General features: G+C 33.1%; 3 protein-coding genes across 3 annotated transcripts; all 3 read left to right on the top strand.

The window, feature by feature from the left end:
* Nucleotides 1–1,006: 1,006 nt before the first annotated feature.
* LOC132719394 (dolichyldiphosphatase 1-like) lies at nt 1,007–18,930 on the top strand (the record flags this gene model as incomplete). Its single annotated transcript, XM_060703154.1, is given in 8 exon segments — nt 1,007–1,465; nt 7,018–7,118; nt 9,848–9,932; nt 12,789–12,885; nt 15,618–15,710; nt 16,905–17,033; nt 17,938–18,027; nt 18,688–18,930. Coding segments are annotated over 8 exon segments (738 nt in total). The 3' UTR covers nt 18,728–18,930.
* Nucleotides 18,931–21,344: 2,414 nt separating this feature from the next.
* LOC132719393 (uncharacterized) lies at nt 21,345–35,090 on the top strand. Its single transcript, XM_060703153.1, has 9 exons — nt 21,345–21,520; nt 27,507–27,624; nt 28,179–28,279; nt 29,454–29,595; nt 29,995–30,089; nt 31,025–31,130; nt 31,944–32,028; nt 32,686–32,881; nt 34,567–35,090. Exons 1-9 carry the CDS (start codon nt 21,383–21,385, stop codon nt 34,675–34,677), a joined length of 1,092 nt encoding a protein of 363 aa, XP_060559136.1. The 5' UTR covers nt 21,345–21,382; the 3' UTR covers nt 34,678–35,090.
* Nucleotides 35,091–52,157: 17,067 nt separating this feature from the next.
* LOC132719392 (uncharacterized) lies at nt 52,158–64,172 on the top strand. Its single transcript, XM_060703152.1, has 6 exons — nt 52,158–52,470; nt 55,757–55,809; nt 57,235–57,363; nt 60,943–61,017; nt 62,010–62,148; nt 64,020–64,172. Exons 1-6 carry the CDS (start codon nt 52,360–52,362, stop codon nt 64,170–64,172), a joined length of 660 nt encoding a protein of 219 aa, XP_060559135.1. The 5' UTR covers nt 52,158–52,359.
* The last annotated feature ends 7,917 nt before the right edge of the window (nt 64,173–72,089 follow it).

Genomic DNA, 72,089 nt, shown 5'->3' with positions numbered 1-72,089 from the left:
GTAAAATCAAACTAATTCAAATAACCAAGTTATGGGCTGGAAACGATTCTGCTGCAAGGTCATGCTGTGACCTTGACCTTCAAGGTAGCCATCCAAATGCTGCGCACGACATGTCGTCTCAATATGGTGATCATTTCTGTGAAATAGTTGTAAAATCCAACTTCAAATAACGAAGTTATAAGCCGGACACGATTTTGCTGCAAGGTCATGCTGTGACTTTGACCTTCAACAGAGGATAGTGACATTCATCAACGGAGAATAGGGACATTCATCAATGGAGGATAGGAACATTCACCAACGGAGGATAGGGACATTCATCAATGGAGGATAGGAACAATCATCAACGGAGGATATTTATTTATTTATTTTATTTATTTTATTTTAGCAACAACATAGGAACATTCGTTGATCAACAGAGGATAGTGACATTCATCAAAGGAGGATAGTAACATTCATCATCACAGGATACCATATATATATATCAATTGTGAGTGTATGAAACATTGGATTGGATTTATTAAACGGGGAAGTCAAAGTCCGAGCCCGCAAAGCGGGCCCGGACTTTGGCTTGCCCGGCTATAGACTACACATGTATATTTAAAAGAAAATCAAATAAAAAAACAATTAAAAAATATATAGAATTCTATAACTATCAATGAAATTTTCAGTGTCAGTTCTATTTAGGCGCCGCCATTTACAATGTAAGTCAATGATAAAAGGCAATGTATTCCGATAACGGAAATATAATACCGAATGACACCTTTAAAACGGAAAAATGAAAGGATTTTTTACCAACTTCCCCATTCATAGACTTTGCCTAATCTTCATATTATAATTTTATGTGATTGTGATATTGTGCTTTTTAACAGATTGGTGATCGGCCATGTCATCAGTTGAAATTGGCTGTGTTTTCAGCCTAAAGATTAAAATATCCCCATCTTGTTATTTAGCATTCATAAAATTCATAGCAAAAAAATGTAAATGTCTTACATTAATTAAGCTCTTACCGGCCTGTTTCCCAAATGGTATGTATTTCCTAGCATAATTTTGCAATCCAATTCTTTCAATTGGTCAGGCAGAATGCCTTTGAGCGTACCCTGTGTCCCAACAGGCATGAAAACTGGTGTATCTACGACACTGTGAGGCAATGTCATCTCTGCAACACGAGCTTTTGTAGTAGAACATTCTGCAATTATTTTAAATGTCAAAGCATGAGCTCTCTTCGTCGCCATCTTTGGTATCCCCGATTAATTGGGAATTCCCTTATTTTTAACCAATCAAACACCTTCTTACTTAAGAAATTACCAATGAAGACTTCTGTTTCAAATAATTCTGTGCGCATGCGTGTATATCATTTCCAAGATGGAGGACATAGACGGGAAGTCCACATATGCCCAAACAAATTCACCATGTATTGAGTCGAAATACACGTCAATATCTCTTACAAACGCACAATATACTAAAGGTAAGTTCTTTTGTATTATAACAAGATATTTAAATATCCACTTTTGCAATTACCAAATGTGCAAATTCTCACAAATACTTCTGATAAATTGCATTCGTACCTAAACTTTTCGTACTGTACTGGTCGGGGACCATCAACCGGACACTTTTTGAACATTTTTCGATACAGATTTCATAATTTTTAATCTAGAGACCAAAAAAATTGACACAGTTCAGCTAGGTTCTTCTCCTAACTAAAAAACTAGTTTGTTTATTTCTGAATGTATTGACTCTTATATCTGAGGCTCGACAAGGAGGGTATCAAAATTACCTAAATTGTCAACACTACAGTACCATGTGTCCGGACAGATATGTACATGATGTGATTTAATTCAGATAAAAGCTTGGGTGCTTTGATTTTTGACTTTTAACATGATATCACATAGTCCTAATTATAAGACCTATACGTAACCTATTTCATATTTATCATTCATTAATCTGATATTTTACATTTTTCATTTTCCATGTTACGTTAGGTCTTAACAGATCTTTGCAAAATCGTGTAGCAAAAAAATTGACATTAGATTTAGATCTAATGAATTTAAAAATTGACGTTAGATTTAGATCTAATGAATTTAAACAATTAAAACAGCGTGTATTCACATAAATTTTGACCTATTTATGAACAAAACTAAAAAATAAATACCTTTTAACAAAATAATTGAACTGTCACATCCGAAAAGTCATGATTAAATCCTCTCATTTAATTAAATTCCTTGTACAGCCAATATACAAATGGCCGCCATACAGTGCGCGAAATCTGATTGGCTAATTCAAATGCAAGCGTTTAAATGAGTCCAGAAGTTTCTAACGGAATATTTTTTCAACGAAATAATTGCCCATGCACCGTCAGTGTGTTCGAATATATTTTTCCGTTCAAAAAATTGGAATCAATCTGTAAAACGCTTTACTTAACCAGTATGGCCGATGAGCGAAATAGACTGATATGTATATTTTATTTTTAATTGATAAGTACATTGTTTGAAAGTTTTTGTAAATGATAGACCATGCATTTGAAAAAACAGAAGATAAGCTTTTGAATAAAGCTTGAAAGGCAAGTCAACAGACATTTTTTTAAATTTTCAAAATGCTACGCGTTTTTGAGCAATAACTATTAGACGTCAGGCTTGACCAACATAAAACTATAACAAGCCTGTAACGTCTAATCTATTGGACTAGATATCACAGAAACTTGAAATTCTAACAAATAACCAATATTAATGATAATATCCAAATATACCCCTTTATACTATAAATAAACACAAGGAATGAAACGCCTTTTCCCCACCCCAACATAATTTACGCCGAACAAATCAACAAAACAACGGATCAAAATATTCTATCTGGCCATTTCGATAAACAATACATAAATGCATCAAATACCACCGATAACTTTTTAAAATCGCGTAGCTGTGTAGGAATAATTCAACATTTTCTGATTATTTCCCGCGATCTGAGTTTGTCGCCAACTCCATTCCTTGACGTCACTGGATTTTGATTCAAGGAGAATAATATTTATTAAAATTATTTTTAATAAGTTCCAAAAAATAACAGGTATGTATAAAACTTTTATACAAATTATTCTATGTAAATAGATTTAAACATCTTCATGTAAAACCTTTTTAACAAATAACTTTTATAAATACACTTGAAAGGGAAACCCCAAACAAGAACGGTAAATCTTTGACATAGTACTTTCGTTTTAAAAAAAAAATTGAGTACTCTAATTGATATGGCCCAGCAAATAAATTCAGCCATGTCGTAAGAGAGAAATTATTCATTTGTTCTAGTTTGACAGTATTTTACTTGCAAACTTGTTATTTTTGGAACTTGTTGAAAATAATTTTACTAAATAGTATTCTCCTCGAATCAACATCCAGTGACGTCACGAATGGAGTCGGCGACAAACTCAGATCGTGGGAAATAATCAGAAAATGTTGAATTATTCCTACATAGCTACGCAATTAAAAAAAGTTATCGGTGGTATTTGATGCATTTATGTATTGTTTATCGAAATGGCCAGATAGAATATTTTGATCCGTTGTTTTGTTGATTTGTTCGGCGTAAATTATGTTGGGGTGGGGAAAAGGCATTTCATTCCTTGTGTTTATTAGCTCGACTATTCGAAGAATATGAGAGCTATTGTAGTCGCGTCGGCGTCGGCGTCAGCGTCCGCGTCGGCGTCTGCGTTGGTTAAAGTTTTTTGTAAAGTCAAATATCTCAATTATTACTTGAGATATTCAATTGAAACTTACAATACTTATTTATAGTAACAAGGTACATCAGATTGACAAGTTGGATAACTCTGCCTACAATATTGACAGAATAATGCCCCTTTTTAACTTAGAAATTTTGGTTAAAGTTTTTTTGTAAAGTCAAATATCTCAATTATTGCTTGAGATATTCAATTGAAACTTACAATACTTATTTATAGTAACAATGTGCATCAGATTGACAAGTTGGATAACTCTGCCTACCATATTGACAGAATTATGCCCCTTTGGAACTTAGAAATTTTGGTTAAAGTTTTTTGTAAAGTCAAATATCTCAATTATTGCTTGAGATAATCAATTGAAATTTAAAATACTTATTTATAGTAACAATGTACATCAGTTTGCAAAATTGCATAACTCTGTCTGCAATATTTGCAGAATTATTTACCCCTTTGAAACTTAGAAATTTTGGTTAAAGGTTAACGGTCTTCAAAGATATTTACTTGAAACTTTACACATGCACTTAGGGTCATAATTGGAGGGTCATAATTGTATGTCACTGACCAAGTTCCATAACTCTATCTTGCATTAAGGCTGATTTATATCCCCTTTTCTACTTAGTCTCTTGGTTAATTTTTACATGCAAGTTTTACATATCTCAATAACTATTAAAGATATTTATTTAAAACTTCACATATGCATTTAGGGTCATAATTGTAGGTCACTGACAAAGATCCATAATTCTATCTTGCATTTAGGCTGATTTTTCTCCCCTTTTTCAACTTAGAAATTCATGGTAAAGTTTTGCTTGTAAGCTGTTATCTCAATAACTACTGAAGGGTTTGTGCCTTTTTTTGGACAATTTTATGCATTCATAATAATAAAGTAGTGATTTACTTGATAAAACATCTTAATAACAAGCCTTTGTACCTTTTCTGTCAAATTTATGTATTCATAGGTAATTAGTATTATTATACTCAATAAAAAACCCTTGTGACATTACCTTCCGAATAGTCAAGCCAATTCTGTATAATTAGACTCTCTCTAAGGCCTATAACATGAATTTATAAAAAAAAATTAGCCCTTTTGTGAACTTAAAAAATTTAACAATATCAAGTCTCTTTTACTATCAAGCACTTAGAATAGTCGAGCATGCTGTCCTACAGACAGCTCTTGTTTATAGTATATAGGGGGTATATTTGGATATTATCATTAATATTGATTATTTGATAGAATTTCAAGTTCCTGTGATGATATACAATATTTCAGCAACAAATGCTGAGGTTTTGGATATTCTATTGTTTACTCTGTAAATAATTATATCTGGTATATGAGGTCAGGCATTGCTTTCTTGGCCCCTAAATTTCAACGTCAACATTCTTGAAAAAGACATTAAAATATTACCATTTACGGAGGTTGAAATAAATTTATTTCCTTAATTTTAGAAGAAACATGCATTTATTGTTGATAATTTATTAAAAATGACTGACCACCACTGAACAAAGAAAATTCTAAATTAGAGCATTTTTGGTGCCGTCCGGGTTTGGTGGTTGTCCGGTTTTGGTGGTCCCCAACCAGTAGTATATATTTTGTTCCAGTTTTCCCTTTAATGTCAAATTCCACTTTTCCTTTCTGCCAAAAATGTTGTGATTGATAAATAAAGCATGTAGTAAAGTACAACAATTAAATTAATTTGCTTGATGGGGACATATTAAATGACGTAGGAGCACTTACAATATGCCCACAGTTAAATAAGTGCTTTATCAGGTCTAGCATTTCATGATATTTATGGACTGTCCATAAATTTGTAGATAGTCTAGAGATTTAAAGATTTTTCAATTCATAAATTTATAGATGTTCGGTGTGAAATTTGCTGTTTTGGTTTTAAATCTGCAGCTTAAGACAAGTTGTTTTATTGATTATTTATATAAATTTACAAAGGTAATTAGGTGAGTTTCATCTTTGTATGATGATTTTGAAATTTTTGTTAAAAGTGAAAACTGAAAGTCATCAAATTGTTCTGAATCTTACCATACTGTTTTTAATCATATAATATGTAACCTTATTCATTTTAACCTGCCATTTTGAATTTTAATGCAACTATTTCTATTTTCTTACTTAATGTCTGTAAATTTACAGATTAAGAATCTGTAAAATTATATGGATTGTCCATAAATTTACAGATTGTCCGTAAATATCATGAAATCCTAGACCTGTTAATAATCCTTACCCTCATACCCCTTACCGTTAAGACAACATGAAACTTCATTGGTGGATAGATCTCACTCAGGAGATGTGCAGTGCACAAGAATGATAACTCTATCCTTCATAATTTTTGAGTTATTGCCTTCTGTTATTTTTCATACTTAATTTTTCACCTGAGTGGAGCATAACTCATAATGTCAACATGAAACTTCATAGGTGGATAGATCTTTTGAGGAGGAATGCTCTGTGCAAGAATGATAACTCTACCCTTTATAATTTTTGATTTATTGTCCTAAAAAGTTGTTATTTTTCATACTTTTTGTCTGGAGCTTATATCAAAAAGTGTTAGGGATATCAACTTGAAACTTCATAGGTGGATAGATCTCATTGAGGAGGAGTGAAGCACAAAAGAATGATAACCTGTCCTGCATTATAATTTAAATTTCAGTTATTGCCCTTTGTTATTTTCAGCCATCAGTGTTCACATAGGTTTCAAATCTGTAATCACTTTGAACAGCCATCAGCCAAAAGTAGGGCTGTCATTGAATATCGCGATATTGAATTGTCATCAATATTCATCATTCGATACAATATCGATACACATTTTCAAATATCGATAAAAGCTAAAATTTATTTATTACTGTTAGTGAATATATACCTCTCAAATTTGCTTAGTAAGAGAAGTCACTTTTTTCCAGTTTTCTAGGCTACATGTAACTTGAACTTTAAACTCTGTTTTCAAATGTCAGTGACAAAAATAACAGAAAAAAGAAACTTTCTGTTAGTTTGTAGTATTTGTAGTCTAATACAAGCATGCATAACACCATGATCCAAATTTATGACACACTTTTAAATGTTTTTCATTGTATCTACTGTTAAAGTCGATATGTCGATGTATCGTCGATATTTGTCTCTCGATACATCGAAACAAAATTGTCCATCAATGACAGCCCTAACCAAAAGACCTCTTAAAATTGAACTATTCCGCTCTACTACATATACATTCTTCCAATGAGCAAACACATGCAGCAAGGGATGGCCATGTTATCATGGCTCTTGTATTAATTCTTAAAATATATTTTCTTTATGTTTTCAGGTGATTTTGTTGGATATGTGTTCGCTTGGTTCAGCTTAGTACCTATCGCTCTGATTGTGTCATTCCTTACCTTGATAGTGTTTAGGAGAGATCTTCACACAGTTAGTAGTTTATTTACTCTGTTAGCTTTTAACCTAATGAATTTTATTAATAGTAATGTACTGTAGAATGCCTTAAATGTGCATGCCTCCAGATGATTAGCTAGAATATGTCAACAAAATTAACCTTAAGAAAAATGTACTATGTTAAAAAAAAAAGAGTAAAAATTTTATATTTACAAATTAAGAAATAATACACATCTATTGAATGATGTTTTTTTGCAATTACATGTAATGACTGTTTTTTCTGAAATTCTACTGCCGGGCAAGCATTGTTGGATTCTTAATGTGAGAAAGCTATCCAGCTAGCTCACAGAATGTTGGTGGGTCTTTCCAGGTGCCTGTTTGTGCCTGATATAATGCTATATGACCTATACTGTGCTTGTGTGACCTAAAACCCAACCAAATCCTGTTGTGTAATAATTTATAATGCTAGTTCAGTGATTTTTTTTCTGTATATAACTACTACCTAAAAAAGGTACTGTTCCCAATGGAAAAAAGACATTAAAATTCCCAATTCCCAAATTTTAATGTGAAAATTCCCAAAATGACTTTTCAAGGCCATGAGGTTTCTCTTAAATCAATTAAAGTGACAATATGCTCATATTTTCATAGTCAAGTTGAGCTGAATTGACTTTTCAATTCAAAAGATTGACTGTTAAAATGGTGTTTGACCAACAGTTTATTTTGGAAAATATTTAGGATAAAATTTCAAATATGCCTGAAACAAAACAAGACTGCCCCACTCTTTATAAATTAAACGTTCTAGGTAAGTTCTAATTGATATTTACAGAAATTCCGTTTCGATCCGGGTTTTTTTTATTGTTTATATGAAGTAAATTATAAAATTAAAAGAAATTATGGCAATATAAAAACTTATTTTGACTTTCACCTGTTCATTTACTGTATATCCTTGAATGGGCATAATGTCACTTTAAAATCAAACATGTTTATATAAATCACCACTCAATAGTTCTACCTAGATAGTGGAAGCTGTTAGCCGTCTTTATTCATTATGACTAATCTTATCTGTAGCTGAAAAGATGCTTAACCCTTTCCCCCATGAGCATATTGTGAAAAATGGCCGTTTTCTCTGAAAAGCCTCCTGTTACAAGTTCAAACTGCTATGAAACTGTGAAAAATGCTTCAATACTAATCAAACTTGGCACAAATGTTGACTTGACCATTGCCTTTGTAACGATATGCTCAGTCTTAAATTTCCTGTTACCATGGCAACAAGGGGACATCTCAAAATTGCCAAAAATCACTATTTTGCCTCGATTTTTTCCATCATTTTTTTTTTAAAGTGCTGCAACTTCTCAAGGGATTGAGATAGAGTCAAAGGCTTTTCAGCGTTGGTTACACGTTACATTATGATCGACCTGGGGTCATTACTAGCCTCTCACAAGTCCAAAATTTTCTTGGCGATGAGGGGGACTCCGCCCCCCTTCAAACCCCCCCCTAACAGAAGGGGACACATCCCCCTTCTGCCAACCCCCTTGTGTATCTTTTGGATGGGGGCGACGCCGAAAAAGTGCTCCATTTTTTTAGCAACATTTCTCAAACGAAAACATGTGTTTGGGGCCCAAATAGGACATTTTTTCACTATTTGAGGCCTAAAAAAAGGGGGGGGTCGAAAGTGCGTTGTTTCGCGTATATATGAGGTAAAGGGTTAATAAAAATTCCCAATTTGAGTCAAAATAATGTATTTTCCCAATCAATCTGGTTCTGGCACCAATCCAAAAGTAGAGAGAAAAAAACGCTGTAGTATGATGCTCTGTTCCAAATTTTGGAGTAGACTTGTTACAGTGCATTTTGAAGTTTAACATCATTATGATATTTAGCTTTGTAAAATAAACTTCATTGTTTAAAATTTAATTGATGAGACCAATACCAATTCTTAATTGAATTTGTATTAACAATGCCTTGGTTTTAACTGTAGGATACATATATATATATTATATATACAGTGTATTTATTATTCAAAAATGATATTTGAAAAGTATAGACTGTAATGATTTTTGACAGGTTATAATTGTCCCTATATACATGTATTTTGCAAATATCTATTTACATGGCCATATAAACTGCCAACAATCTTTATAAGAAATTTTTCATACAGCAAACTTCCTTTATAATTATATTATATTATTTATACAAAATAAAATTACTACATGAATTTACAACAGCCATGTACATGTATGTACCGGTAGTTTATATAAACATCCTGGTTATTCAATGAAAAGTGGCGTTTTCAAACTTACTGTATTATAAAACACATTATAATTGTATATAATGAATTAAAAATGTAAAATATCTGATATACTGTATTAACTGTATGCTAATTGCAAAGTATTTGTATCATTGAGGCATTAAAGCTACATGCCTCCAGATGAGTCAAAATATTTCAATAAAATCAAACTTGAGAAAAATGAACTAAGATGTAAGGAATAGAAAATGTTTCAAGATTCATGTAATATTATACGTATTATGTGCGATTAATGACTGATTTTTCAGTATTTACAACTATATTTCTACTGTGTTACTAAATGCAGTAAAGGTTATAAATGCATATTTTGATCACTTTTTGGTAATTTACGTGGTTTGTAAGTGCCTTTGATAATGTGTGAATGGCTTCACAATATTACCCATTCAAATACATTTTCAAAATTTTCATGAAATCTGGAGACGTGTTGCTTTAAGCTTTACACTATTGAATTTTATTATTACAGATCTCGTATTTCTGTGGTATACTGCTGAATGAAGCTTGTAACTGGATTCTGAAACATACAATTAGAGAACACAGGCCCCCCAGAGGTTTGTCTTTAATCCATTACTTAGACCATTAGTATAATGAAACAAAAAATATTAATTAATCTCTTTGTTGTCCGCGACATTATATTATTATCGTAAGCTGATCTTTTATGATTGGATCAAAATATTTCCACTTTTCCCTAATATTGAAATAACTTACTTTAGTTTTAGCTTCATGGTATTATATCATTGACATGCATCAATGACTCACCATTTGGTATTGGCATCAGTGTTGATTTACTTAAACTCTCTGGTTAAGTTTTCATCGATGGTCTTAAAAAAAAAATTTCTTTTATGAATAATAACTATAATACTTGTAATGATATTATATTGTAACTCAATTTGTGGATGCCTCTTCTTGATGATTTCTACCTTACACAATGTGTTTTTAGATCAAAAAGTCAAAGGTTAAGGTCACTGACTGGGACCTGTAATGGGTAAAGATCCGTTTTCTCAGAAACTGTCAAAGCTATTCATGTCAAATTTGGTGTACCTGTACATTTGTCAAAATGTGATACCATATCACAGGCGCAGATAACCCTAAAATTAAACATGCAGAATTTTTTTTTTTTTAATGCCTCCGTGGTCGAGGGGTTAAAGTCGATGACTTCTAATCCAGTTACCCCTCTGGCGTGGGTTTGATCCCTGGGAGATGCTTTAATAGTTTAGCGGGGAGGAAGGTAGTCTAGTACTGGTGTAACTCTCCAGGAACGATGGTTAGGAAACTACCCGCCTATATGACTAAAATACTGTTGGAAAAAGGCGTAAAATGAAACAAACAAAACAAACATGTGCCTTTTTGACAAACTGGTATATTTTTTGTTAAGGTTAATTCCTGAAAAAATATCAAAGATATGTATACTCTAAGTCTTTAAAGGGACTCAACTAAGTTTTTTTTTTTTACATAACAGGGTTGGAAATATTTTTTCACAAAAAATGAAAATCATTGTAATGCTCAAGTCAGGCTATTGTAAAGTATTACACAAATAATCAGTACTAAATTAAATTCTGATCGTATTTCTTAATTATCCATTGCAGAATTTTCGATTTTAAGCACTTCACTGGATTAATGTAAGAAGTTCTAATTTTCAGAGGAGCTCCTTTCAACTTGGAATGCTTGTTCACTATCTAATTGAAATGAGCCACGCCATGACAAAACCAACATTATGGGTTTGCGACCAGAATGGATCCAGACCAGCTTGTGCATCCGCGCAGTTTGATCAGGATCCATGCTGTTCGCCTACCAACCCTATAACAAGTAGAGAAACTGAGAGCGAACAGCGTGGATACTGATCAGACTGCGCGGATGCGAGACTGGTCTGGATCCATGCTGGTCGCAAACCCATTATGTTGGTTTTGTCATGACGTGGCTCAAATGCATATATTAAGGGCAGATAAACTGAAAATCAATCTTGCTTCATCATTTTTCCTCATTTTCTCAAGACCAATAACATGTACTCACTTCAAATTTAAAACACTTGTTAAATATCAAGGGCATGTCATTCTGCAAAACAGTTCTGCAGAATTGTGCCCCTTTTTACTACTTTGCTTTTATCATTCTGTCTGGCCCTATTGACTGAAAGTTGCATCAAGTGCTTGAGGCATAAGAATTACAGCCAACTTATATCCACACATAGTTTGTAAGATGCTACTAAATAGGTGTAATTAACTGAAGTCTATGCATTTCTTAGCTCCAGCATGTGCCCCTGGTGTTGCTTTTAAGTTTGTTACACCCGAGGTTAGTGAAAATAAGACTTTATACAGCTATTTTTGGGCAAAGACTCTTGGCATTAATCGGGAAAAACTATAAGGCTATTTGGGAAATTGATAATTTTCAAGAACTTGAAAAACTACCTTTACACATGGTTATTGAGATTTTAGCATGTGATTGATAATATAACCTGTCAAGACAAAACTTTTAAATTTGTCTTAGAATATGAGGCAGTCCAGTTTTTTTTTTTGGCAACTGTTAGGAATGCAGTTTTTAAAATTGGGAAAAAGATGAGATAATTTTGGATTTGGAATGTGGTCTTATTGATTAGCAACAAAATTTCTTGATAAAGTACTTGATGGGTACTGTGAAATTTTGAATGTCATTCATATAGTGAATGATAAATCAGGTATAAAAAATGGGATTTGTTCCTTTATTTTAGAGGGTTATAGTATACCACTGGCCTTGCCCAATAAGTGGAGAAGGGTTGTTAAAGCGATTGAATTCTTAAACTCATAAACAATTTAAATGTTTGTGTAGGGAATACACTTTTGTTTTCAATAAATTAATGTTGGAAATTCTGTTAAGGTGTCAATATACTATGGCTTGTTCACTTTATATTATTGAAGCAGTAATCAACTTGTTTATTAGCTCACCAGCGCCGAAGGCTCAGGGTGAGCTATTAGTATCAAAGGGGGATGCTCCGGCGTCCATCGTCCGTCGTCATGCGTCAACAATCATCTTCTTCTCTGAAACTACTAAGCAGATTTACTTCAAATTTGGTCTGTAGCATCCTTGTGACAGTCACACTTGAATTTGCTCATGTCATTCCAATTGGCCCCTTTTATATTATATTGTAATAGACATGTTTACTGTATTTTATTACAGATGTCATGACAGACTTGTTCACAGTATTTTATTACAGATGTCATGACAGACTTGTTCACAGTATTTTATTACAGATATAGACTTGTTCACAGTATTTTATTACAGATACAGATTTGTTCACAGTATTTTATAACAGATATAGACTTGTTCACAGTACTTTATTACAGATATAGACTTGTTCACAGTATTTTATTACCGATATAGACTTGTTCACAGTATTTTTTTACATATATATACTTGTTCACAATATATAATTACAGAAATAACAGTGCTGTTCACAGAATATGGAATGCCATCTAGTCATGCACAGTTCATGTTTTTCTTTGCAACTTATATGATATTATTCTTATTTATACGGTAAGTTAGGCAACTTATTTAATGTTATTCATTTTTACATGGTAAATTAAGTAACTTTTTAGCTCACCTGTCACAAAGTGACAGGGTGAGCTTTTGTGATCGCTTTTCGTCCGGCGTCCGTCCATCCATCGTCCGTCCGTCCGTAAACTTTTGCTTTAAATGACATCTCCTCATAAACCACTGAGCCAATTTCATCCAAACTTCACAGGAATGTTCCTTTGGTGGTCACCTTTAAAAATTGTTCAAAGAATTTAATTCCATGCAGAACTCTGGTTGCCATGGCAACCAAAAGAAAAAACTTTAAATATCTTCTTTTAAAAAACCATAAGAGCTAGAGCTTAGATATTTGGCATGAAACATCTTCTAGTGAGTGTCTACCAAGTTTGTTCAAATAAAAGCCCTGGGGTCAAAATTGGCCCCGCCCCTGGGGGTCATTGATTTTCCCTATATGCATATAGTAAAAACTTAAAAAATCTTCTTTTAAAGAACCATAAGAGCTAGAGCTTAGATATTTGGCATGAAACATCTTCTTGTGAATGTCTACCAAGTTTGTTCAAATAAAAGCCCTGGGGTCAAAATTGGCCCCGACCCAGGGGGTCATTGATTTTCCCTATATGCATATAGTAAAAACTTAAAAAATCTTCTTTTAAAGAACCCAAAGAGCTAGAGCTAAGATATTAAGCATGAAACATCTTCTAGTGAGTGTCTACCAAGTTTGTTCAAATTAAAGCTCAGGGGTCAAAATTGGCCCCGCCCCGGGGGTCATTGATTTTCCCTATATGCATATAGTAAAAACTTAAAAAATCTTCTTTTAAAGAACCATAAGAGCTAGAGCTTAGATATTTGGCATGAAACATCTTCTAGTGAATGTCTACCAAGTTTGTTCAAATAAAAGCCCTGGGGTAAAAATTGGCCCCGCCCCAGGGGGTCATTGATTTTCCCTATATGCATATGGTAAAAACTTAAAAAATCTTCTTTTAAAGAACCATAAGAGCTAGAGCTTAGATATTTGGCATGAAACATCTTCTAGTGAATGTCTACCAAGTTTGTTCAAATAAAAGCCCTGGGGTCAAAAATTGACCCTGCCCCAGGGGGTCATTAGATTTTCCCTATATGCATATAGTAAAAACTTAAAAAAATCTTCTTTTAAAGAACCCAAAGAGCTAGAGCTAAGATATTTAGCATGAAACATCTTCTAATGAGTGTCTACCAAGTTTGTTCAAATAAAAGCTCTGGGGTCAAAAATTGGCCCCGCCCCAGGGGGTCATTGATTTCCCTATATGCATATAGTAAAAAACTTAAAAAATCGTCTTTTAAAGAACTCAAAGAGCTAGAGCTAAGATATTTAGCATGAAACATGTTCTAATGGGTGTCTACCAAGTATGTTCAAATAAAAGCCCTGGGGTCAAAACTGGCCCCACCCGGGGGGGGGGTGTCATTGATTTTCCTTATATGTGTATAGCAAAAACTTAAAAATCTTCTTTGGAAAAACCCAAATAGCTAGAGTTTAGATATTAAGCATGAAACATCTTTAAGTAAATATCTACAAAGTTTGTTAAAATAAAAGTCTGGGGGTCAAAACTGTCCCTGCCCCAGGGGTGACATTGTGTATAGTAAAAACTTTAAAAATCTTCTTTTAAAAAAGCCAATGAGCTAGAACTTAGATGTTTAGCATGAAACATCTTCTTATGGGTGTCTACCAAGTCTGTTCTAATAAACAAATAAAAGCCCTTCGGTAAAAATTGGCCCGGGGGTGGGGGCCTATATACAGGTGAGCGACCTCAGGGCCATCATGGCCCTCTTGTTTGATATAATTCATGTTTATATAAATTTGGCAACTTATTTGATATTATTAATATTTATACAGTAAGTTAGGCAACTTTTTTTTATTTATATGGTAAGTTAGGCAACTTATTTAATATTATTCTTATTTATATGGTAAGTTAGGCAACTTATAATGAAAGTTATATGATATTTTTCATATTCATAAGGTAAATAAGGCAACTTATATTTATGAGGTTACTCACATTTAAACATTTCAAGTAAAATTATTGGATATTATTGTTGATCATATAAAAATAAGCAATGCTACATTATAGTTTGATATTTTATCACACACCTGTGCCGATTTTGCGACTCCGTAAATATGGTATTGCAGGGCCATGCATATATTTTGACGTGACTTCATTAGCTTTATACAAACATAGTGTAAAGACGCGCTAAATGTTAGCGTTATACTATAGGTGCGTCAATGAAAAATGACTCTTATTTCACTTTAAACGGTCTTTATTTTGGGTATGTGATAAATAGAATATTAAATTCGTATAAGTTAATTACTGAATTTATTGCACTCGTTGAATAAAATAATATTATGCTCGCCAGAGGCTTGCATAATATAATTTTATTCAACTTGTGCAATAAATTCAGTATTGAACTTACACTCATTCAATATCCTCTATTTCTTAATACAATCACAATAGTTTTATTACAGATGCATTAACTTTTTACCTACTAGTGGCAATTGAACATTCCTATGTGATCAGGTCAATCTGAACAGGCCATTTGATCATGGCCTGCGCTCTTTTCTATTCAGTCTGTATAAATAATGAAATTTTCCTTAAAAAATGATGAATGGTTTTGTCCAGATTAAAGATGGTCAAGTCAGTTTAGGATATATGAAGTGTTGTACTGGTAAATATCATTTTAATATTGAATATTGACATGTATTTCAGGGTGTATAAAAATTATAACCTGATAGATGATCTATGGAAATATGCTGCAGCTTTTGGAAGTCTTACGGTAGCAGGACTGGTAGGCTATGCCAGGTATGATAAAGTTTCCTTCTACCATTTTACCATATTTTAGATAGTTTACAGTAAATCCTCTACAGAGCGCACCCTCTATATACCAATATTTTCTTTACAACAACAGCTGCAATTTTTCTCCAAGTAAGACCTCATAATTTCTTGCATATCAAACGGGATTATCTACCATTTACACCAGTGCTAGAAAAACCTGTTTTACAATCCCTCATGTAATACAAGCTACGTGCTTTAAATGCCACTATTGCCGCGCACTATTTATGAATGAATTGCGTTCTTAGGATGACATCATTTTACTGTTATGAATGCAGTTGTAAGTTTATACACTACTTATTACAGTAACTATAAGAAAAAAGTGTGTGATGAGAATATCAATTTCGTAATTTCTGTTCTGAAAAGAATTGATATTTAATATGCAAGCTGCCGGTACAGATGGGAATATCTAGCTCTTAGGTAACTGATAAGCAGCGCCTTGTTACCACTGTAAACAGTTACCCTTGAGCTAGATATTCCGGTGTGTACCGGCAGTCAGTGTAAGATTCTTATAGGATTTGGCCTCTCTGTAGCCACACCTCTCGGCAATTACTGGAAATCTTTGTCTCCTAGGGGGTTCTGTTGTGCAGAAGTTGTACAGTATGTACATTTATATTTTGTCTTTTAATGCACATTTTGCCTCAGCAATTAAAGGATGCTTCCTTCATTGGGAAGGGCAAATATTTAGATAATTGTATCAGAGCATGGTAGATGCTTATTGCCTGAAGATACAAGCATTGAATGTGCAAATCATTGATCATAAAAGTAACAAAATGTAAACAAAGTAGTATTTTGACTTGAGTGGTCTTCCATACAAAATACTAAAACACTATAAATGTACCAATTGCCAAATAACAACAGAAGATAATATAGGAAATTCAGGAAATATACTGGGAAAAAAAAATGATATTTTTATTATTAAGCACTTTTATTTATGAGTTTTCAACCTCATTCATAATGGCAAAAAGATGTTACCCTTAGCATGCCATTTATTCATAAAAAAGGTTGCAGAATGACGCCATTATAAAGCATGCAGCTTTTTTTTTGGGACGAGTATGAGATTTTCTAGCATTGGCGTAAACTATATTTTAAGAAATCCATACTAACAAGCAAGAGTGTATTGTATTTATAACAGAACTAGTTGTTTCTTTGATGTATTTTCAGGATATACTTAGGGTATCACACAGGAAGTCAGGTGTTATGGGGAAGTGTGATAGGTGTTCTGTTAGGCACCATCTGGTTTACTGCTGTACAAGTTGTGTTAACACCCTTCTTCCCGTATATAGCATCATGGTAAATTAAATCTTGATTTTTAACAAACTTTCACAATGAAATTTTTTCTCATTGAATTTCTTTCTCTGTCTGAATTTTTGATCATGGGATGTTGGTCAATAATAAGTTGAATCATTTGGTCCTGAACTCTGTTGATTCGAATCCTGCATGGCACCTTAGATGCTTGTGTATGAGGATGCAATGTGACTTTCACAAGATTGTACTTGGGTGCTTGCATAAAGTGCTGAAAATAACATAAAGTGCTGAAAATTAACATGAAAAAGTGTCTAATAACTTCCTTCAGCAGGCCTTCATGGCAGGGTGGTTAAGGTCGCAGGCTTGAAATCGCTTGTTCCTCACAGCTGTGGATTCGAATCCCATCAGGGACTTTGTATTCTTTCGTGTAAGGAAATTTTTCAGCTAGCTTATTGAAGGTTGTTGGTTCTACTTAGGGTGACTGCTGGTGCCTAGACTTATGCCCAAAGAGGCACCTGAGGTCTTCCTCCTCCAGTAAAGGTGGCAAGTTGCACTATGACCTTAAAGTGTTGTTACGACTTATTCAACAACAATAACATCAAGAAACAAACTAACTCTCCTACACGTAACAGTAAAGATGGAAAGTTGCCCTATGATGTTTTAACTGTAAGTGTGGCGTAAAATGCACAGTGTGGTGTAAAATGCACACTTAAAAGGATAATTTTATTACTCAGGCCTTATCAGTGGTAAAATGATAATAACTTGTTTTTCCTAAAAATAAACAAAAAACAAGAAACAAAACAAAAAAAAACTGAATTTTTTGATGAAAAGAAATAGAGAAAATTGTCAATGATATTTTTGTATTGTCTACATTATGAAGTATTAAAATCCGTTATGTACAGTAACTTCTAGCATTAATTAATTTATAATTTTTTTGGTCATTTTCCAGTCCTTTAGGTGAGCTTTTAATGGTACGGGATTCCACATTAATACCACATGTATTCTGGTTTGAATATACATCAACACGTTCAGAAGCGAGGTAAGTTGTTGATGCAAATAATATCTAATGTCTTTACCACATTTGCTTGTAACGGTTATTTTAACCAGATTTGTATCGGACCTGTTCCTTTGTACTTCAGCATGTGGGTACATCCCTGACTGAGAGGTAAAGGTTGTTTGACTTCAAACCATTGGCCCGTTACTGATGTGCGTTCGAACCCTGCTGAAGTCTTTGGATTCTTTTTTTAATGTGAGGAAGCTATCAGAACATTAGTGGTTCTACTCCGGTGCCTGTTTGTGCCTGAAAAAATGCACGGAGGGGTACCAGTCCCGAGGTCTTTCTCCACCAGTAAATCTGAAAAGTTGCCATATAACCTTTACAGTGTTTGTGAACAGAGACCAACTGCATAGTTATTACAGATTTTGTTGTTATAAATTTTGCAATATATGGCTTTGTCAGGGAGGTAACTTTGGACAGGTCTGACCTCAAGGGAATTATATCGGCGGCATTTTCACATGTATTATCTCCCTTGTTTTGCATATTTTTGATGAAGAACCTATCGTTTATTTGTGTTTTGTTTATAAACTTATCTTTGGGATTAATGATGATAAATAATTAAAATTTACACCATGTTAGTTCTTAGATACTTCAACATTGTACAAATGATATAAAATATTTTTGATTTCATTCCATTTTCAGAAACAGACAGCGAAAAGTGACGTCACGGAAATCCCAATAGCAGTAGTTTTATTTATCTAGCTCTTTAAATTAATTTATTATATTATTATTAAAAATTTTAAAAAGTCATGTTTTTAAATTTCATGTTTTAAACAAATCATCATTGTCGGCATCATTCTTCTGCTCACTTTTACTTTTTACATGTTGTGTAATTATGAATTATGATTAAAAACTTTTGTGATCAATTTTACTGTGAAATAAAAACGGTTTTCTTTGTTATTTATATTACCTTTACCCCATTTAATAATGATTATCATTTACTTACTGATTGTAACCGCGCCAGTGAACCACTTTCCATCCGTTAATTGTAAACGCGGTTCCTCTACTTCCCTGAAAGAATATTTATCTGTCAGTTGTTACCGCTTCTTCTCCACGGAAGAGTAACGAGAACTTTATTTTCTATTTATTTTCTGTGATTAAACCACCGGAAAATGCTTCTGCGATGATATCTTACGGCTAAATATGCCTCTTCTGGTGAAGAGTATGCCTGTTTACAGTTGTCTGATGTTTTGCTGATAAAGCGACATGAACCGCTTCGTGGTACAATGTTTGCCTGATGTTTACGGTGTTACTGTATTAGATTAGATATTATGAAAGAGCATTTTATTATGTTAAAAAAAACGATTAAGTTTCGTGTAGAATTGTTTAAGGCTTCCCATGAGTTGAGCCGCTACGAAAAGAAACACGTTTTCCCCTGAGGAAGTGAAAGAAGATTTGTTGAACATCGAACTTCCAACCATTGAAATGCTGTACCATTCGGATTTTCTTGAATAAGTGTATTGGAAAAATTTTTACACATATTAAAAAATTGTCCTACATGCAACATCAATTACTCCTGGGGGCTTTCTTAACTTTTTATATCGATATTTTTCGAAAGTAATAGAGCGAAAGGTTCTTTCCTGCAAGGAACTACATTGATCAATTTTTGAAAAATGTCGACTTAAACACTATACTTACAATTAGCCCTTTAAATCGGCCTACGCTTTATCTCAGAAATGCAGTTACCTCGTTTTTCCGTTCACCACAATTATAAAATGGAGCGACAGTTTGCTGGGGTGAAAATTTGCAATTAAAAGTATTTGAAGCTTCCACGCATGACATTCAGAATTGCACTATGTGACTTTTTATTATCCTGGGATTTATGTTTTAGAACACACTCGCCTATCGTGAAGAATCTATATACTTAAAATATTGTTGAATATTCTAAAATGATACCAGTACAGGTACACTCTTGAACCTCGTCACTATTTTGTGAGATACGCATCAGTAGTTAATATGACTATATTTTATTGCTTCAAATGTTAATCAGTCTAGTATGTCTTTGGCGTTTTTGATTCTTGGGGGACCACATGGGCCACTAATAGCCGTGGTATAAAAATACTCCTTGTGAAAATTTTGATCAATCCAAACTATCACTAGCACAGTACGAGTATAAAAGCAGCACGCCCTCATATTCATGCCAATTTTCATAGAAATTTTGGTTTAAACATATTTGGGACACATCTGGGATGAGAGGCAGATACCTTAACCACTAGGTCACTGTTCCACTGAAAATGGAAATTTTGGAAATGTATATACAATGTAATATTCATATTGTGAGGTAATTTTCACATTTACAACGGGCACATAAATTACAAAAAGGTTAAATATGCAAAACTAACCCTTACTGTATAAGCAAAACATTGGAAATATGGCGATAAATATATATAGTGTCTGTCAAGATAATATAAGTTGTTTTCAATTGAAATAAATAAAAGTTTACCGCTATATTAATAAATAAGACAATATCAACAAATGAGAAGACCAAAGGGGCCAAACCTATCCTGTAACTATAGGCCCAACATCTAAATATGTGGTACAGAGCAGATATCAACAACAGCTTCACTATTTAATAGTAATACCAAATACCATTGTAGGCTAACAAATTCTTCCTCCGTGGTTTTTATTCTCCTTCAAATCATTTATGCGCGGAGTGGCACCTGAGGTGTTTTCCGTATGACATTTACAGTGTTTTTGTGATTCAAATCCAAACAAAATATCATTAAATTTTACTATTATTGGTTATTACGGTGTAACTATGGATTTTGTTGTTATGCTGGAATTTTAATTGCGCATATGGATCACAGGAAAGTTGCAAGTTTTCATCGATACAAAGATTTTTTTTTTCTTTTATTATCCCCTGAACCGATAGAAACAATGGATGGAATCACTTTAAAGCGGTTAAATTAGCTGTTTTCGGTGGTGTACAGACATTTGGAGGGTGAATCACGTAGCGTTTATAAGCTTAATTTATACGGAAATGAACACTTTTCTTTTTTTCTGCTAGATTGTGAAATAAGTTCTTGTAACTAATATAAATCAAGTCCTTTATCTGAACATCTACCAGGACACATGCCCGTAACCTGAGTAAGGCTCAAACTCATACCGGACCTCTCGTGTGAGAGGCGCGCGCTTTAACCGTTACATATTTAGCTTACTCAAAAGTATAATTTGATAAAATAAACAAAAAAACAACAACAAACGAACAAGGTCTTATGTTAAAATAAAAAAGCGGATTATTTTATTTTTTCTCAACATTTACGCCTTCAACGAGCCTCTTACTTTTGTTTATCTTATGTCAATTAAGATTAGAGTGCAGATAAGTAGGAGTAAAACTATGTCGTCCCGTAGATCGGACAAAAATGATGGATTAACGGACTGTTATCCTGAGCCTTATACCAAAATCCCGCCTCAACCAACGGAGAAAAAACCAGGACAGCTCCCGCTAGAGCAAATCAAACAATTTTTCGAAGAGGTAAACGTTTTTTATAACCTCCATTTAATAATGTAATATTATCATATAGATATTGTTCGCTATCTAGAGGTACATGCGGGGATTATTGTGCATGATAAATGTTTGCAGAGAGCACTAAGTATACTGTATAATTTCTATTAAAATGTGTCAGATTTAATTTCAGTAAAATCGTATAGCCCGTCGTACTGTCGTATTGTCACCATCGTACTGTCACCTTCGTACTGTCATATGTTTCGCGCCTTTCGTTCTTAGAGAAAACTCGTTGGTCCTAATCACCGGAACGCCGTAAAAAAAGTCATATTCAGATGCTCGTACATTGTTCACTTCTTTCTAGGGTTTCATATTGTGACGACAGAGAAGGTGCTATTATTCTTGCCTACATGGCTACGCCACCCCCTCCCCCCTCCTCGTACTTAAATCAGACTCTTACTAATACTTAAACCTATGAAGATATGCTGCTACATTACATGCAATAGTATAAGCATTTTAATGCAAATATAGTTTTTTTTTATATTATGTTCATTTTCCTGCTTTAGACTCTTTTATATTTTTAACTTTTGTTATTTTTCACGTGTTTCATGTTGACTTCTTTAAACATATAGCGATACGTAGTGATCCTGTAGCAAACTTTTACAAGTACAGGACAGATTTGATATAAAATTACACATGTATATTAAAGATTCTGTAATATGTTTTGTAATTGATATTGTCACTGTGTGTATACCACACTTGCAAAAAATTACTTATGTATATAATTATGCAAATAAAACAATTTTCAAACATCGAAGAATATGTCAAATGTGTACTGCAAATATTTGTGCACATTATAATTATTATATTTTTATCATGTCATTACTACAATGATTCGTTTGATAAAGTGCTTATCAGTCACCATCTGCACATCAAAACATATTGAAATAAAATGAAGAGAATGGAATATTTTTTCCTCTTACCATATACACTGTAGTTTGAAAATATTAAACTGATAAACGTTGAATCGAACAGATTTGTCAATCTTACATTTGAGTAAAAAATATTTGGAACTATTTCTTGGCATATTACTACGCGCGGCATGAAGTCGAGAGGTGCCTGAGGGGTTTTGTTTTATTTGAAATTCAAAGAAAAGAAACGCATATTAAAAATGCAAACATGATAAAGAGATCGAATGCCAAACAAGTGTCTGATATTATAAAATTTATCAGGTTTGGTCCGAAAAATAAAATGAAGGGCTCGGTAGAGCCTCGTCCTTCTTTTTTTTTCTTAGCTTAGCCTGATAAATTTTGTTATATCAGACACTTGCATGTTATTCTCTATTTATCCGTTTTTGTGCCCCACTCTTATATCAGTAGGGTTACTTGATTTATTCTGTGACATGCTAACCTGTGCTCTTAATGATAATACAGACTTCTAATCTAAATGTACAATCTATGCTTATGCATATTTTAGCATGGGCGTTTAAGGTTTCATGCAATAAACTTGAGTCTAGATTAAACTTAATGTGTGGTTAAGTTACAGTATATTAATTTTGTACATGTTTTTTTAATTGTTACAAACTATATGTATATCGATACGACCAACAAAAATGCGAATAGTTTTGAACAATCAGTCTGGAACTACTTTAAATATGTTGTCAAAACCGAAGACCTACCAGCATTCCGCCTGCAAGAATTAGTCTCAACCTTTTTTACCCCCTGTTTAACTTCATGTGTTATTTTTCAAAACGTGATATAATTCAGCGATGATCGTTCAAACAACAGAAATGTACAACTTTTACTTTAATTTATTTTTTTCTACTTCAGTTATAGTTAAAATACCTAAATATATAAGGGCAAAGTCTTGCGAAAATGGGTCTTAATGGCATTTGTATCGATTTTGAGACTTTTATATCAAATTAAAGCTAAAGAAATACACTTTCTTACGATATAATTCATATATCTAAGATAAATTTTTTTTTTTCAATACAACTTATTTTACAACGTCATTTTAAAACTTCTTGTCGATATTGTTGTCGCTAAATCGACATCCTTGTTTTCCGTTAATCAACTTTTCTAGCATGCAGTTTTGTTCAAATGCACGAGAGGGAAATATATATTATTATTAACTTGAAATGAAGTTAAGTAAGTGTTAAGGTAGTGGTACATTTTATATGATGTCATTATCATGGCCAAGCAGAATTTTTTCTGAAGTTGTAACATTTTTCAAAATGTTAACTTAATGTAGCAGCCTGGTAGAATAACATTGATACACAATATATAAAGTTTTATAAATCAAAAATTTATGTTTCTCTATTTTAACATTTGCGTCAATGTTTACACTACAAAACTCGTCTCTATATGCTGGTCTGACATATGGACGTACGGAGTTGTACAGGTAGGTTTGCCGCCGTTGACTGAGCTCTTTTGATTGAATCTGTTCTGGTCTGACAACCGCCTCAAAACGCGAGGATCGATTATTAAAGTGCAATTTTAAAACCTCATTTTGATTATCAGATGAGATCCGCATGGAAATACTACCTGCAGTTAACCGGCAGTACTAATCTTTCCTGAAAAGAAATAAAAGCAAACTAATTATCTAATTTTTGCATTATTATGAAAGTTATATTGATTTAATCATAATTTTTAATTCAGTTACGAGAATTTCTATCGTTAATATATAATTCTTATAATTATAATTTCTATTATTAATTTTTATGATATCATTATCACTATTTAAGTATATGTAATATTGTTATTATTATTAAAGCAGTATCTGTATTTTGTATCTGATAATATCTTATTCCTTTCACTGTTTTAAATGTTCCACCCAAGAACAACTTCCCATTCCTTTGCCCATCGCGAAAAAAGGGACAACCAAATTTTTTTCGACGATTTGCTGGCCACATTTTCAAGCTGACCAAGCGCGCGCGTGTGTGAGAGTTATTTATACTCGCCATCAGTTGCCCATATGGGCGAATCCTCCAGAAGTGATTAGTCATTTTAAATTTTGGAGGATAGTGGCAAGATAATAGATACAGAAAATATGCCCCAATCACAGAAGCTTCTCCTTTTTAGCGTGCCAAGTGTTTAGTAGTCATACACGGGACCTCGATTTAAAGTCTCATCCGAGTCACTGATTATAAATTTTTATTGGCTAGCCCTGTAATCGAACCCAGACTGTCGAGATTACAAATCTCGCGCTCATACCGACTGAGCTATGTGAGAGCCTCTACGTCAACTGGTAGGTCTATACACTCGCAGCCGGAATCCAATAAACACCGAGCGTGACTTCTTTCAATATAACAAGTAAATTTAAGCATGCTAATGAAAATAAGTAAATCGCTGCAAGTAAATTTTAAGCATTATTTGCATACACACAAGAAGAAAAAGAAGAAGAAAAAAACAGAAAAAAAGCAACAAAAAAACAGAAATCTTTTGCAAGCTAGAAAAGGACAATTTCTTTCATATCATTTAACAAAAACATTTTGTTGTGATTTAATCATCGGAGTAAAACTAACAAAGACTCGTTTAAGATTCAGCTATACATGTACATTTAATATATGTGAGCATGTGCGGTGAAGACAAGTGCGAGCATGTGCGGTTCTTCTATATGGCAAATGATTTTCATTTTGCAAACTGTAACAAGATACCAAAAATGAAAAGATTTTGAGAAATACAAATTATAGCATTTCTGAGGCAAACTGGGCCTTTTACTGACAGAGATGCCTTAGCGGTATTGCGATTCCACTGAAATGCATCCACGTATTGTCTCGATCGAGTTTCATTTTTATAAAAAAAAATTGTTTTGCGCATGCTCGCACTTGGCTTCACCGCACATGCTCGCACCTGTCATCACCGCACATGCTCGCACTTGTTTTCACCGCACATGCTCACACTTGTCTTCACCGCGCATGCTCGCACTTGTCTTCACTGAACATGCTCGCACATGTGTTCACTGCGCATGATCGCAACGGTCATCACCGCGCATGCTCGCACTTGTCTTCACCACACATGCTCACACGTGTCTTTACCGCACATGCTCACACTTGTCTTCACCGCGCATGCTCGCACTTGTGTTCACCGCACATTCTCGCTCTTGTGTTCACCGCGCGCATGCTCACACCTGTTATCACCGCGCATGATCGCACCTGTCATCACCGCGCATGGCTCGCACTTGTCTTCACCGCACATGCTAGCTCTTGTGTTCACCGCGCATGCTCACACCTGTTATCACCGCACATGCTCGCATTTGTCTTCACCGCACATGCTCTCACTTGTCTTCACCGTGCATGCTCACACCTGTTATCACCGCGCATGCTCGCACTTGTCTTCTCTTGTTTTAACCGAGCATTGATCGCCTTGTATTAATTAACTTATTTTCTTCCTGGTGATATATATTTCTTTGTTCCGACTTTATTTTTGAAAGTAAAACAAAATAAATTAATATGAAATAAATTTGGTTTGCTTCAGACCGGTGCACGTTGATACACGTTTGCGTCAAAAATATGTGTATTCAAATGAACTTAACAGGAATTTGAATCAAATACTATATGACTCCGTTCTGACCAGTCATTACTCTCCAAATAACAAAGCAAGTACATACTTATTTTTGTTCTGCCTTGAAAAAAGTCACTGCTTGTTTAATAATAGCGAAAATGAATATATGATAAAAATGTAGTATTCAACTGAAAATAGAATTCATTGATCATCACGTAGATTCTAGAACTATCAATTTTTATCATTAAAAACAAATTGATGACCATATGCAAATTAATTTACGTTAGTCTAATACACTACGAATCTTATTAACCGGAAATATCAATATTTAGTAGATAAGATAATCTGATAATAAGAGAAGTTAGTTATTTCAGTACTGTAACATACTTATGTCTGAAACAAACGAGTCTTAAAGGGACTTTACTGTTTTTTATGTGAAAGGACCGAACATATTTTTTCAAGATTTTTATCTTTAATATTTAATATCGTTCCAGATTTAAGTGTAACAGTTGAGATAGCTTATCACATGTTTATCCTTTGCAGACACATAAAACCAATAATATATATCCTCATTTATTTGTGCTTAAAACAGTGTAAAAAATTAAAACGCTTCGTTTCGAGAGTTCATACAGTTTTACTTCTTAATCATTTTAGCCATTTAACAAATTACTTTTCACATGTGAAGTATCACACAGTATATAGATATAGGATTAAGCTCTGCATAGCCATAGGTTTTTTATGTATTAGATCTAAATAAAAAACTATATAGCTATAGATATTGATTTGATAAAAAGTTCAATGCCTAGTGATAAAACATTCATGCTATAGACACTTTCACTGTTGATATAAAGAGGATGTCGAAATTTATTCTACTTTCGTTTTCGAATACTGTATCTGACTGACCTTCAAAATATTAAGTTTAAATCAATTTAAAAATAATCACAAATTGTTAAAAATACAAGTAAAGAAAATATCTAGCTCTTCGGCCATTATAACAAACATACACGTAAACAAAACTTAAATATTTACATGTGTATTTTCGCAGTTATAATATTTTTGGACATGACTTTTGACGTCATTTATGACGTTTGCGCATTATTTCATTTAGAACCCAAATCGCAGGACGATGCTAATATCCTTTTCTAAGAATTAAAAGGAGTTCCAAAGAATATCAGTGCTTTCAGCGCTTTGATTTTATTTCTCCGGAAATTTACAGAATGATGGTGGTCGGGCATGTGTAAAATAAAATGCACTGTGTGTGTCACGGCACATTGGACCCTATCCCATAATCCCTCCTGCTAGTAACAGTTCTTTTAAGTATGTTAAGTTCGTAACTTTCCATTATATATACATGTATACATATGATATATTCATTTAAAAAGCGGTTCGTTATAACAATGTGCTTTTCTATTGTATCTAGTCAAGTGAACGCATCTTAAGTTCTTCACAGGACAAGGAATCGGACTTTTTCCGAGCACATGATATAAGTAGTAAAATGTAACCATTATTTGTAGGGCTACATTGTTGTCGAGAATTTCTTCAGCAAGGATGAGCTACAACCTTGTCGTGATGCCATAAACGAGATGGTGGAGTTACTGGCGAATAAGCTTTATGAGGCTGGGAAGATCAAACGTAAGTAGTCGTTTCTTACGCTGCTAAGATTATAATTTTCATTTCACAACTTTTATAACTATGCGCATGTATGGTGGCTGATTTGTGCCATTTCGTGTCTTCGAGAGTTCGCCCCTCAAAAGACGAAGACGAAGACACGATAATATAATCACTTATCGAGTCCTCGCCATTGGATTTTGATAGGGCATCTTAGGCAAAATAACGATATTTTGATTGGCGAAGACACTAGATCATGTGTAGGTGGCAGAAACCAGCCACCATTCGCATGTTAACATACACTCAAGTGTAAGGATTATCTTGAACTCGATCTTGCTTGCATGTAATAACTCTGCGCACTCTTTCCAGGGTGTTAATTCCATTCAAACGCAATAGCAAGCTTACATTAGTTCACTTTGTACAAACGAAACCAGATTCATTTAAACCCTTCACAAGTTCAGGGGCGAACGTGCGTTTGATAAGTCTGCGCAAAATGATGCGCAAATGTTCATAAATTTCGGTACTACTTGTACTTTTTAAAGTTCAAAGGTAATTAGGGCATCTTTTGTTCTTTTCAGACTTGTTCAAGGAATATGGGTTGTTTCAGAGACTTACAAAACTAGAAGAAGAGTTTCCCGGAGCGAACATCCTTCTCTTTAAGCATCAAAAGATACCAAAGGTTAGTACTGTGATCACGTGATTTTCATGTTTTTTTTAACATGTCTATAAGTGATGAACGTTTTAATGAGAAAATGCGACATTGCAATATATGTTATAGAGCATTTTAGACAATCCTAGGAGTGATATAAGACATTTTTAGCTCGACTTCTTGAAGGATTGGGAAATCTATTGTACTCACCCTTGCATCGGGGTCACACTTTGGTGAAAGTTGATTTCTCCAAAACTACAGTATGGAATGGGTTGAAACTTTACACACTTTCTTGATAGCATAATAGAAGGTCACTTATCAAGGCCCATAACGCTTACATGATTTTTTGACAGAATTATGGCCCTTTTGAATTTGGAACTTTATTAATTATCCAAGCTCTTGTTTTATTATGAAGCACTTAGAAATGTAGTCGAACTCGATGTCCTACTGACAGTTCATGTTTTTGTATGTTTTCCTAAATGATTGCTGGGGTTTGGAGGCCAGCAGCTATGATCTACTCATTTTGTATATCATCATGGCTGTTGTATTGAATTTAACTAAGGTATTTTATTAATTCATGACAGAAAGCTCACACAAGATCAGTGATTCATATAAAATCTAAATGTATGAAATATTGCCCGGAAGTATGTCTGAGTATTCATCCACCAATGATGCTAGAAAGCTGCAACATATTCCTTTTTTTAAAACCCAGTCAAACAAGATATGTTTGTGAAACAGTCAATGTGTCCTTGACCTTTGACCCCAAAAACAAAAAAAGTTCATCTACTGGTCATGTCCAACATGAAAATCAAGTTTGGCGTTTTTAGGCCGAGGCGTTCTTAAGTTATTGATCGGAAACCGGCTGGTCTACGGACGAAGGGTGGCATAAATAATCGCATCCATCTACTGTGTAAGGATAGGCCTACTGTGAAATCGGAATAAAATTTCTTACTTTCATTTGGATAGAATAGAGTTATATGAATGTCTAAGAAACTTTACATTTAGTAAGATATAGAGTTACATAGAAGGACCTTTAGATATGTTTAATAAGTAAGTGGCTGTGCGCATGCGCAAATTATTGCTTTTACTCTCAGTTAATCGTTGACTTCTGTTTCCAAAACATATCGCTATAATAGACGATAAAAGAAACGTAGTTGTATTAGCTTATTTAATCTCAAACCTACACAAACTATTTCTTTCTTAGGCATTCCGTGATTTATGGTGCAATGAGCGTTTGTTGAATCTGATCGAGCAGCTGATTGGACCGGATATAGCTGGACATCCGGTTTGGAATATGCGCACTAAGACACCGAACAGTAAAGCAATGGTTGTTCCGTGGCACCAGGGTATTTATTAATTTGGGTTTTACTTAACTTGACTATTAATTTAAGCACACATTATTTTAACGAACTTTCTAGACTTTTAGTCAGACATGTGTAAAGTGTTGTTCTGTTTTATTTAGACAAACGTAGGTTTGAAAAACTGTTTTTAGGTCATATAAAAACCGTAACATTTAAGCATATCCCGCCCGATAATAAACTAAGTCACTGCCATCCGCACCCATTTAAAAATGTAACAGTATGCGTATTGTCCGCCCGGTCGAGTCTCCACACACTGGTTGCCCTGTCACGTGATAAACAGAATAAAATCACGTTACAGTTAGTACTCTGCAAACTCTTGCAAACTCGCATGTTATGTCCTGTAGTTAACATTTCTATATCACGTGATTAAATACCGATTTTCAGACAATGGGTACTTTAGTGAAGAGGCGTACGATCACTTGATTCCAACAGCCTGGATCCCATTCCTTGATGCAAACGAAGAAAATGGATGCATGCAGGTATTTTAATTCATATATAGTCGAAAGCTTCTAAAATGCTCTCACACTGACGTTCTTTACAAGAAATATAGCGGTCTTTTAAGTCATAAGTTGGTTACTTGCTGTGTGTTGACGTCTTATAAAGTTCTAAGTGTATCATTTGTTATATTGACGTCCCGTGTAGGGAGATTATTAAAAAGTTTAACTTTTTAAAGTCATAAGTTGAAGCTAAGTTTACCAATATGTTGGCTATTAAAGTCATACTTTTATAACGTGCTGTAGTGTTGAAGACCCATGCTGTTAACATATTTCAAACTACCTTGTAAAATCATAAGTTTATAACGTGCTTTCAATCTAACTCCCACGCAGAAACATATATCAATTTGGTGATCAATTGATGGATCCCTACTATGACCTTTTATTGGAATAACAATAGATTTAACCACAAACATGAAGTGGTTAACGCGTCGGACTAGTAATCTAAGGTTTGCTGACCGCGTGGTTTCAAACCCTGTCAGGAGCAAGCCGTTGTTTCCTTGAGCAAGAAACTTTACATTCATTGCGTAGTACTGGTTAGTTCCAGCAACGGATTCGAGAGCGTTTCAATAAGCTTATAGCTCCCAACACAATCGAAAGAAAGTAAATTTGTATAAACTAAACATGAAGTGAAGTTCTTATTGTATCAAAAATATGTTAATTAGAATTAGACAGGTCAGCGATCTATGCATTAAATGATATGAATACTGAATGAATAAGTGCCTTTATATTAAACAGTATGATTGCCTGCTTGCTCTTGCGTGCAGATAAATATAACGGTATATGGTGGCTTATAAAAGTCGTAAGCTTAATAGTATATCGTGCCCTCACGTTGACGTTCGTATTGTACAGTTTGTAGGTCTATTACAATATTAAAGTGATAATCAAGGAAACGGACGTGTCATGTTTCTTTATTTAAGATGGCGAGATTCGGGCATAAACAGGGAAAGATGGGAAACCATACATGTTGTCATAGTGACACGTGGTTCATCGATTTGTCGGAAGAGGAGATGAACACATCTTTAGGTTAGAATATTGTTTTCTAATGAGTTGGTGGTATTGGTAGTTTTCACTGCGGATCACTACAGTAAGCCACGTTAAATTTACCAGAGCACAGTTCAGCCACCGCATTGTTCCATGGCTGGCTGTCGAACAGTTTACCAGTACTAGTTTCCTTCATTTTCCCAAGGAACTAACTTCCGTACTTGCCAAAAACAGGTACAGTGCGAATTACCGAAGAAAGGATTTTATGGTCAATCAAAACGAAAGTTACCTGTGCCGTCCAGAAAGCAAATCGGGTCCGATTTGCAATTCAACGCTTTACCTACTGAGTTAACCGGACGGCTCTGCAAAGGAGCATATTAACTTTCATACACGGAAATATCAAAGCGTACTGTATTGTTTGTGACAGCATACTCGTAAATATACTATAAACTACTGACCACATCCCAATGCAATATTTATGGTCGTGTGTGTACACGGTTGTTTGCCATATATCTTCGCCTCGCGACTCGGCTCATATAAGCTCACAATCAATTGTATATTGGCCATATAACCTGATATGTTTAAATATTAATTTGCACATGTACTATACAACAGCTTATATGACCACGTTTAAACATTTGTTAGCTTTATATATATTCATATCAAACAGTCAAAGTGTCCGTCAAAGGTCTTTACGGTATTACAATATTGGGTTCTCAGATTACAGTAGAAATTAAATATACAGTCGTCATGTATATAAATAATATAATCGTCATACGTGTCCAATGAAAATCGGCGTTGGATGCGAACGAAGAAAAAAGACCAATGAGAAAGAATGTTGTATTTTTCATACAGGGGTCGACACAGAGAAGGATCTTGTGACTGTTCCAGTTCCTTATGGTGGATTTTTGTTATTTAGTAACACGATTCCGCATAGAAGGTAAATTCCTTATGACACCTTTTATTTGAAGCAAAATGTCTCTAGATGGGTCATCACATTTACAGTGGCATAAAGGGACATGAGAATTTTTTTATTTACTACGTGCGCATGCGACAGCTATAACATGGTTACGCGACAGACATTACTTGATAGAATGTACGTATGTATACAATAGTACTGCTTGGCCATACTGCGTTTTACGTGCGCATTTGTACACAATGCCATGTGTGGTCACGTTATACTGTCGCGTGCGCACATAATACTTAGCTAGTAATAACGTTATACATATTGCGTGGCCACGTAATACTATGGTGCGAGTACGATATAAAATAAGATGTTTGCTATGTCCCCTTAATTCAAACGTACATTTTCCATTCCCACTTAAGTTATTTAGGAGCTGCTTTTAATCACTTTGCACATTTTCCATATTACGGTGGAAATGTTTATCAATATACTAGAAATATCTTTATCACAATAATTATATCTGCACTTAACTTAACTTAATGGTTAATTCTGACAGTTGAAGTGGCGCACGAAACAGTTCACATAAGCGCACGTGATGGTAAGCTCGTGCGTACTTGAATATTTTTCAATGTTCCCTCTGTGCCACCATATGCTAAATCTGTAAACTTTTGACAAATACATGTTTTATTTTAGTTTGCCGAATAAATCTAATGACGTCAGATGGAGTATTGATCTACGTTGGCAATCACCGTTCGAGAATTACGGCTTTTACGACATAGCTGAGGGCATCGTGTTCAGATCGTCCACTGATCCGGACGTTAAAAAAGACTGGGACAAGTTTTTATCCGTCGACAGGAAGGAGGTGTGGCAAAAGAAATACTTTAAACAGGTCTGGGTTCTTTAAATTTGTTTTAGAAGTAATTTAACAAAGGTTTCAAAAGTTCAACTTGTTAAAAGTGGTATCGAGTTGTTTTAAACAGGTTTTTTAAATTATTTCAAGCAGGTTTTCATCAAGGATAGGGCTTAATTTCAAAAAATTTAATTTTATTTATTTTCAACAGATTTTCCAAGCCAATTCAATTTTTTGTAGGAATTTTCTGTGATCTATAGATGTTATATAAAGCAGTTTTTCCAAGCAATGTGTATTTTAAATGGAGTTCTTCATTTTGTGTCAAGCTGCCTTTGAATTAAATCATAAACAAACCTTTTTATTATGACATTTTAAAATTTGTTCTAAGTGGATTCAAACGGATTTTTTTGAAAAAGTTTTGTTCATTTTTCTTTTAACTTTTTTTTTTTCCAATGGGTTTCTCTTCAGGAGATTTTTTTTTTTAAAGTGGTTTTTCAAAAGATTATGTTATTTTATACTTGTTTCTTAGTACAGTTCGGAGAAGCTTCCTGGTATTTGATATGGGTTTTAATAATCTTCGGATTTTCAAAAAATTCAAACAGATTTAATTTGTTATTGAGTTTTAGACTTCAAATATGATTTTGAATTATATATAGTAAAACGATATTTTGAAGTTATTTCAAAAAGGAAAGTAAAATAAAAAAATATGATCTTAGAGCCCTTTTTTCGACGCGGTCCGTTGCCAAGCAAAGTCGACCGGATGTAGTATTTTTCCGCGCATGTGCAATCTGCGTACGGCAAGAGATCATCGCCCTACATAGAAATGTATTAGAATTGACGGTAAAATTTAATAAATGAATATATATATTTACTATTAAATTGCTTTTATAAAAGCGAATGGTGCCTTGATAACTTTGTGGAGATAAAATGTAATAAAAAGATAATGTGCAATGATATGGAAAATATGAATTTTTAATAATTCCCTTTGCGACCACGCTGGACTAATTGAGATAATTGTTTTTCTATGAGACACAATTATGGAAGGAAGAATATAGTTTCAACCTAATAATTGTATGAGGACGTTAATGATTATTTACTATCTCGGATTGATATCCACTTTTTCAATATTGTGAAGTATTAAGGTAGAACTAATATCAAATTAAGTATAACATTTTTGTCCATACAATATTTCTACTAATCAAAAATAAAGTACAACAACACTGCTGTATGTTTGCTAAAAAAAACTTATACTTATTTTTGTAATATTGTACAAGTTTAATGCTTTACATTTCATATAATATGTCAAAATTAGCAAACAAAGTTGTTTAATACTTTAATACTTATACAATCTAATTCTATGTTATAACTACTTTTTCCTACGCTGAATACGCTTGCGCGAAATACTACTTCCGTTTCTTTGGAAATGTCATAGTGTAAAAATGTCTATATACAAAGGTAATGATTTGAAGATTTAATAAAAACACGGTTTTCTCCAAACAACTTTATAACCTTGGCTTCGTTTAAACATATTTTTAACAGTCTGACATGGCTCTGTCAAATTAGAATTAGGTCCATCCGCAAGAGGTAGGAACTTCGCACTTACCTCCGTTTAGTACTGAGGAATACCTTCTTTTCCAGTAAGTTTGGACTCAGACTAACCATGACAGACCCATTAAAATTTTTATATTTATTCTGATTCTCTTTTTTTGTCCTTTCAATAACAGGTTGTTGAAACTGATCATTTTGATACTACGATAACGGGACCATGGATCGGCCGCTGGGAGATAAAGAATGAAAACAAGCACACAAAGGCCTTCACGAAATCTGTGAGCTAAGGGACTGTCACACACAAAATTGTGGATACTCTAATATAAGCGTATGTTGGTGTCAATATTTTTGTTTAAGCGGAATTTTATTGCAAATGAACAAATGTTAGTTTTTAAAAATAATTTTTGTGTGCGAATATTTATATTTCCCAGGTGTTTGCAAGAAGTAAGCATGAGAGATCGACATTTACTACATTTTCAGTATGGATATGTTGAAATGTTGAAATAGTATACTAACAAAATAGTATTGTCAAGGATATTGGCATATTGTCGCCTAGCAACATTATTGCCAAACACATTACAAATACATGTATGTTGTCTAATCATTCCTTTAATTAGTATTTATTGCTCAATTAGAAACAGTGTTATTTATTACTTGTTTTAATAACCAGCCAGTGCAATAAATATATTTCAAAATTTTACATTTTTGTTTGTTATTCAGTGATTATGATAAAGTCGTTCAAATGCTTTGGTGACTCATATATGTCACATATCGAATTTCACGGTAGTTTACCTACACCCGTCCGGATATAATCGAGTTTTGAGTAAAATACCAGTTTTCACCTTGTTTTGATTTAAATACTTTCTTTTTGCAAACAGATTTCTTCTTACCTCTGGTATTTTTTTTTTCGATTTTGTTTGGGCTCAAAATACAAGTTTTTATATGGTATACGCTCCCAAACTGTGAATATGTAACACACCGGAAATGATACGAACATTAATCAAATGTAGTACATAAAGTTTGACGTAATCGTATGAAACATGATTTTATATGCACACCAAAAACAAATGTCACACATGATAACGAAACCATTAACAAATTTTGTCTACTGTACTAAAAGGAAATCACACAGATTGTTTTTGAAATAATGTCAGATAGTTTTTAAGAAATGCGTTTATCATCATCATCGTCATCATTGTCTTCGTCGTCAACGCCGATGTCGTCATCATCATCATCATCATTATCAATCATCACAATTAAAATAATAAGAGTCATGCTGCCATACTCGTTTGCGTTATCACAAATGGTCTTGCATGAGTTCATTTTTTAGGCAAAAGCTTCGAAATGACAAATTTTATAACAAGGAACATCGGTAAGGTTACTGACCACCGAAAATAATGTCCTAAAATTGGCATTAACTAAACAAGCCACAAGGAGAAAAACAGAATCAAATCAAACCGTAAATTTTCGATGAATGGTCTAGAGACGGACGATATTACGAAAATATATATTTCAGTTGAGTCACGTGATCTAGTATATCACGGTTTAAAAAATCAAATTAAAAGATAATATTTTGTTAAATCGATGAAAATTTACTAAAAACTAATCCTGGCTGCATATTAGTTTTTACTTTAAAAAGTAACAATTTTATAAATTCGCAATGAAATTAAGGATTTTCGTTCCCAGTGTCAAAGCAAATATCTACTGCACATCTTTTTTCACAAGTGTAAAGATTTTTAAAGAACTTAATGTTTTAGAATTATCATTTTTGCTCTTGTTATTAATTTTCGCCCTTTTCTTGAACACTTACATAATTTCGTTTAGCAAAGTATACCAAGTTATACCGTGACATTTTAATAGCAGTCAGTAGGGTTAACATAGCGCGTTTCTATTCTATGTTATATACAGAAGGTTATTAGATTAATTAAACCCATTAACTTTGTCAGACTAGGTCAATCATTTTAGGTTCAATTGTTAAAGTATGGCTAAGAAAACAAACACACTTATTTTCAACTATATCTAAATTTCCAGGCATTTAAAATGTCTTTAACAATATTTTTGTTCTTTCTAAAAGCGAATGCGTCTTAGCAACTTATAACAGCAGTAACAACAACAAATGGTTACAGATAAAATACTACATAGATATTTGGAAAATGTAGTGAAATAGGGAAAAAAGCAACTCTAACTACAACGCCACTGCACCGTTAGAAAGTAAATTTTAAAATATAGTTGTATATGAATAGCTTGTAAATAATTTCGTTTCACACATTATACACGGTGGGGGTTAATAAACCAACGTCCAGATCTTTGAATATTTCCACCAAGATAACTTGCCTTTTTCAATATCAATAAACCAAACTCTGCATATAGTTTCTTACTTTTCGGTTCAGATAACTTGCTTTTTTCCAAATCTAAATACAAAGTTCAGCTTTTTGTTTCTTTATTTTTCGGACAAGATAAATTGCCTTTTTCAATATTAATTAATGAACGATTAGCCTTTGTTTACTTTCTTTTCGGACAGGGTAACTTACTTTTTTTAAAATCAATAAATCAACGTTCAGCTATTTGTTTCTTTCTTTTCGGTTAAGATAACTTGCCTTTGTTCAAATCAATAAATCACATTCAACTTTTTGTTTCTTTCTTTTCAGTCGGGGTAACTTGCCTTTTTTGAAATCAATAAATCAACGTTTCGCTCTTTGTTTCTTTGTTTTCTGTAAAGATAACTTGCCTTTTTCCAAAACATGAACACATTAGTTCTTGTAGATCCATCCGAAATTGATTCCCGAACACACATTAGAACACATAGTTAAACCCGCTGTTCAGGAAGTAACAAACATTAGCAACATCTTCTAATGGCCAGTGGTATTGGTCCGGTATGTGTGTGCCAATACGTAACAGAAACCAGTGTATACCACGCGGCATAGTCGATAAACAATGAAGTGCGCCAACGAATATAACAATCTTTGTCAAGTTTAAAACCGATTGTTGACGGTTCTTATTAGATGGAAATTCGTCCTTTTTGTTCTGCATTGTCATCAAAATGAATGCATTGCATGAAACGATCAAAGTAAATGGTAGTAGACACGTAAACACAACAAAAGAAATAGTACTAACTGTATAATGAATATCTCTATATTCATACGCGAAGTCACAGAACACCAGAGTTTCATTCTGCTCCAGAATTACATAATCATAATCGTCTGCAATATGCACCAAAGCTGGTGCTATAAGTGATAATATATTCAGACAAAATGACGCGGCCATAATTATAACTAACGCGACATACGATCGCCTTCTTGTGTTAGAATTGTAGAATTTTAAAGGGAAACAAATGTTTATCATTCTTTCTACGGTCAAAAGGACTGCTACCCAAGCAGAAAGTTGTGGCATAAAGTCATCCACGAAGAAAAACAATCGACAAATAACGTCGTTATAATCCTGAATGAAAATTTCAAAACCAGTCCGAAGCATATATTCTGTTCCATTTATTACAAGTATAATTAAATCTATTGTTGACAGCAACTTGAACAGTACAGCTCCTCTCGTTTTAGAACAACGTTGACCAACACTCCACACAAGCAGGGAAAGAAGATTCCCTATTGTTCCGGATATAATGATGCAAATTATGAATATAGGTGCAATAAAAGACATTTTGTACTCCTCCGGAAATTACATTTTAGCAATTTAATAATACGATTCCGTTCTTTGTGTCCGATAACTTGTTCATGCTTATGTTCACGCTTTCTTATGAACAATAAATGCCCCCTTCCAGTTTAAACAAATGTTTTTATATGTTGTTATGATTGATTAGATTTTAATAAAGATTAATCAAGATTAATATATCTACTCAGCATAAACAAAGCAATTTATGCGACTCAGATGATCACGTGAATAACTTCCAATAAAACATGAACGCATACCAAAGGACAAGATCAGGTTTAGAATTGGAAACCAATAATTGCATTCTCCAAACGTAATGTTAGTCATATCCATTTTTGCTAGTAACCGGGCAAAGAGGTTGACTTATATAATATTTAATACTATATAAAATTTGTTTGACATTTTTTATTAGAAAATGATACATATATTCAGGTAGCATATCTAATATTGAGTATGGTACACACAAAGCAGAATGAAAGACCGAAGAAGAAAAGTTGCAAGAATTTCATTGCGTCATTGGTTTAGCATATACATTATGTCGGTCGTGTTATACCAAAGTGAAGTGAACTTCGTCTTTTGTAGTATAACTTAATGATACTTTTATATTTGTAATGCTCGGATAAGGATTTTCTTTTGTACACAATTTCGATATATTTTTGTCTCCATACCCAGAAATTTACGTCTGTCGATAAACGTTAAAGCAGGAAATCGAAAAAATAAAGTCCGAAAAAAATTAAATCTGCACCGAGCAAAGGAGAACCAAATCTTCAACTTTCAACTACATCTTTCAAATTATAACTGATTCTTCAACTTTCAACCACTGATCACTCTCTCATCGAGTAAAGTTGAACTCAACTTTAAGCCACATGTTTCTCCCTACATCGTGTAAAGTAGAAGCCAATCCTTGACTCCGACGAGTTGTCCCCTTCTGCACTGATTAATGGGTAAAGTGGTATTCTTCTTTCAGCTTTCAACCACTTGTCCGTCTCTGCATCGAGTAAAGTAGAACTCAACTTTAAATTTCCATCTGCATCGAGTAAAGTAGAACTCAGTCTTCAACTTTCAATCATTCTTATCTCTTTTCACTGAGTTAAGAAGAACTCCATTTTCAACTTTATGCGACTTGTCTCTCTCTTCACCGAGTTAAGTAGAACTCAGTCATCAACTTTCAACCACTTGTTCCTCTCTGCATAGAGTAAAGTAGAATCCAATTTTTAACTTTCAATCTCCTCCTACACCGTGTAAAACAGAATTTAATCTTCAGATCTAAACCACTTGTTACTCTTTGCACCGAGTAAAGTTGAACCCTATCGTTTCCGGAGTCATATGTTTGTGATAAAAACTCTCTTAGTTGCTACATATTTTCAACAGATTTTCACCAATTTTAAGAAGGTTTTTAAAAGTTTCTACAGGTTTGGTAATTTCATGCAGGGTTGGCTAATTTCAGACTGGTTTTGTTAGATATTTTCATTAGGTTTTCAGCAATTAAAAAAAAAAACTTTTAAAAAATGTCAACCGTTTTTCCGGTAAACAGTTAATTTCAAACAGGTTTTCTGTCTGTGTTTACTAATTTCAAACAGGATCTCCGCTATTTGAAGTAAATTTGTAAGAATTAGGGGGTTTGTAATTTTAAACATATTTTCTTGTAGAGCAGGATGATTTCAAACATGTTATCTACTTAATAGTATTTTACAATACGTTTTCAGCAATTTTAAACAGATTTTCGGTAATATTAAACCAGTTTTCTTGTAGGTTTATTTCAAACAAGTTTCCATTTTTAAAAGGATTTTAGTGATTCAAAATATGCTTTTAAGAATGTTCTGTGATCTTAAACAAGATAAATAAATCAGTTTTAAGCAATATATATCTTTAATCAGGTCTACATTTGTTTCAAGCTGCTTTCGAATAAATCATATACAGTGTTTATTGTAAATTTGCAACATTATGATGATTTAAACGGGATTTTAAAGTAATTGCGATAATTATTTCCAATGGGGTTTCAGTTTTGTTGTTATGGCTTCAAAAGGTTTCGGAAGGTTTTTTTCTGTTATTTTTATCTGTTTCTTTGTAGTTTGAAGAAGTTTCTTGAATTTTGATGTAGTTTTTAATAATCATTAGATTTTCAGAAATTTTTAACAGATTTGTTATTAATTTTTAAATTTTGAATATGATCTTCAATGAAATATAAATTATTTAGGATAGTTGAGCGAAAATCATGATCTGTATATAATGGTTATCCTGTGCAGGTTTAAATATTTTACTAAATTTTACAATCGTAATTTTGATTTAATTTCTAAATTCAATAGTGATTAAAAACTCTTCTATGACAAGGGATTAGCCAGCCTGGCTTTTATGGCGATGTGATTTACAAACTTCGTAAGATTTTGGGTCATGGTAATTTTTCTGCTGTTTTTACTAAAATCATTAAACGTTTTAAAAGAGGTTATGACCCTACTATTTTAAGACATACTGCATGCTTAGTGTTCAACCCTTTTACAGTTGGACACTACGCTTTCCTCTCTTAATTCAACTGGCGGACCAAGTGGAAGAATCTATGATGGACAGTTCTTAAAGTCGTTTGGGACTGAATTGTCTTAATGTTCGTCTTCTGCCTTGCTTCGTCGGGCCCTTGTAGGTGATTTTCTTGTTGCTCTGTCTTCCTTTAGGACATTGATAACTTTTATTATGGTCATTGAGTTTACTTTTATATGTTTCTACATGATCATTTTGGTGTTTCACTTATTTAACCTTTTGTAACCATAATAACTGTTAGAATTTCACTTGGCGGGGATTCATTTTATTTACACTGTCTCGTTTAAAAGGAACATGGTGGGGTTAAGAGCGAGTTTTGGTGCACCATTAACCGGTTCAACGTCCCCAGCAGTCATTATTATGTTGCTGACCGTTCCAAGGCGGCGCCCCTCTGTGTTCCTCAGATATATGTCTATGTTGTTTCATACTGTTTTGGTGACACTTTTGCTTGTGTCCCTTGTTGTTTTCTCTTCTACGGTAAGTATCTTCCCCCTTTACCTCTAGTTTTTATTTCTTTGATTAACCACCCCGCTTCCCCCGGTCTCCTGTCCCCTTCCCCTGTGCCCTTTGACTTTGTAGGCCTATTATCCAATCATTTATTTGTTTTCTTTGAATTCCTAATCAGTTACAAATTATTTATCATTTAGTGAAAATCATGATCTGTATACAATGGTTATACTGTGCAGGTTTAAATATTTTACTTAATTTTACAATCGTAATTTTGATTTAATTTCTAAATTCAATAGTGATTTAAAAACTCTTCTATGACAAGGGATTAGCCAGCCTGGCTTTTATGGCGATGTGATTTACAAACTTCGTAAGATTTTGGGTCATGGTAATTTTTCTGCTGTTTTTACTAAAATCATTAAACGTTTTAAAAGAGGTTATGACCCTACTATTTTAAGACATACTGCATGCTTAGTGTTCAGCCCTTTTACAGTTGGACACTACGCTTTCCTCTCTTAATTACATCTGGCGGACCATATGGAAGACTCTGTGATGGACAGTTCTTAAAGTCGTTTGGGACTGAATTGTCTTAATGTTCGTCTTCTGCCTTGCTTCGTCGGGCCCTTGTAGGTGATTTTCTTGTTGCTCTGTCTTCCTTTAGGACATTGAGTACTTTTATTATGGTCATTGAGTTTACTTTTATATGTTTCTACATGATTATTTTGGTGTTTTACTTATTTAACCTTTTGTAACCATAATAACTGTTAGAATTTCACTTGGCGGGGATTCATTATATTTACACTGTCTCGTTTAAAAGGAACATGGTGGGGTTAAGAGCGAGTTTTGGTGCACCATTAACCGGTTCAACGTCCCCAGCAGTCATTATTATGTTGCTGACCGTTCCAAGGCGGCGCCCCTCTGTGTTCCTCAGATGTATGTCTATGTTGTTTCATACTGTTTTGGTGACACTTTTGCTTGTGTCCCTTGTTGTTTTCTCGTCTACGGTAAGTATCTTCCCCCTTTACCCCTAGTTTTTATTTCTTTGATTAACCCGCCCCCTTCCCCCGGTCTCCTGTCCCCTTCCCCTGTGCCCTTTGACTTTGTGGGCCTATTATTCAATCATTTATTTGTTTTCTTTGAATTCCTAATCAGTTACAAATTATTTATCATTTAGTGATTAATCTGTCTGTGCTCTGTCTTGTTCCCTCTCCTGTTTTTGTTTGGGGTCCGCCTTGGACCCGTGGCGCTGGCTCTTGTTGCTGGGTCGTATGGGGGTTGCGTTCATTGAACGCCGCCTTTCCTTGTTGATGTTGTTTATCATATTTTTTTAACAAACTCGATTTTCTCCACACAGCTTTATTACCTCTACTTCAAAAATGTTTAAGTCTATCAATTTGGTTTTTAAGTTTGTTTTAATATGTTTACATAATTTTTTAACATGTTTTGAAATTTTTAATACTGTCAATAGAGAATTAGGTCCAGCTGCAAGAGAAAGGAACAAACTTCGAACTAACCGCACTTCCAATGCAGTACTGAGGAATATCTACTTTCCAAGTTAGTTATGACGGGAACTAAACATTACAGTTCCAATCTTATAATTTTTGGCACTTACTCAGATTCGTTTTCTTTGTTCTAACAATATTAAGTTGTTGAAGCTTGTTATTTTCATATTACGATGACAGGACCATGGATGGGCTGTTGGGAGATAAAAATGACAACAAACACACAAAGGCCTTCATGAAATCTGTGACCTAAGGGATTGACACACAATATTTTGTATTCTCTAATATAAGCGTATGTTGGTGTCAATAATTTTCTTTAACCGGCATTGAATTGCAAATGACACAAATGTTAGTTTTTACAAGTAATTTTTGTGTGGGAGCAATTTTATTTTCTAGGTGTCCGCAAGAAAAACGCATGAGAAACATTTACTACATTTGTTTTGAGGTCTTAAAATATAAGAGTTCAGTATAAATATGTTGAAATAGAATTGGATATAAAATAGGATTGCCAAGGATATTGGGATATTGTCACCTAGCAACGGTATGTCTAATCATTCCTTTAATTAGTATGTTGTCTAAATTACATCAGTGTTACTTATTACACGTTTAAATAATAAACGATCAGTGCAATAAATATATTATATTTTTTACATATTCGTTTGTTATTCAGTGACTGTGATAAAGTCATTAAATGCTTTGGTGAGTCATATATGTCACATATCAGATATAACGGAAGTTGACCGCACACAGGATATAATCGAGTTTTCAGAAAAAAAAATCGGAGACAATTACCAGAAATTCTTTTTCTCAACTCATATTACACTATTTTGACCTCGTTTTCATTTAATTGATTTCTTTTGATGTAAACAGATTTCTTCTTACCTCTGGTAATTTTCTTCCATTTGTTTACACTCAAAACACAACTTTATATCTGGTATCTTTCCCATACCGTGAATATGTAACACACCGGAAATGATAGGAGAATTAAACGAATGGGACGTGACCGTATCACTCAAGTTTTTAACAAATGTTACACAAGATAACAAAATTGGCAACGAATACATTATAATAATTTTGTGTCCATTATTAAAACGAAATCACTCGGATGTTATTAAAATATTGCCATATAGCTTGTATAGCTGACAAAATAAGAAAAACGTTCATCACCATCGACATCATCATCGTCGTCGGCGTCGTCGGCGTCAATATTGTAATCATCACAATCATAATCACAAGCTTCATGTTCCTCACCGTTCTCGCAACCGAATATTGTCTTTATGTTCTCGTGCATTCGAAATGACAAATTTTATTACTAAGGATTTACACATTTCTTTGTAATTGATGAAAAATGTTTCTTACAACACGTTTTTTGTTTTGTTAAATACAGCAGCAGCAGCAGCAGCAGCAGCAGCAGCATAAACAAAATCAACTGTTACAAAAACAGCATAGCAATAATAACGACAAATATAACGCCTAATATAACGAAAACACATCAAATGAAATTGAAAATTACATCAAATTGATATGAATTATCTCCCTTTGTCCATCTAAGTCATAATTGTGATCGTCAATGGAGATAAACAATTCCGTAAACAAGCAGTATATTTTCTTTGCAATTAGTGCCTATATGACGGCGATGCTAAAAAATTTCAAATGACACATTTAACATTCCAATAGACTTTTAACAAATATATACATGTATTTAGCAAAACTTTGATTTATCACACACCCGTGCCGATTTTGCGACTCCGTAAATATGGTATTGCACGGCCGTGCATATATTTTGACGTGACGTCATTAGCGTTATACAAACATAGTGTAAAGACGCGCTAAATGTTAGCGTTCTACTGTAGGCGCGTTAACGGAAATGACTCTTATTTCACTTTAAACGGTCTTTATTTTGAGTATGTGATAAATAGAATATTAAATTCGTGTAAGTTCATTACTGAATTTATTGCACTCGTTGAATAAAATAATATTATGCTCGCCAGAGGCTCGCATAATATAATTTTATTCAACTCGTGCAATAAATTCAGTATTGAACTTACACTCATTCAATATCCTCTATATATGTATATGAAAAGATATATCTTTGACATTTTCAAGATTGTTTCGTCAAATTAAAAGTTAAATCTTCTGTAATAGTTGGTTTCTTTAAAAATTATGAAACCAAACAATCGAAGAAAATTGACCGAATGGTCATTTTTCATGACGGATTTAAACGGGTGCGAAGTGAATATAATATTTCTCTTGACCCCATTACCCCCTCCCTACCCAATCACTAACCCCCCTCAAAACGAAAGAAAGAAAAGAACACCACAAAAGCAATAGCAAATGGTTATAGCTATAAATTACCACATATATATTTTTATAATGTAGAAAAAAGGAAAAGCAAAAACAAAAAAAAAACACTTTTAAAAACCTACAACAACGACAACAATATCATTGTACCGTAAGAAATTGATTTTATCGCGAAATTGTAAAACACGCATAATTGAATTATTTGTATTTCGAATCGGACCTTGAAATTCTAGTTGATTAATTAATACATATTTCAGATGATACAGACTGCCCGTGTCTCAATACTGAAATATTTTACTCGATCAGAAGCTTAGGTTTTTAACTCAAAGCAAAATAAAAAAAGAGTAAATAATTTCGTTACACTCATCATACACGTTGATGGTTAAGTTTCCTTCTTTTCTGTCAAGGTAACTTTTTCTTTTTCCAAATCAATAAATCATCGTTGAGCTTTTGTTTCTTTTCTGTCAATTTAAGTTGCCTTTTTCCAAATCTATAAATAAACGTTCAGCTTTTGTTTCTTCTCGGTCGAGATAACTTGCTTTTTTTCGAAATCAATAAATCAACGTTCAGCTTTTTGTTTCTTTCTTTTCTGTCAAGGTAACTTGTCTGTTTCCAAATAAATAAATCATCGTTCAGCCTTTTGTTTCTTTCGGCCAAGGTAACTTGCCTTTTTACAAATCAATAGATCATCGTTCAACTTTTTGTTCAAGGTAATATGCCTTTTTACAAATAAATAAATCATCGTTCAGCTTTTGTTTCTTTCGCTTTGGTCAAGGTAATATGTTTTTCCAAATCAATAAGTCACCGTTCAGCTTTTTGCTTCTTTTCTTCGGTCAAGGTAAAATGCTTTTTCCAAATCAATGAATCCACGTTCAGCTCTTTGTTTCGTTCCTTTTGGAGTTAATATACTTGTCAATTTCAAAATCAATAAACCAACGTTCAGATTTTTGTTTCTTTCTTTTCCGTCAAGGTAACTTGCGTTTTTAAGATAAAAGAACCAACGTTCAGCTATTTGTTTTTTTTCTATTCAGTCAAGGAAACTTGCCTTTGTCTAAATCAATAAATATAAGTTCAGCTCTTTGTTTCTTTCTTTTCTGTCGTGGTTAATTGTCTTTTTCGAAAGCATAGACAAACTAGTTCCTGTAGATCCACCCGGAATTGATTCCCGAACACGCAATAGAACACATAGTTAAACCCGCTGTTCAGGAAGTAACAAACATTAGCAACATCTTCTAATGGCCAGTCGTATTGGTTTGGTATGTATGTGCCAATACGTAACAAAAACCAGTGTATACCTCGGGGCATAGTTGATAAACAATGAAGTGCGCCAACGAATATAACAATCTTTGTCAAGTTTAAAACAGATTGTTGACGAGTCTTATTTGATGGAAATTCTTCTTTCTTGTTATGTAATGTCATCAGAGTGAATACATTGCATGAAACAATCAAAGTAAATGGTAATAGAAACGTAAACACAACAAAAGATATAGTACTAACTGTATAATGAATATCTTTGTATTCATACGCGAAGTCACAGAACACAAAAGTTTCATTCTGCTCAAGTATGATATAATCATAATCGTCTGCAATATGCACCAAAGCTGGTGCTATAAGTGATAATATGTTCAGACAAAATGACGCGGCCATAATTATAACTAACGCGACATACGATCGCTTTCTTGTGTTAGAATTGTAGAATTTTAAAGGGAAACAAATGTTTATCATTCTTTCCACGGTCAAAAGGACTGCTATCCAAGCAGATAGTTGTGGCATAATGTCATCCACGAAGAAAAACAATCGACAAATAACGTCGTTATAATCCTGAATGAAAATTTCAAAACCAGTTCTAAGCGTATATTCTGTTCCATTTATTACAAGTATAATCAAATCTATTGTTGACAGCAACTTGAACAGTACAGCTCCACTCGTTTTCGAACAACGTTGACCAACACTCCATACAAGCAGGGAAAGAAGATTCCCTATTGTCCCGGATATAATGATACAAAATATGAATATAGGTGCAATAAAAGACATTTTGTACTCCTCCGAAAAATACATTTTAGCACTATAATAATACGGTTCCGTTCTTTGTGTCCGATAACATGTCGCTTTCTTGTGTACAATAAATGTCTCCCTTTTACTATGTTACTCTTACAGTTACTTGTTAATCAGATGCAAATGGTCGTACACAAACAACTTTTATCTTGCAAAAATTATGTAATTGAACTGTTTTATATGGTTTTATGTATGGATGATTTAAAAAGAGGACTTAGATGATCGTATGACAGGAACTTCCAGGAAAACATTAGCGCATAAAAAAAACAACACGAACAACCTTTAGTAATGGTAACTAAATTGTTGAAATGAAAAAGAATACGATAATTGCATTCTAGAAACGATTTGATAGTCACTATAGGAATATCATCCACTAATGTAAAAGCGGTGTCTAATTTCCATTTTTGCTAAAAACCGGGCAAAAAATCGTAGAATTAAGCAATATTTGTGTCCGTCGGATGCAATTTCAAAATGTGTTTGACATTTTGAATTAGAAAATGATACTATTGTGCAGTGAGCAAGTTTTGCTTATGATATATGATCTTCCCATCAAAATGAAGAACTGGAGAGGAAAAAATACATGAAATTAATTGCAACAATGTTTCATCATTTATTTCATGTCGTTTTTGTTTTGACAGGCTGCAGTGAACTTCATCTTTTGAAGTATTCCTTACTAAATCTTTAATCGCTAAACGTGTATTTTACATGCTCGATTAAGTCGTTCCTTGTATAAAATTTCAATATTTATTATTTCCAACCCTGGAAATAAATGGCTGTATATTACGTTAAGGCAAAGAAATCGGATTAAAAATACAATTAAAACAATAAAAATAAATAAATAAAATAGAATAGAAAAAATCAAGTAAGAAATAAAAGAAAGAAATAAATAGAAAAATACTATTAGTCATTTAACTTGTCTATTGTTTTCATCCGCAACTAAAGCTGTAAAGACGCCATATGGCATAAACAAAACAGACATCAAAAGACATAAAAAATCATCATCTGGAAACATTAATCTGTATCTGCCGATTGTTTGCTGCCAGCTGCCACACAACACATAATATTGACTTTTGCATTCAGTTGCAACACAACACCTTACATCGACTGTTTGCCTTTAACAGTCACAAAACACCTAATATCGGCTGTTTGCCTTAAACAGTCACACACTACCTAACATCGGCTGTTTGCCTTTAGCTGTCACAAAATACCTAACATTGGTTGTCCTTAGCTGCCACATAACACCTAACATTTACTTTTTATCATCAGCTCCATACAACACAGTGACTGCTTTCCTTCAGCTGCCACAAAACTGCTAACATCGACGGTTTGTCTTCTGCTGTCACAAAACACTTTCCATCGGTTACATAACACCTAACATTGATTATTTGTCATCAGATACCACACAACATTTAACAATAGCTGTTTGCCTTCAGCTGCCACACAAAACTTGACATCGGTTGTATTTAGCTGCCGCACAATCCCTTACATTGACTGTTTTCCTTCAGTTGTAACACAATACCTTACATAGGCTGTTTGCCTTCAGCTGCCACACAACAACTAGGATTGGCTGTTTGCTTTCAGCTGCCATACAGTACATTATATTATATTGACTCTTTGCCTTCAGCTGGTACATAACACATAACATCGACTGTTTGCCTTCAGCTGCAACACAACACATAACATGGGCTGTTTGCTTTCAGCTGCAACACAACAACTAGGATTGGCTGTTTGCTTTCAGCTGCCATACAGCACATTATATTGACTGTTTGCCTTCACCTGGTAGATACATAACACATAACATCGGCTGGCCGTTTGCCTCCAGCTGCAAAACCACAACAATATAACATCGGCTGGTTTCCTTCAGATGCAACCAAAAACACCTAAAGTGGACTGTTTTGCCTTCAGCTGGGCCGAAACAACAATTAAATTTGACAGTTTGCCTTTTAGCCTTGACACAATCAAACCTAAACATCGGTAATTTTGCCTTCAACTGCCAACACAAAACCAAAGCCTGGCGCTTGACACTACCAACACCTAACATCGGTTATTTGCCTTAAATTGCCACACAACACCAACCTTGCATCTGCCACACAACACCTTACGTCGGTTATAAGCCTTCAACTGTCACACAACACCTAACCTTCAGCTGCAATTCAACACCTTACATCGGTTTTGTGCCTTCAACTGCCACAGAACATCAAAACTGCAGCTGCCACACAACATCTAACATCGGTTATAAGCCTTCAAATGTCACACAACACCAAACCTGCAGCTGCCACACAACACCATAAATCGGTTATTTGCATTCAACTGCAACACAACACCAAACCTGCCGCTGCCGCACAAAACCTAACTTCGTTTTTTTGCCTTCAACTGCCACAGAACACCAATCCTGCAGCTGCCACACAACACCTAACTTCGGGGTTTTGCCTTCAAAATACCACACAACAAATACGGAACCTTTCACTACCATACAAAGCCTAACCCAGTTCGGTTATTTGCCCTTCAAACTGCCAAAACAACACCCTACATCGGTTATAAGCCTTCAACTGCCACACAACACCAAACCTGCCGCTGCGGCACAAAACCTAACTTCGTTTTTTTTGCCTTCAACTGCCACAGAACACCAAACCTGCAGCTGCCACACAACATATTACATCGGTTATTTGCCTTCAACTGCCACACAACACCAAACCTTCAGCTACCATACAATACCTAACATCGGTTATTTGCTTTCAACTGCCACACAACACCAAACCTTCAGCTGCCATACAACACCTAGCATCGGTTATTTGCCTTCAACTGCCACACAACACCAAACCTTCAGCTGCCATACAACACAAACCTTCAACTGCCATACAACACAAACCTTCAACTGCCACACAACACAAACCTTCAGCTGCCATACAACAGCTAGCATCGATTATTTGCCTTCAACTGCCACACAACACAAACCTTCAACTGCCATACAACACCAAATTTGCATCTGCCACACAACACCTAACGTCGGTTTTTTGCCTTCAACTGCCACACAACACCAAACCTTCAGCTGCCATACAACACCTAGCATCGGTTATTTGCCTTCAACTTTGCAATTTTTCATTTTGCTGCTGTTTTGTTTAATTTCTATATTTTATTGTGAAAATTAATCAATAGTTCTAGTAACCAACGGAAAATATGAACATCGATCATAATATGAGCCGCGTCACGACAAAACCAACATAATTGGTTTGCGACCAGCATGGATCCAGACCAGCCTGCGCATCCGCGCAGTCTGATCAGGATCCATGCTGTTCGCTATCAGTTTCTCTACTTGTAATAGAGTTGGTAAGCGAACAGCATGGATCCTGATCAGACTGCACGGATGCGCAGGCTGGTCTGGATCCATGCTGGTCGCAAACCCATTATGTTGGTTTTGTCATGACGCGGCTCATATATCGGTAACGTTTAATTCTTAATAGAAATGTGCTATCTTTTTATAATTTAGGTCGTTTTTACGTTGTATAATATTATTTATATTATAAATCATTGGTCAATAATCAATATAATAGCCGCTCTTTTGTAAAATATTGCTAATTCAACTGATATTGGCAATAGTATAAAATCACTATCAAAATTTAAAAAAATGTCCATGCACACGACGGACGATACGACTTAATGGGGTGTCCCTTAATTATTTCCAATTTTAACTTGAATTGCGCATGTTGCCTTTTAAAGCAGAATTAAGCGCATTTTTTCTTTTCATTTATTTGTAGTTTTGTGTTCTGTACATGTATAAACACTTTATTCTCATGGCGGTCAGCAAAATTAAGTTAATTCCCACGAAAACTCTTCCCATATATATATATTCTTTTTCAAATTCGTATGCAAACCATATTTTGTAAATCAGTATTTGAAAGTTAATGTTTGGTCTCATTTTAAGAACTTAGATGCATGAATTGTAAATTTGAATGTGATTACTCTATTACGGCTCGATGGGTTTGAATACAAAAATTTGATACCTTGCATTTTGAGCAATATCATAACATAGAACCTGAACAGCATGTTTTGAAAAGGAAAGCCTGTAGAGTTGTATGCATATTTAAGCTTTATAAAGATGACAACTGAATGAAGAGATATGAAAGAGTTCATATTTAACGTTTCTGTTAAAGCAGCCTGCCACCATGTAATTACTGACGCAAATTTAGTCATCATTATATAGCCTATGTACTATCTTCGTTATCCAAAGAAAACGAAGACTTGCAAAGCCTGATCCCGTAGGGTGAGGTGATAAAAACGTCCGAGGGTTTCTGAAGGCCCCGTGTTATCAAAGATTTAAGGATCAGGATATAGATCAGGATGAAATTTAAAATCTCTAATATTCTCATTGTTTATTCCCATAGATTAAATATCGAATATTAATTTGATAAAACTAGACAATAGCTTGTCTGTGAAATGTTAGAATAAATTTATTAACCGTTATTTTGCAAGATACGGGCATTTTACAATTGATCCAAATATTGATCCTGATTCTAAAATTGATCCATACTTTGATCCGATTTTTTTGTATTTGTTTTGTTATTTGTTGATTTTATCCCAAAATAGTTTGGTTTGTTTGCAAATCAGCAATTTTTAACATTTTGTATATTAACCATTTAATTCTTAGACTAGCAAAACACGATTAATTTTAGTAGCAAAAAACAATGAAAATGAAATAAGGATCACTTGATCCTGATCCTGATCTTTTTTTAGTGAACATGGGGCCAGATGTCAATACACGAAGAAAGGTGCTTTACCATTTTTCTTACATTAAAGTATACGTATTATTCGGTATTTTCGCGGGTCATTTTCCGTTTATCATACAAAGAAACCATTTTGTCAATATATTTTGATAATGTAACTACCGGGGCCATTATTGTAGTAAGCTGATTTTACATGGCGCCCTGAGTCACGCGTTAAAAAAAACGCGAAAGCAACAACGCTTGCTCGCGTTATTTTATTCGTTAATGCATGTTTTCTTCAGCGATTATACATGTATATACCTGCATGTGAAGTTTTTATGCAAGAATCTAGTTATCAAATTACTGAAAAGTGCACAAATACATTGGGACGCTAGCTTGAAAATTAATTATTCATAGACATAATCTGTAACGATTCAAAATGTTCAAAAACTATTCTTCCTCCATTGTAAACAGGGTGAATAACATTGTGAAATGATCATATTAAAACTGATTTAGTATAAAGCAAGCAGCGTTACTTTAATAAATGTGAATATTCATAAATTTCTTTAATTCTTCATATGTATACATTTAATAAAGTTTTATTTACACATGCGCAGGCATGTAGCTTAAAAACTGGTTTTACGGTCAATTGGACATCGCGATCACTGTTAAGCTTAAAAAAGTTTATTTTTTTAACTGTAATGATTTATAAACTTTTTGAAAGCGAATATTGATAACTTGTGTCTATTATTTATGATAACAATTATTAAAAATGAGTAAGCTAAGATTATTTCCAATATTTGGCTTAGTTACTTGTGTTTTTGTGGTTATTTTGTTCACTCACTTTAAAGTTGGAATACAAGGATATGTTTCAAAGTTTCAGGTACGTGTGTGCATTTTATATTTTGATATGTTGATTTTTTAAAGCTTTTGTTTTTTTCCTTTAAGCAAATATTAAAATATTAAAGGGACTTTACTGAGAGTATTTCGACATGACAGGACTGGAACTATTTTTCTTGAGATAAGTCTTCCATTTTCTGTTGATGCAAAAAAAAAAAACAAAAAAAAAACCTCGGAGGTTTTTTTTTATAGATATAAACAGAGAATGTAAAACAAGTGGAAAATCAGGTAATACAATCACGAGCTATAACCAAAACAATAAAAAATAATACAAACACGAGATATAGACATGATTTATGTAAACACGAGAGTAACTAACACGAGATATAAAATTGTTAATATACACATATTAACAGGATGCTACAAATACCAGTGATATAAACTCGAGATAAAAACACGATATTATAAACACGAGATATAAACGCGATTTGTGTGTATAATCGAGAGATATAATCACAAAAAATAAACACGTAATATATAAACATAAAAACATAAAACGAGACATAAAAAGGATGTACATGTATTAACAGAAAATGTTTATAAACATAATATATATACATATATTGAAAACATTTTAGTTGTCAACTATGGTTGTATTATTTTGAATTTGTTATAGGCATTGTTATTTATGTGGTTTTTCTTCCTTATGGTATTTTAGATTTTTTTAACAGTACGGTACAATGCAGCACAGTACAGTACAGTACAGTACATCGCAGTACAGTAGAGTACAGTACAGTACAAGGCAGCGCACTGCAGTGCAGTACAGTACAGCGCAGTGCAGTAGAGTACAGTACAGTACAGGGCAGCAAATTGCAGTACAGTGCAGTACAGCGCAGGGCAGGGCAGTACAGTACAGTACAGTACAGCGCAGGGCAGTACAGTACAGTAGAGTACAGTACAGTACAATGCAGCACAGTGTAGTACAGTACAGTGCAATACAGTACAGCCCAGTACAGTACAGCGCAGTACAGTACAGTACAATACAGTACAGTGTGGTACAGTGCAGTACAGTACCGTTTAGTGCAGTGCAGTACATCACAGCGCAGTACAGTACAGTACAGTACAAGGCATTACATCACAGCGCAGTGCAGTACGGTACAGCATAGCACAGTGCAGTGCAGTGTAGTGCAGTGATTTATAGTGTTGTACAGTACAGTGCAGTTTTAATATACAATAAATAATGCATACAAAACTCGTATCATACAGATCAATACGCAATAAACAATGTATAAGTAGATTTATTGGATGTAGATACATATGTATAGGAACTAAGGAGCTACTGTATACTCACCCGTATACCCCGGGTTTATGGACCACAATTATTTAGAATTATTAGATATGTTACAACTAATACAAACCAGTGTGTAATGTTGCAAATTCGGCATTTTAACCCAAAACACGAGGAAATAAACATAAAGGATAGATATCAACCTCGATTCCCTAAAGGTTGCTTCAAATAGCCTTATGTTCATGTTAACGTAATAATGTCCACGAAATAATGTCAAAGGGAAGTTCATTTGTTTCAAATAGTCAAACAAGTATTTCATAGAAAATCTTTTGTAATCAACAACGAAACTCTTACAAAAATATTGTGAACATAAATATAAAGTTTAGCTGTTAAAAACCGTAGAAAAAGCCAATTAAATTCCTATTCAATCAAAAAAGTTAAAGGATTGCAATACTTGAGCGACTTACAGTATATAAATAACACATAGGTTTGTGGGTAACAGTAAAAATATCATCCCGAGGAAAATACTGTTACCCGAGGCGTAGCCGAGGGTAACAGTATTTTTACGAGGGATGATATTTTTACTGTTACTCACAAACCCATGTGTTATTTATTTTATTACCCCGAACAAAAATATTGTGTTAATCTGAAATTGTCAACTAAATCTAACTGTAACAAAAATAAACCAAGAGTAACAATAACTAAACTGTCCTTACCTTTTGAGTTTTAAGTGTACTTGAGGCCTACTTGAGAAGTTTTCTTTTTCTTTTATTCTTTAAGCAAGTGATGATATCTACAAATCATAAACATACAATAAGCTAGGTTTTATTTAGAAAACAAAACACTAACCCATTTACACGGTTATGATCTGTGAAATCTGATCCTTCTGTTTCCAGAATATTCTTAGCATGGTTTTTGACAAAATAACGATGATATCCTATGTCTGCCCACCATATCTGTAACGTTTCACTGATTGAAATTGTTAAATAATCCTTTGTTGCATGCTTAAATCGTCTGCATGTTCCAGTTTGACACATAATTATTTACATTGCAATTACTTCCGTTGTAAACGGATGTTCACTTTTTGACTATTCAACAAAAGATATTTTATACGCGAAAAGCACACCAGGGTGCGAACAACTAAATTTTATGAGTGTCATAGTTACTCCAGAGAAGAAGTTGGCGCACCAGCTGACCAAGCTCTAGAATGATGTCAAATATGGCGCACAAGCTGGCCTAGCTCTAGAATGGTGTCAAAAATGACGTGCAACTGGCCTAGCTCTAGAATGGAGTCAAATATAGCACACAAGCTGACCTATCTCTAGAATGGTGTCAAATATGGCGCGCAAGCTGGCCTAGCTCTATAATCGTGTAAAAAATGAAGTGCAACTGGCCTAGCTCTAGAATGGTGTCAAATATAGCACACAAACTGGACGAGCTCTAGAATAGTGTCAAATACAGCACACAAGCTGACCTATCTCTAGAATGGTGTCAAATATCGCGCTCTAGAATGGTGTCAAATATAGCACACAAGCTGGACGAGCTCTAGAATGGTGTCAAATATGGCGGGCCAGTTGGCCTAGCGCTTGAATGGTGTCAAATATGGCACACAAGCTGTTAGCTCTAGAATCGTGTCAAATATGGCGGGCAACATGGCCTGGTTCTACAATGGTGTCAAATATAAATCACCGTTCCAGCATGATAAAAAGTAATTGTTGTTTTATATACAGTCGATTCCACTTATAACGAACTCGCTTATAACAAATTATCGTTAATAGCGAACTAAATCTGACATCCCCGGCCGATTCCTTCTTTATTTTATATTAAATCACATCGCTTAATACGTACTCGCTTATAACAAATTCTCGGCTATAACGAACCATTTTTCAAGCCATTTTTTTGCATATGCGTTTTGAAGTCCAATTTAAACCAAAAGTGATTTTAAAAAGTTTTTCATAAGATAATAATACTCGTTTACATTTGTAATCATAATGCTACAAAACAAGAATGATCTTTAAATACTTTTTTTTTCTATTTATAGCAGGAGAAGGTCGACAAAGCAGCACCTAAAACTATTTATAGAGATTATTTGAGGTTAGTTTTTTATATAATATTCTTATTTGTTTTGTATTTGATTTATTCTGTACTTTTGTCAAGTTTTTAAATCTTGACTTATTCTATAGAAAAAAAATACTCACTTTATCTCAGTACTTTTGTCTTTTATGAGATTTGGTTCGCAATATCAAATATTCACAATGGCGTATCATTTTGCGGGTCATTAATCATTCTAGAATTATAAACTAAGTAATTGACAAAAAAAGATGACATAAAAAAAGAAATGATAATAGTTAAAAAATAAACAATCATGTGCTCTAATCACATTGTCATTGTTGAAGAGAGTAAGAAGAGTAAAAACGTATTAAACTACCAATATTAAAAAGATTTTATCTACCTACATAGAACTGATAGAATTGTAAGATGGTTTAATGATAATTATCCTAAGTATGGGGGCAGGGGACCTAAAAATGAAAAATTTTGTATTTCAGTGTGACCAGAAACACAATTCCAAATATTTCAAAATCTGTTTCACAGGCAGATAACCAGTTGCACAGCATTATTCAATGATATATGACATACATTGAAGAAAATAATAGTTTGCATGCATTGCTCCTTCAAAAAATGACTGACAGCAATTTATATTTACCCCCACCCAGCCAAAATCACACCAAAAATATACCAATATGGGCAATCTTCATGAAGGTGCAGCATACTCCAGAATCCGCCCGATTCCTTTAAAAATATCAGTAACACGCAGTGCAAGCTATGGCATTTTCAGAAATGACAAATAAAGTGTCTGTCATACGCTTAGATTTTTCACAAAATTTATCTGAAATTTCTTACTTGTTTGGCGCCAACTGTCAAAGCTTGATTTTTAACTTTTTCACCTCCATTCGGAGAGTCAGAAATACATACAAAGCTACCAAAATGCTTAGTTTCGGGTAAAAACCCAAAAATATATCTCATTTCCTACACACAAACAAGAAAGAATTACAATGACAAGGAATATCAGAAGTTATCAGTACCTTCAAAACACCATGTCTGAGTTATTAAAAAATTTGACCGGGGCCATTATTCGAATATGTCCCCTGCCCCCTTAATGACACATATGAGTGATGACCCACAAAATGGCGTCAATGACATGTGTAGTCTGGATTACCTGCCCCTGTTACTACGTTATCGCAGAATAGTAGGCATGGAAACAGACTAGGACATATGATGCATTTTATATAACAACCATCTTTATTTCAAACATTATAAACCGTATACCATTTTGTTTAAACTTTGAAAGACCGAAACCGGTAGATCCTAGAATAAACCAATTACAAACAATCCTGATGTTTGATGTGTATTCTCTCCTTCCCTTGATTTATTTGAAAATAAATGTGCAGATTTTTGAAAATACATGTGCAGATATGTTATATGAAAATATGTGTGAAGATAAGAAAAATATATGTGCAGATATGTGAAAAGAATTGATTCGAGATGCCGTAAAAAACAACGATTCGGAGGAGCCGATGATTCCGGCTATGACGTTTGTATTGATAGTGTTTACAGACCTCACAAGCCGTGTTTACTCTATTCATTTGGGTTAGTATCAATAGATAATTCTTTGAGAAGCTGTGTTTATTCTATTAATTTGGGTAAGAATCAATAATTATTTGAGATGTCGCGTTTACTCTATTCATTTAATTAGTAAGTATCAAAAAAAAAAGAATTCTTTGAGATGTCGCGTTTACTCTATTCATTTGAGTTAGTATCAATGAGGAAATCTTTGAGAAGTCGCGTTTACTCTATTCATTTGACTTTGTATCAATAAGGAAATCGTTGAGAAGTCGCGTTTACTCTATTCATTTGTGTTAGTAGTAATAAAGAATTCTTTGAGAAGCCGTGTTTACTCTATTCATTTGGGTTAGTATTAAAAAGGAATTCGTTGAAAAGCCGTGTTTACTCTATTCATTTGGGTAAGTATCAATAAGGAAATCTTTGAGAAGTCGCGTTTACTCTATTCATTTGAGTAAGTATCAACAAGGAAATCTTTGAGAAGTGGCGTTTACTCTATTCATTTGAGTAAGTACCAATAGATAATTCTTTGAGAAGTCGCGTTTACTATATTCATTTGAGTTAGTATCAATAGATAATTCTTTGAGAAGTCGCGTTTACTCTCTTCATCTGAGTTAGTATCAATAGATAATTCTTTGAGAAGTCGCGTTTACTCTATTCATTTGGGTAAGTATCAATAGATAATTCTATGAGAAGCCGTGTTTACTATATTCATTTGGGCAAGTATCAATAAATAATTCTTTGAGAAGCCGTGTTTACTATATTCATTTGGGCAAGTATCAATAAATAATTCTTTGAGAAGCCGTGTTTACTATATTCATTTGGGCAAGTATCAATAAATAATTCTTTGAGAAGCCGTGTTTACTATATTCATTTAAGTTAGTATCAAAAAAGAATTCTTTGAGAAGTCGCGTTTACTCTATTCATTTGAGTTAGTATCAATAGATAATTCTTTGAGAAGTCGCGTTTACTCTATACATTTGAATAAGTATCAATAGATAATTCTTTGAGAAGTCGCGTTTCCTCTATTAATTTGAGTTCGTATCAATAGATAATTCTTTGAGAAGTCGAGTTTACTCTATTCATTTGGGTTAGAATCAATAAGGAAATCTTTGAGAAGTCGCGTTTACTCTATTCATTTGGGTTAGAATTTATAAGGAATTCATTGAGAAGCTGTGTTTACTCTATTCATTTGGGTTAGTGTCAATAAGGAATTCTTTGAGAAACTGTGTTCATTCTTTTCTTTTGGGTTAGTATTTATTAAGAATTCTTTGTAAAGCCGTGTTTACTCTATTCGTTTGGGTTAGTATCAATAAGGAAATCTTTGAGAAGTCGCGTTTACTCTATTCATTTGGGTTAGTATCAATAAGGAAATCTTTGAGAAGTCGCGTTTTCTCTATTCATTTGAGTTAGTATCAATAAGGAAATCTTTGAGAAGTCGCGTTTACTCTATTCATTTGAGTTAGTATCAATAAATAATTGTTTGAGAAGCCGTGTTTATTCTATTCATTTGAGTAAGTATCAATAAGGAAATCTTTGAGAAGTCGCGTTTACTATATTCATTTGAGTTAGTATCAATAAGGAAATCTTTGAGAAGTCGCGTTTACTCTATTCATTTGAGTTAGTATCAATAAGGAAATCTTTGAGATGTCGCGTTTACTCTATTCATTTGAGTTAGTATCAATAAGGAAATTTTTGAGAAGTCGCATTTACTCTATTCATTTGAGCTAGTATCAATAAAGAAATCTTTGAGAAGTCGCGATTACTCTATTCACTTGGGTAAGTATTAATAAAGAATTCTTTGAGAAGTCGCGTTTACTCTATTCATTTAAGTAGTTAGTATCAAAAAAAAGAAATTCTTTGAGATATCGCGTTTACTCTATTCATTTGAGTTAGTATCAATAAGGAAATCTTTGAGAAGTCGCGTTAACTCTATTCATTTGAGTTAGTATCAATAAGTAAATCTTTGAGAAATTGCGTTTACTCTATTCATTTAGGTTAGTATTTATAAAGAATTCTTTGAGAAGCCGTGTTTATTCTATTCATTTGGGCTAGTATCAATAAGGAAATATTTGAGAAGTCGCGTTTACTCAATTCATTTGGGTAAGTATCAATAAATAATTCTTTGATAAGTCGTGTTTACTCTATTCATTTGAGTAAGATTCAATGAATAATTCTTTGAGAAGCCGTGTTTATTCTATTCATTTGAGTTAGTATAAAAAAATAATTCTTTGAGATGTCGCGTTTACTCTATTCATTCGGGTTAGTATTAATAAGGAGTTCTTTGAGAAGCCGTGTTTATTCTATTCATTTGGGTTAGTATCAATTAGGAGATATTTAAGAAGTCGCGTTAACTCTATTCATTTGGGTAAGTATCAATAAATAATTCTTAAATAAGTCTTGTTTACTCTATTCATTTGGGTAAGTATCAATAAATAATTCTTTTTCTTTGAGAAGTCGTGTTTATTCTATTCATTTGAGTTAGTATAAAAAAGAATTCTTTGAGAAGCTGCGTTTACTCTATTCATTTTGGTAAGTATCAATAAATAATTTTTTGAGAAGCTGTGTTTACTCTATTCGTTTGGGTCAGTATCAAACAGGAATTCTTTGAGAAACCGTGTTTATTCTTTTCTATTGGTTTAGTATTTATTAAGAATTATTTGTAAAGCCGTGTTTACTCTATTCGTTTGGATTAGTATCAATAAGGAAATCTTTGAGAAGTCGCGTTTACTCTATTCATTTTAGTTAGTATAAAAAACATTCTTTGAGAAGTCGCGTTTACTCTTTTCATTTTCGTTAGTATTAATGGGAAATTCTTTGAGAAGCCGTGTTTTGTCTATTCATTTGGGTTAGTATCAATTAAGAATTCATTTCGATAAAAACATTTTGCAAGTCTTGATATCATGAAGCCAAGAAAGAATGAAAGAAAAACTTTTAATTTACGATTCTAAGTAACGTTAAAAAAACTATCAGTTTTGAAAGTTGAAATACAAATATTTATTGTCATACAAATCTGCGAAACAATTTTTTGTCAATTCAATTTAGGTCCCTTATAAATAGAGATGTTCTGGCCACATTATATAAAATAAATGAAATGCGAACAAAATCCATTAACATACTTAGTTTGAAAAATGTCGAATGGAATAACTTAATTTGATTAAACTTTTTAAACACAATAAAGTTTAGTAAGAATATTTTCTCAATAGCGCGACTAAACTCTGTATCTAACTAGACAATCTATATTTTTAATATTAATTTTTATTATAATAGATCTTAAACACCTAACTTTCTCTATTTTTAATGGCTTTGTCCCGCGTTGCTTTAAATTAGAAACGTTCAAATCAAGTTTTATGGATTTTATTATCAAATTAAAACACTGAGATGATTTGTCAGACTGTATAGATGTGCACGTTGGATTGTCTCTTTGCTTGCAGCAAAGACTATTTACATCATGTACATGCATTTCCGGCAGGATAATGTTAAAGATGTTATGATCTAAAAAATGTTTATGATGTCATTCTTTGTGTCATTTAATAATTATTGTTATTTGTAAATTGATTATGTCTTTTTGACCATTCGAGTGATGTCCGATTATGTACTTTCTAGATCGAAGTTTGTTTTTGGATTCGAAAATGACATCATTAAAAATTTCGGATGTGAAACTCACACCTTTGACCCAAGGTAAGCATTAAATCAATAATTTATTACTGATTCAGATAAAGATATAATAAGCCAACATTTTTCTTATAAATTTTAACTTTAATTTAGTCAACAATATATATATTAATAAGCAGAAGTCATGTAGTTGGGCGATATTTCATATTCATTTTAACTCTAGGCTTGTTTTACACGAGTGAAAAAATGAGGTCAGTCGATTCTTAAAAATGATTACTATATCAAGGGAAAATGTTTTTATTTGTTCAAGCTTATAGTAAATTGAATTTTATATTTTATTTTAATTCGCGTTTTTTTTTCGGACGTTTTTTATTTGTCTTTTTAATAGTTGGAAAAAAACCCTTGAACTATTTATTGCAACCTTGTCCCAAAAAGGGTTTTTTTACTTTAAAAACAACCCGGCTGAAATCCTTTTGTGACAGCGGGTAAAATGTCCAAAAACTTTTGGGTTTTGTAATTTTTTTGGGTATTAATTGTTTTTTTTTCACTTTAAAGTTTTTAAAACAAAAAGTCCCAACCAAAGCAAGGCTGGGGGGTTCGTACGGGATGTTTGGAAAAAAACTTCTCAATTTTATATAAACGATTTAAACCCAACCCAAAATTGGCAATTTCAGGGAATGTTGTTGTTAAATGCCACAGAGGGTACCCAAAAACCCTCCCTATTTCAAAATACCTGTACATTTAAATTTTTGGGAGATTTAAACGGGCCGTTTTAAAACACATCTGCGGATGTTTCTAAATTCAAAAATGTTGAATTCTATTCAAGCTGGTGCTAGAGGGTCTGGGCGGTAAGATGCACTTTCCAGTACCGTCCATGAACAGGCTCAATCAAACCGAGCGAGCAACATGTTTAATTTTGTCAGGCTTTCTTTAGGGATTCTGTTTTTCTTTATCTTACCTTAATCGTTTCTGAAAAAAAAATCTCCAGAAAGTAGACTCTTATATCCACTGTGAGTGAACACAATGCATGTTGTCAGTCGAATTTATATGCATTTAAGTCAACCAATAGGTGATCATCATATCCCGGAGGGAATCAACTTTCATCTGATCGGATTATCTGATGCAGACTATAAGAATTACCTTGGCTGGCCAATGAGTTCTCTGTCATCATTGAGAAGAAAATTGAACCATACTTCTGTACGTTCTTGTTTTGTATATTAAAGCCGCGCCATGACAAAACCAACATAATGGGTTTGCGACCAGAATAGATCCAGACTAGCCTGCGCATCCGCGCAGTCTGATCAGGATCCATGCTGTTCGCTATCAGTTTCTCTACTTGTTATAGGGTTTGTAAACGAACAGCATGGATCCTGACCAGACTGCGCGGATGCGCAGGCTGGTCTTGATCCATGCTGGTCGCAAACGCAGTACGTTGGTTTTGTCATGGCGCGGCTCATTTGATTTAAAGCAGCACGCCCCAAGATTCATGTTAATTTTTTATGAAACTTTTTGAAATGAATTTAAAAGTAAAATATTGTGAGGTAAACAAATAAAATAATTAATATATTGCAATCGGCACTTACAATCCAAGAAAATTACTAAAAAGTAGTCAACATGTGCAAAACCAGCCCTTACTGTTTTTTTGCAACGCAGTAGAAATATGGTAATAAAATACTGCAAAACCTGTCTTAAACCGCACACAACAAGTACAATTTAATTTGGATCTTGAATGTTTTTACTTTTCTTATAATTTTAGTACATTTTTCTTAACATTGATTTTCTTGAAATATTTTGGCTCATCTGGAGGTGTGCAGTTTGAAATGTTGAAAGCGGCACGCCTACACCTTACAATATAAATCTTACTTCTCCCCCATCCGCCTCGAAAATAACGGTTTATTTTTCTATAAATCATGTTTATTTTTATGAAAAACATTATATATATATTCTAAAAGATTACAAATATTTAAACTCCAGGTAAAAATATATATGTACCGAGGAGAATATTACCAAAATTAATATTTTAATCGCCAAAATATTTACTCGGTTTTGTTAGAGAAAATATTTTGGTATATGTTTACATAATCTATGTAATTTTTATTAAAAAATAGTGCCAATGGCTAGCTTAGATAACTTAAAATGTACACTTTTAAACATCTAAATGGTTTTTAACGTCTTCGAAAATGAACCACAAACGATGAGGCGTGCTGCTTAAATATTTTTTCTATTATATAAATTATTGCATATCGATGCAAAATGACATGGTTTTTGTTACAATTTTAAATCTTTAGTTTGTTTGTTATTTTTCTCAAACACCATAAATCAAAATATCAATTAACTATAAGAGCCGCGTCATGACAAAACCAACATAATGGGTTTGCGACCAGCATGGATCCAGACCAACCTGAGCATCCGCGCAGTCTGATCAGGATCCATGCTGTTCGCTTACAAACTCTATTACAAATAGAGAAACTGATAGCGAACAACATGGATCCTGATCAGACTGCGCAGATGCGCAGGCTGGGCTGGATCCATGCTGGTCGCAAACGCATTACGTTGGTTTTGTCATGACGCGGCTCAATTATTTGTTTGAATAAATTAATGAAACAAATATTTACAAATGTCTAGTTATTGCCTAAATTTTATGTAATAGACTACATGTAATTAAATATTTCATATCAACATTTAAATTTAAACGGATATATATCATATCTAACTATTCTTAATAAACTTTGGTATAAACATCATTTTATTAGTGAGTTTGTTAGATTATAGCTGAATTTATGAAAATAATTTATGATGTTTTGTTATCAAAATGAAAACATTTTTAATTAAATCAATTTTTTATCATTATTATTGAGGAAGGGGACAAAATTTAAGTAATAACACAAACATTATTCATTACGTTTAAGTCGTTTTAAACATTAAAACATTATTCTGTTTTTTACGTGCTACAAACTCATAATTACATTTTATAAATTTCATATTTAAATGGGTTAATCTGGTTAACAAAATAAACCATATTTTAACTTCACTAGCTCACATGAAATATGATTTCATTTTTATTTTAGAAGTATATAGATTTACTAAAACTGGACATAGAAGGATATGAGTGGCAAGCCATTCCTCAGATACTTTCAACAGTGCCTGTCCAATATATAAAGAAAATACTTATTGAAAAAATTTTGGGTAGGAAAAGGGGGGATGGTGATGACGGCTATTAAACATTTAAAATAAAAATTTTTGGGGGAGTTTGGGGAAATTTTTACTCACATTTAAATTTTAAAACAGTTTATAAGGTTTTCAGATTTTCAGCTTTTTTTGAAAATCCGAGGTAAAAAGATAAGATCTTTTTGTCATGATTCCCCGGAAATGAAATGTCTGTTGTTCCATGATAAATTTTAATATTGATTTTAATGTTGTTGATTTATGGCATAAAGATTTGTGATACTTAAAATAAAGCTACAGGAAGTAAAATTAGTTTGTGATATATATTTCTGGGAACAGTCTTGGTCGGGTGATTATTTTGCTGACTTCAAGCTACTTGGTCCTCACAGCTACTTATTCCAATCGTTTGTAATTTGATTAAACTTTCCAGATTTAAAGATGACCCTATAGTCTGAAAAGTGGCATTTTTTCTCACAGAAAATTGAAGCGATACATAATGAAAAAATATTGACAATTTGCTCACAAAGCATTTGAGCCTTGCCATGACAAAACCAACATAATGCGTTTGCAACCAGCATGGATCCAGACCAGCTTGGCATCCACGCAGTCTGATCAGGATCCGTGCTGTTCGCTTAAAATCGTCTTACAAGTAAAAAAAAACTGATAGGGAACAACCTGGATCCTGATCAGACAGCGCGAATGCGCAGGTAGATCTGGATCCATTCTGGTCACAAAAGCATTATGCTGGTTTGTCATGACGCGGCTCATTTATTAATACCATTCGTGTGCTCGTATGCTTTTAATATTCATCATAAAAACCACTCTTGAAACAGTTCATGTGTTACTATTTATTTCACAAAGTCTATCAATTTATCTGACGTTTCAAGAATTAATACTTCTTTATTAAAGTCCTTGCTGTTTTTTTTTGTATTTACAAATCGCATATCATCTTTTCTGTTATACACTAAGTCAATCGAAACGTTTCAGACTGAGATTTCCATAATGCAACAATTAGTTTTATTATATAATCTTTAAAAAGCTTTGAAATGCCTTTCCCTGATTGGCTAACAAGCACTTTTTTGTAAAAATATAACAGGTCAATATCAGAGTAAATTCACTGTTTTTTCCCCTAAAAATAGATTTTCAGAGTATATTCACCGGTTTTTCTTCTAAAAATAGATTTTCTTGAAATCCCCGAAAGACGCGAGATAAGACGTGACGTCACGCAAAGTCGTTAGTGTCAAATTAGTCTATTTTAGTTACCGTCTTCACTTTTGTAAGAACATTACGAATTAGTGTGCCAATGCTCTCATTTAAACATATTATGATCAAGTACCGTATGTCATGCTCGCTATTAGCGTGAATAAGGTTACCTTTGGATTTTGCAGTTTTGATTTCGAAAATTCGGTGATCAATATTAAATTATAAAGATTGAGTTATCAAAAGTATAGAGAATGGTCAAGCTTCGCGAATTTGTAGACTGACCTGCCCATATACTGGTGGCAAAACACAATCACAGTTGTTTTCAGAAATTTAAGGAGTAAACTTTTTGTTTGTAGCAATAATGTTTGTTTTTTATCATTAAAATGATTTTTATATACTAGTTACGCTTACTCAGTATTACGCAGTAGAATTATTGAATAAAATAACAGTTTATATTAGTTTTTCCCTAAAAAATAACCCAATTTTGCCTAGTTACAATTTAAAAAAAAATTGAATAAATTATTCCCTTAATGTCAAAGTTACCGGCCTTGGCGATCCGAAATTTAATAAGACTTATATAGAAAATATAGTTTTAAAAACTACCTCTAGGAAACCACAATATCTAAAGTTTAAATATTTGGCATATAGGATCACCTTGTGGTCTTCTACAGAAGTCATAGTAATATTATCCCGTTGAAAATGTTCTCATATTCCCTTCGGGTGACCCTAGAGAAGATAAGCTCTTGGCATATGATTATTCCTGCGGTTGACAGTTGGTTGAGCCGACCGATTTACAACATCAAAAAAACACACAAAAAAAAACAAACAAAAAACAACCCAAACAAACAAAAAAACCCAAACAAACAAAAAAAAAAAATACAACAACAACAGCAACAACAAAAAACAAAGACAAAAAAGAACGACGAAAACCTAGCACATATGTCACATTGTTTGTCTGGTTATTGAGATGGAAACTGGGAAGTGTTTTTTTTCCTTATATCGCATCAATGCCATGCTTTTAAATAAAACTGTAATTGCCTCACTTACGAGTTTTATTACATGCATGGAACGTAATATAGTCATTTAGACGGGTAGTTAATTCAAAGTGGACATTTAGACGGGTAGTTAATTCAAAATGGTCGTTGTAAAAATTTATTACCCTTAAACGAAATAATCTCTTGCACGTTATATTAGGTTTGACTTGAAATAATATCATAATAATAACAATGATTGTTTATAACAGTAACATACATAGTTTTTTTCTGATTTGCTTAAACAATCACTTAAACATATTTGACCATATAGAATGAAAAGGAACATAGCATTGTGCAAACATAATCAAGTGTTATTTCACTGAACAAATAAAGTTACTTATCGAATTATAGAATACTGTATATATGATACAAAAGTAATTTAACTTTATAATTTAATATGACTTGCATCATAGCTAGAGCGAATTACATATATAGTTTGAATGCTTCAAAACAATTTTTTTCTCCAATGAAAAAGATATTGACAACAAGTTTATATTTTTCACATTTTCACATGAATCCATTAAAAAAAAAACCAAAACCCCACAAAACCAACAACAACAAAAGACAACAACACACAGACGCACACACATACGCACACACACGCACACACACATAATAAAAATAGAAGGAATCAAACACTGAACATTTGTATCTGTTATGAAATGTCTTCTATGCCGTAATAAAATGTGTAAATCGCACCGTATGATAATTTGTGATATGTGTCAGGCTTTCAAGATAGTTCAAGTGTTTTCATATTTTCCATTACTTAACCCACTGAAGTATAGATTTGATTAAATTAAAGGAATGTGTGATATTATTGTAATTTATTATTAATTGATTTATATCTAATAAATTATTGTAAGTGTAAACTGTATAAAGATATATTAAGGAGAAACAACGATAACTCATTTAACACGTTTTTTAAACTTAAACATTAAAAGTTATGTTATGAAATATGAAAGAAGCTCATGCAGAAACCCCTAATTAACATATATTATGTATTATATTCAGGTTAATTCTAATAATATTACCTAGCATATTCTTGTCTGTAACGTACACATCGCTACTTTTTTGATGTTCACTATTTTAGATACAGAAAACTCAACTTATGTACAAAATCAATACACCTGAAAAACTAACACTAACTTTTGTTTTATATGGTCACTGTAACTATACACAAATCAAGAAAAGATATCTTTGCTTTGAATATTTACACTTTTGTATACAACACGCACATCATTTCTCTTTACAACCTCTTATCCAAGACATTTAGGCAGTATCTTAAGCAGTATGTTACTCACACAAAGCATCTTCTTTTCCTTCTCTTTTTTAGTGTGGCAAGATACCGTTTATCAGGATATTTTCGCACACTGCATTTTTGTTGTTGATCCTTTTTTATTTTCTGCAGATAATTTGATATAACGCTATTTGTCTTGGATTTCTTTACCATTTTTCTTTTGGCGTTTCATAAACAGGTAAGTACTTGGTATTTCACACATTAAGCACATCTTACTTGATTGTACACGTGTTATTGTAAAGTTGCCTGTGTTTGATTACGGCTATGAAGCGCGTGAATTATCTTATTTTACTATACAATCATTAAAAGAAGACAACAAGACATTTGTGCTCACTGCGTCTTTATTTTGGTTTGGTCTCACGTCGAACTCACGAATTATGGGGGACTTAACAGATTTACTGGTTAAGGAACAGCAATGTTGCAGATTTGTGATGATTGTTTTTAACATTTAATGCTACATACCCAGGATATCCAATACTGGTAGATGATTCAATGAAACCTTAGTAACGCCGTCTAACATAACTCTTACAGAACCTCTCGACTTAACTGTGTTTAACTTGATATTATCGGATCTATTAATAGCAGAAACATTGAAAAAAAAAATCAGTTTTTGAAAACTACTACAAATACAGAGCCCTATAAAGTTCTTTAATACAGACATAAAATCAGTCAATGAAGATTAAAAAGACATATGCGAAGAAATATTAAACGAATATGTCCTGTAAGTCGTTTTATCAAAAAACAAAACAAAAACAAACAAACAAACAACAATACCACATAGTCCAGGATCTGATTGTTTAACAATCAAATACATTTTTGACTATCTTGCCTCGATGAATAACTCTTTTCTAAATGTCAACCTTAAAAACCCTTCAATGGCAAGGAATTATTTTTGTCATTCCGAGGCGGCGAGATAAAGATCTTACAAACAAATCGAACTGGAGACCTACAAGTTTGCTCAATTAGATTATAAACTGGCAACAAAAAACATTTCTAATCGCATAAAAAAGATTTTCCTTCAAGGCCTTTTCAATATCGACACATTGATGACAACGAAAAATCAATACATTGGTGAAGATGTTAGGATTTATTTTCAAATAATTGAATATCTGCAATAAGAAAAATATCAGGATTATTATTCTATGCTGATTATAAAAAAGAATTTGATAGTTTAAGCCATTTCAATACGCTTGAAAAGTTCAATTTTGGTAAAGATTCTATAAAATTTGTCTAACTGTTTTACTGATATTTCAAGCATTATCGTTAAAACGGTCATTTCTCAAAACACTTTAACAATTAAAGGAGTGTTTAACAAGGATGTCCTTTATTATTATCATTATTTATCGTATTTAAAGACATGTTATCCATTTACATTTACATACATAGTATGGCAAGATTTTTATGAACTAAGATATAATGCATTAAAGGGACGTGGTCACTTATCTTTAGATTACAATTTAAGCTAAGCCATCAATGAACATTGACAAATGTTAAATTTTAAAGTTTAAAGTTAAGTACTCGAAACTTAAAATCATACCACGAAAACATATTCAGAACTTTTAAATAAACTTGTTTAATTTGTACATGATGTTACAATCATATTAAGATAAACCATAGTTAAAAGTTCTATAAACAGGTGATACATATATTTTATGAAAAATCTGACATAATTATTCAACATATTCTAATGATAACTAATCTTGAATGAAACTTGTAAATTTTGGGCATTCGATTCACATTTGTATATTAACGAACAGCATTGAATTTCTTATTCAGTACTTTCTTGTTGTTAAACTATTTAGAATAAATTAGTATTTCTTTTGAGCTAGAAGATAAATAAGATCTTTCTTCTTTTTTTCTTTTTTTTATCTAAACATACCTTTCATGTTATTCACGTGTTTTCAGATTTAATGTTTTCATGTTATTTGTGTCTTATAGCCCCATGGGGCCGGGTGTATACTAATGTTAATCCATATCTTGTTTGTTCATTGCTTGAATGTTTACATATGACACATTTATAAAATATTTATTTATTTACTTACTTACATAAAAAAGAAGTAAACGGTATAGAAGTCGATCACAAAGAAATAAAACAGGCCTTCTTTGCAGATGATGAAACTTTCGTTAACGATGGCTCAGGAAAGTATTTCTAAAAACTTATCTCAGCGATTACAGAATAAAGTAAAGTTTCCGGTTAAAATCTTAATTAAAAAGGAAAAACAACAACAACAATATTAAGAGTATAAACAAAGAAAATAAAATCGTTGAAAATGTTTGTAAAAACAAGATAAAGCAATTGAATTGAAATGATTAATACCTTTCAATGATATCTTTCAAAAAGATATATCAATAATTTATATGCACATAATTTAATCACTCAGTGAATGATAATCTTTCGTCTTGGTTACACATTCACTATGAGCATAATAAAAACAAAACGTATGTTGAAGGCGTAGCATAAATAAAACGAGCATTAAAATTAACAACATATTGATTTATTGAGTACCGCTTAAACCGGTGCTAGGGGGAGTGAGGGATTTTACACTTATTCATTATCCCTCATGTACAGACTCAATCAAACCAAGTCCGCAATTTTCAAGAAATTCTATTGTGATTAATGCTTCCGAGGGATCACTTTATGTCCAGATTTTAATATATCACAATAGCAGTTAAGTGTTAAGTGCCGCGTGGCAACTGTAAAATGTTGCCCCAGTACTTCACTTCAGAGTTGTTATATTTTTTCTGGTTCTTCGGAATCATTGATGCCAGCACTATTAAGTGTTGAGTATTTTGTACCGTTCAAGCCGGTGCTAGGGGGTTGAGGGATGTTGCACTTATTCATTATCCCTCATGTACAGACTCAATCAAATCTAGTCTGCAATTTTCATGTCATTTTGCTTTGACTGATCACTTTGTGTCCAGATGTCTTTTCTATGAGCCATGGCATGATAATGGCATACCTTACATAAAATATTTTAAAATTTATGATTACATTGAGGAAAAAAAGATTTTTTTGAATGTGATCACCATAAAGACATATACGGAATACAAGATGATGATAATCTAAATACTTTATGCTTATAAACAATATACCAAACCAATATCTCGAGAAACCTTAAAGCAGCACAATTTATATGAAAGAACAAAATACGCTACTCAATAAAAACAATAAATATACTTTTAAAAATAATATTCAACAACTTGAAAATGATGAAAGGTAAAAATACAAATTAAGAGAAATTACAGAAATTGGGAAAGAGAAAAAGATACATAATAGAAATGGAACAAGATATATACAATACCACTACATAGGTCTACCAATGTAACATTCATGAATTTTCAGCATAGGTTTCTCCATAGGCTTATTGCAACGAGCACTATACTTTTCAAATACAATGTATGCATTTCGAATTTTTGTGATTTTTGATACAGAGACACTTCATTTTTATTTTGGGGATGTAATATTATATAACACCTATGGTAAAAATTTCATATTTTTCTCTTGTCAATTTATAATAATTTTTATTTCTTCTCTAAAATATAGTTAATTTTATTTTTATTTTCAAGTAACAAATGGAATAAAAATGAAAGAAATAATCGGGCTCTAAGAAAGAATGATATCCAATAAAATAAGCATTCATTGTTTTTATTACAATTGTTTTCATTACAACGGGAAATAATAAAAATAAATATATTAAAAAATTACACTTATTTATTTTTGAATGGGAGTAATGCTCATGGCTCACATAACTTTAAGAATAGTATATGAATTATATAAATTATCTGATTATGAAATAAAGCAAAGAAAGCCTTGGAAACAGATGTTTACTTCATTCATTTAAAATAACAATTACTACAAACAAGAGGGCAAAATTTTTTAAGGCTCTAAAATAATATTTTAAGCCATGAATGGATTGCAGATAAAATATAAAAATCTGAAATTGATATTATATAACGTTCATATCTGAAATAGTTTTAATATAAACAAGTTAAACCTAGTTTTTGACCAAAGATGACCCATATTCGAATCATCTACAAAAAACTTTCCTGACAAATTTCTAAGATATTTAGGCTGAAAATGTTAAATTTATTCTTTTAATAAGGTTTTACCATATTTGGGCTCTGTGGCCCAGATTTTGTCCCAAGATTACCCATTTTTAGAGTTGAAAATATTGCCTGTACAGTCTTAACAAGGCTTTTCTATATTGTGCTGCGTGATTCCCCAGATGATCTTTTTTTAAAAAAGGTTTGGGGCCCCATCTGGGTAACCCCCGTTATTTACCCCGTAAATGAGGTATGGGGGGTCGGGGTCATCCTCCATCATACCTTACATTATTAATAAACAATGTATATATTACATAATAATCATATTAGTGTAGATATTATCAAACACACATACAGTATATACATGTACGTAAATATAAACATATATACAATGA

The sequence above is a fragment of the Ruditapes philippinarum genome, unplaced genomic scaffold (assembly GCF_026571515.1).
Source record: "Ruditapes philippinarum isolate M1 unplaced genomic scaffold, ASM2657151v2 ctg14434_1_1_1_1, whole genome shotgun sequence".
Taxonomy (NCBI): Eukaryota; Metazoa; Mollusca; class Bivalvia; order Venerida; family Veneridae; genus Ruditapes; species Ruditapes philippinarum.
The sequence above is the reverse complement of the archived record's forward strand: the minus strand, read 5'-3'. Positions and strand labels throughout refer to the sequence as shown.

Excerpts from the sequence above, each read along its gene's own strand:
- LOC132719393 (XM_060703153.1), top strand. The coding sequence starts at position 21,383 with ATGTCGTCCCGTAGATCGGACAAAAATGATGGATTAACGGACTGTTAT. Across the intron at positions 21,521-27,506 it reads TCAAACAATTTTTCGAAGAG|GGCTACATTGTTGTCGAGAA; the intron begins GTAAACGTTTTT and ends CATTATTTGTAG. Across the intron at positions 29,596-29,994 it reads GGTTGTTCCGTGGCACCAGG|ACAATGGGTACTTTAGTGAA; the intron begins GTATTTATTAAT and ends ACCGATTTTCAG.
- LOC132719392 (XM_060703152.1), top strand. The coding sequence starts at position 52,360 with ATGAGTAAGCTAAGATTATTTCCAATATTTGGCTTAGTTACTTGTGTT. Across the intron at positions 52,471-55,756 it reads GATATGTTTCAAAGTTTCAG|CAGGAGAAGGTCGACAAAGC; the intron begins GTACGTGTGTGC and ends TTCTATTTATAG. Across the intron at positions 55,810-57,234 it reads ATTTATAGAGATTATTTGAG|ATATGTGAAAAGAATTGATT; the intron begins GTTAGTTTTTTA and ends ATATATGTGCAG.